The sequence below is a fragment of the Diadema antillarum genome, unplaced genomic scaffold, assembly GCF_040938485.1.
Source record: "Diadema antillarum isolate AM-2024a unplaced genomic scaffold, OU_Dant_1.0 seq00000357_RagTag, whole genome shotgun sequence".
Classification (NCBI taxonomy): domain Eukaryota; kingdom Metazoa; phylum Echinodermata; class Echinoidea; order Diadematoida; family Diadematidae; genus Diadema; species Diadema antillarum.
Window position 1 is genome coordinate 916,574 of NW_027271363.1, and position 54,324 is coordinate 970,897.

Consider the following 54,324-nt stretch of genomic DNA (forward strand, 5'->3'; position numbering starts at 1 on the left):
CAGTATGGTAAGGATTTGTCCAAGGTGTCTGTTTCAGGTGAGTTAGGTTTCCATATCTATACAATGTATTACAACGTAGTTCTTAAATTCATAATTCCGCTTATGTATAATAGCAGGCTCTATTTATCAATCATATACAGTAATTATGATTTGTTCTACTATGTGTGGATGGAATACACCCTACCCAAGCACTGCTTTTTAGTATTGCTTCCCATTTCCAGCATTTTTATACTCCTACAATATTCTGTTAACTCATCTTTTATCATGCATTGTGATGTAGGCCTAACTTTTGTATTCTGCAATTTTTGTAAAAATGTATATGTTTCTGTAGGAAATGGAAAAATGAAAGAATGAATAAAATGAATGAATTTTATCAAGGTACACACCATGTGCGTCTAATTTATTGTGCATAAAGTTAAGAGAAGTGGAACGAAGTGGGTGTGGTTCTGGAAACAGATGCATTTTTGTAATATTCTGCATCATATCTACATGGACAATCATAATAATCTCAGTGATATTCATTTTCTTATGAACTGATGTTTATTATCATCGCAACTTTTTCACCGCTTCATAAAAACATTGACATACAATCATGTAAAATGGTTTATTACAACAACCTGTACCTGACACTCAACAAGGAAAGAAAAATGTCAATACAGCAGTGTATCAAAGTAACAGACAGCTTTACTATAGCAATTCATTAAAATGTCACCTTTTATCAAAGCTGGAGACTCTACTCAAGCTGACGTGACAGAATCCAAAATTAAAAGTAGTTTCACTCTGCAGACAAAAGCTTTGAGCCCAGGGTGTGAGTAAACCAACAACCTCTGTAATCCCCCCCCCCCATAGTATCACAAAAAGTAACCATTAGGAAGAGATCTTTGAATTACCATGTAAACTGAAATTTGCCATTATGCTTATACCCGAGACTGTTTTCATAAGCCTTAATAACATTGCCACTTAATCTCACCCTTTTATGCATGTTTACAGGGAAACTGAGGACCTGTAAGACCATGTACATGAAGTAACAATAAGAAACATAGGTATAAAACAGCAACAAGGCAAGTGCCAAATTGTGTCTCACCCATTCGCGTACAAGAAATTAATATTTTTCCAACTCACAGAAGTTCATTGACCTGCCTATGACCTTTGACCTTGTGGTGACCTTCAACTCCCAAAGAGACATCTACCATCCAAGTTTGGTCACAAACGGACTTAGGGATCAAAAGTTATGAGCCACAATCAAAACGCGCCATAAAAACTTAACATTGGGCCCTAAAAGTTTGTTGACCCCTTTCTGTGACCTTTGACCTCGTGATGACCTTCAACTCCCCAAGGGACATCTACCATCCAAGTTTGGTCACAAAGGGACAAAGGGATCAAAAGTTATGAGCCACAATCGAAACACGCCCTAAAAACTTAACATTGAGCACTAAAAGTTTGTTGACCCCTGTCTGTGACCTTTGATGTTGTGATGACCTTCACCTCCCCAAGGGACATCTACCATTCAAGTTTGGTCACAAACGGACAAAAGGATCAAATGTTATGGGCCACAATCGAAATGCGCCCTAAAAACTTAACATTGGGCCCTAAAAGTTCGTTGACCCCTGTCTGTGACCTTTGACCTTGTGATGACCTTCACCTCCCCAAGGGACATCTACCATCTAAGTTTAGTCACAAACGGACAGATACATCAAAAGTTACGAGCCATAAAAGAAACGCGCCCTAAAAACTTAACATTGGGCCCTAAAGTTCATTGACCTCTGCCTGTGACTTTTGACCTTGAGGTGCCCTTGATGTTTGGTAAAATGTGTAACTTTGTATAACCACTCTTCCCTCCAAGTTTGGGACAAACCAAGAAATCTTCAGTAGAGAGTTATTCAAGTTTTTGTAGTGTTACAGACAGACGACGGACGGACGACGGACGGACAGACGCCGCAGGCGATCCCTTAGTCTCCCCACACCTCCGGTGGGCTCGACAAAAACGTAGTAAGACAAAATATATCTTTCATCATATAATTCAGGTTTCCGATTTACAATATATGGGCTAAATACTTCAAGAAGTGCAAAGTAAACATAGGAATAAAACAGCAAAAACGTAGTAAGACAAAATATATCTTTCATCATATAATTCAGGTTTCCGATTTATATGGACTAAATATTTCAAGAAGTGCAAAGTATTTTTCTTTAACCTCAGACAAGTTTTGGTCTATTCAATTAGGTATTTCGTGACAATTTAATGAAAACACATAGTGCCAATGTCTTTTCATTTATATACTCCAGTAACAATTTAAACAAGATACCCAGCAAATACAAATAGCAGCAAAAAATTATCTCTGGGAAGATGGTGATACACTGTATTCCCTTCAGGTTTCATAGAAGATATTTTCTGAATGATGTGTTCTGTATAATTTTGATATGCATATTAACTGATTTTTTTTAAAAATGAGGTTACACTGTACATGTTAACAAATAGGATAGAAGTGTCTAATACTGCAGTATGTTTGTACACGACAGTACGATGCAAAGCGATGTGCTACTTACCAAAAGTGAGTAAAATTCAATCTGACAAGCAATACCGCGTCACCGATGTGCATTTGCCAGTAGAATTCATGGGACTTCGCCTGTTTGCCCATTCAGTTAAGAGCATATAATACAGTATCATTTTATTCAAGTTGATAGGGTTACCCCTGCGTAAAGAATACTGAATACATAAAGAAACAAATAAACATGCTCAACATGTTAAGGTATCTTAATCATCGGAAAAGAAAGAAATTCTGTTTTACATTAGTTTAAATAGAGAGAGAGAGAGAGAGGGAGCCTGAATGAAATTTCTCAGTGGATAACAGTCTTGCTTGGGGTGGGGTGGAGAGCTCTAATTCTGCACCAACTTTGCTGCATCCTCGGCACAGCCCCAGTGGAGGGTGACCCCGGCTCCACCATGACCGTACTTGTGCACCACTTGTCAGAAACTGACAGAAACAAAGGTACTATAACAACACCTTTGAAAAACTTGTAAAGCAGAAATTTGATACAAACAGACTTGTTACAATACACAATGAAATTGTTGCCTGAGGACCATACAGGCTGTATGAAAATTGCATACACTGAAAACAACCAACAATGAATACAATAATTTTGTGCTTGTTGGATAATGCATACAAGCAGGCAAATTTTAAACTTCGTTTCGTTCACCTGTATTACAAACATTCAACACCTGTATCATACAGTTTCTATGTGAAAAGCCTGCACTTTCATAACATGAAAAGAAAATCAGTAAATATGAATTCTAAAACTCAGAAAAAAAAAATCAAAAAATAAAATATAAACTGTCTTGAACTGATATCTTCTATGGAGATGATTAAACAAAAGCATTGCTTTCTGTTTGAAGTGTTGTTAGTGATAAGAATGTCTGTAGCAGTTTACTGATTGTTACTTAATTATTTTGGTTGTTGTAACATCCCTATGACATTGATGTTGCATTCAATAAGCCAGTGCATGAAACATATTAAAGAATTAATCATTTTATAAGTCCCTGAATCATCATTCTTGCTTGTGAAGATTACTAATAGCCAACATCATCAAAACCAGCAAGTCTGTCAGAAGTTGAAGTCATCCTGACTTTCTGCAGGGAAGGGGTAAAGATGATGCTGCTGGTACATGTACATGTATTGCAGTAAGAAGTTGCAAGAACAACAACAACTTCACACAAGTGGACATAAAGGTACAGATCAGCTCCCACATACATTTAATGAAACAGTTCTAACTGAACTACAAAATTACCAGAATACTAATGCTTTGGCAGTTCCCTGAAGCTAAATTAGATACAGTGCACTCCCGTTACAACGAACACGGTTATAACGAAGTAAAACTTCTGGTCCCAAAATTATCACCATTAAAGTCTGTGGTACAAAATTCGCTTATTTCAGTTTTGAAATGACAATGTCCAGCTTGTTAGAGATTTCTCTTAGAATGTAAGTTTGCTCCTGGATCAAGTAATGACAGTCTTCCAATGTTGGCACTTTCCTTGCTGCAGTTGCCTGGGAAGGTGGCATAGGAGCAGACTCGGGAGGAATGACTGAGGGTGTTGCACTATTAACTCCAGCCTCTTCAGCCTTTATATGCACTGGTGACTCTTCCACTGGACCATGGAGCCAAGAGCCGTCACTTGTGTTACCAAAGAGAGCTGGGGCCATTTCATCCTCCTGCAAAATATCAATGAAATAATGATGATGTGTATAATCTTTATAGCCCAATTTACTCATGGAGGCTTTGCAATACTAGGAGAAAGAGATGATGCTCCAAAAGACTTAAAGATCATACATCTTGGGTACAGAAAAGTGACTTGTAAGTACCTATAAATACAACTGATAACAATTGGTTCAGGGATGATTAAAAGACAGCGTGCTTTCACATCAACTATGACTCAATCCAGTGGTGGATCCAGAGGGGGCGCAACCGTTAAAAACAAAAGAAATAAAAAGAAAAAAATTAATCGAAACCCGCGGAAGTGGCACTAGAAATATTAGTTACCCCCCCCCCCCACTTTACAGAAATCCTGGATCCGCCCCTGCAATCTACAAGTGACCAAAAGAATGAGAAGCATATCTACTCAGAATAATGTAATGTTGCTTCTAATACCTCACTTGAAGAGGAAATAATTGGCTCAGCTTGTACTGTAGCAAGAATGGCCAGGATCTCTTCATATATACAGTGTAAATGGTGATAAGAGACACTTCCTCCTCCTGCATAAATGATAAATTATGAATTTAAGTGATTGGATAACGGCATATATTTTGGTAATGTCATCTTAAAGTACATCATTACACTGCACTAACAAAGGTGTCTACAGACAACCCCTACCCCCTAAGAGATAAACACACAGTTCATGTGTTTAATTCAATGAATCTAAATTTTAAAAAAGTGGTGCAAGTTCAGGATTATAATAGAACATGGCTTCAATATTTCTAAAAGTTATAATGTAGAAGTTATTTTTCTAATTGAGCCTAGTCATGAGCACTTCAGATGAGGAATGTTCGCGTGCATTCTAATTTTGGGAATTTCGCGAGCGCCAAGTTTCGCAAAATTAAAATGCACGTGAAAGTTCTCGTCTACAATATTTGCTTTAAATGCCACTGGCAGATCGCAAAAACTTCATGCCGCAAAAAAAGGCCGTTGGCTCCAATTCGCGAAAAATTCATGCCGCGAATATATCATGTTTTACAGTGTTATATTTGTTGAATGCAGTATGAACCAACATAAAAAACAATGTCAAACCCTGCAAATACGAGTAATTGGTAATGTATTTCGGACCTAGTAGGTGAATGTATCAGTAGTAATCTGTTTGGTCTAGTAACTTCACAAGTAATGATGGAAGAAAATGTTTTCAGCAAGTACAACATTATTCTCAATATCTCTTTGATTATCAAATATGTAGGAAAAGATCACCTAAGTTTAAAGGGATGGTGTAGTTCTGGTTGAGATTGGGATACAGGTTTTAAATTCTTGTGAGATTAGAAACCACTAGAAATATTAAAGCAATTAAAATTCAAACAGGAGTTCAAGGTTTATTTGACGAAAATTGAATTTGAAATGGCCGAGATATATGCAAAAAAAAAAGAGTAAAACAAAGTGTTCCTAATAAAGGATGGGACCTAACTTTTATTACGAATATTTTTTTTTTCTGGATATCTCAGCCATTTTAAAACCAATTATCATTCAATAAACTTTTATTTCCTCTTTGAAATGTGTGCTCTTTAATATTGCATATAAGTGTATGTGTGTGTGAATCTCATAGGTTCATCCTGCAATTGAAGAACATTGTAAACAGCTTACTCACAATACAACAGATCAAAGTAACATCAAATGCACTCTAATAATTAAAAGGTAGTTGAGTTGCATTGCTCATTTAAATGAAACAAAAAAAAGTATCACATCTTAGGCCGAAATTATCAAGAACAACAGACTGCCTACAGGGGGGTGTTTCAGCAACGTTAGTCAGTGCTGACAAGTTGTCAGCGCTGACAATCACCATAGTAACAGTCAGCAAACAGAGTATCTCATCCAATCAAAACCAAGGATTTTGCTGAAATTGTCAGCTCTGACAACTTGTCAGCACTGACTAACGTTGATGAAACAACCCCCAGGTGTACATTGTGTCATTAAAAAAAATTTATAAAACAATTTGAATGTAATGTTGTGAACAGGCCCAGTGTTACAGGGAAATTTTTAAACTAAATACAGTATTATACAAATACACTATGTATGACTGTTCTGTGATACAATGATTTTGAATTTAAGAGATACATGATGAAAATGTTATTAGTACCATCTTTTCAAAGATGGATACATTATATGTACATCAGGAAAAGAAGTGGATACAATATCCTAAACAGGATAACTTAATTGGTTCTCTGTGACTTTGCTAGATGTAATCATGTACAGCTTTGGTGAAACCACCAGATATATGATATGAAAATTACTTGATACAAAAATGTGTGTCAGCATCAAAGTTCTATAACCTCAGTTACACGTATTTACGATTATCATTATGATAGTATTGGTCTACGCAGGTTCATATCACATTTATATGTGACTGTGCATCACAAAACCAAAAACTAGAAATGTCGCTATGGCAACTGATGCCTCCGCCATAATGCATGATTCTCCCAATAGGCGTATAGTACAATGTCTTCACAATGTGTGATCCATGACAGTTTCACATACAGCTGTAACTGGCAAAATATTGAAATGACAGGTTTGTCAGAAATGTCTTGAACTGGGTTTGCTATAATTTTGTAAGAGTGCAGGTACACATATTTGGGGAATTTTTTACTTGAATTCTGACACACCTTTTTATAAGTTTATGCATTGATTAATTTCGAAGGTACTGTATGAAGAAAGAGTGTAATGACGGTACAAAATATATATATATATATATATTTTTTTTTTTTTTTGGGGGGGGGCATTGAAACCTGGCCTTTGACCCTTAACCTTTGACCTTTGACCTTCTGGCTGGAAATTTCACAGAGAATCTCCATTAGGTAATGCATGTATTAAGTTTTGAAACTAATAATACAAGCATTGCATATACTAGTATATGAGGGAAATAGTAAAATTTTGAGGAGTTGACCTTGACCTTTGACCCCCTGACTATTGACGCATGACCCCTAAATTCCCTAGATAATCCCTGCCAGTCAGTACATGCGTGTGTACCAAGTTCCACGAAGATACATTGAACCATTTGCGAGAAAAGTGATATTGCAACATTTTCACCTAACCTTTGACCTTTGACCTTTGACCTTATGACATGAAACTCTCTCTGGAGAATCTTTACGCAGTAGTACATGTTCACACCAAGTTTCAAGAAAATACCTTTGGGCATTGCATAGATATGGGGGAAATTGCAACATTTGTAGCATATGACCTTGACCTTTTGACCTTTGACCTCTTGCCAATGTCACTAAAATCTACTCAACTAATTGTCCCATCATACATCATCCTTGGACCAAGGTTGGTGAAAGCTGCTTCATCCAGTTTTGAGTTATCACATAAACAGATAAATTTTAGGATTTGACCTTGATCTTTGACCTTTGATCTTTGTCCAATTTCACTGAAAAACTCATCAAGTAATTGTCCCATCATACATCATCCTCAAACAAAGTTTGGAGAAATTGGCTCTATCCAGTCTTGAGTTATCGCATAAACGGATACAATTTCATGATTTAACCTTGACCTTTAGCCGATTTGACCCAAAATCTAATCAAATAATTGCCCTATCATACTCCATACTTGGACCAAGTTTGGTAAAATTCCAATAAATATTACTCAAGTTATCGCATAAACGAAAGCGGACGGACGGACGGACATACGTACGGACGTACGGATAGACGTACGGACGGACTTACGGATGGACGGACAACCCGAAAACATAATGCCTCCGGCACCACTTCATGGCGGAGGCATAATAAATCACACCCCTAGATTTCATGTGAGGACTCAAAAATGGTGAATCAGGTCAACCAAGTCAATTTTACGTTCTACATATTTTCTAATAAAGAGCTGTACTTCTTCTACATTATTCCTAAGTTTGGGATCATTAAACACATTGGAAAGTGGGTTTTCAGCCGTTTTTCTGCAACCCTTCTTTGATAAGGTATGTCTTTGAGGCACCTTTTCATTTCTTGAAAATCCTTGCACTCTATTCACTTTCAACTCTAGAACTTTTCAAAGAATAATGCTACAACTTTGAAAGCTGACATCAATCATAGACAGAATGTGTTGATAGAGCATGCTCAATTCAACTTGATCTGATAATCGCTTCATTGTTGTTGCTACAGTGGTTTACATCATGTTTCTTGTCCTATTCTTCACATAGCTAGCACAGCTTGGTAGAGATTAAGCACTTGAATAGACCCTGTACTTCAAAGCCTCTTTTCTCAGTTCACACTTTTCCAGAGTGTGTGCTTTCTTTCCAATTATTTAGATACATTGTAGAAAGAGAGTCCATTTTTTTTCAATTGAGTTATACCTGTACATCATTTTAAAGCTTAGAGTCTGCTCTTTCAGAATATGTCCATAACTAAAATTCATGTCTGGTAACTTTTTGCTGGGTTTGTTGTGCAGGATCACATACGCTTTGAGACTAATAAACTGCGCATTACTACACAAAAAAGAGATTATCAGATTGTTGCACAAACCTCTTTCTTCGAGTGCCCTTTTATAATGAAGAGCTTTTATCTTCAGTTGTATCCACTTGGCTTTGACCTCACGCCATGTCCGTACTGGACCTCCAGCAGCCTGAAGGACTTCTGTGGCCATTAACCAGCACTTCTTTCTGCTCTTTTCAACCTGCAAGAAGAGTAGATACGGTAGTCAATAACAATACATGTAGTAATCAATTACAATCACATATGAAGTTCTGTACATGTATTGTATATTAATTGTATTATATGTTCAGATGAAAGAGGTTAGCTTGCTGGTTTCACATTCCCTTAATTTCAACAAGTTGTGACTTGTTTTGATAGGTGACAATTACTATACTTACCACATATTCTCAGAGCCATACTAATAATTACCTTTGTTCTGTTTTGTTTTCTGTTATCATAAGAAATGGATACCAGGTTGTCAAAGCTGGCCACCATATGTGAGAACATTATGATTGCACTAAGGAATTTAATGTTACCATTTCAAATACAGCAGTACCAAATATTCACAGGCTATAGGCAGGGAATTGATTAAGATGCAATCCCCTTAATTGACATTACAACCATCCCACACTGGTGTACTGGTATATAATGATAACCTTCATGTCATCACAGCATAGAAGTTGGACAAGAAATATTAGCTATTTACTTTTTTTTTTTTGCTGAACATAATAGCTGCTATACAAATACAATGAATACAAGTCACTTACTTTTGCTGAGCAATGGCCTCTCCTGCTGGAAAGCTTTGTTGCATGTTGCTGAAGGAAACTCAGAAGAGCATCTATCTCTGCTTTGCTGAAGTTGTGTTTCCTTTTCTGTTTAATGCACAGAATTACATCAATTATGACTTGAATAATAGATCTATGTCATCTTCAAACATATATTATAAAATATCATGTTTAAATTTTTATTCTAAAAAATGTCAAATTTATCTGTCTGCAGTTAAGATTAGGGGAAAAAATGAACCAGGGCATTAAGTACCGTATTAGTAAAATCAGGTTTGAACAGTAAATTAAATGTGTACAGGTATACATCAGTACAGCACACAGGACAATTACACAAAGTTCCCATGTATACATAAACTTACCAAGCAAGTCCTCAGTACACAGATTGAGTAGCTTTTATAAGTGACTGATCAATGTACACATAGAACCTAATCTACACTGATGGCATTGTTGTCTCTTCTTATTGGGCTTAATCTCACTTGTGGTCAGTCCCCCCCCCCCCACCCCCCCCCCACCCCCCCCCCCCACCCCCTGAGCAGAGACAGATCTTCTGGTCAAACTTTGCTGTGCAAAACTACTGACTTGCTTTGGTCAATTTTGCATCTAACAAAGGGAGAGGAGAAAACCTACCTTAGGGACTGATCTAACCCCAGAGCACTCTAACCAGTGGGTCGCTGGTGTGGTTAGGGCCAACCCTACCTTTATTAGATAAGAAGCCCAATAGGTTTTTTATTTTCATATCTGCTTTTAAGAGATAAGTAGCATTGGTCTAGAGGACACAGTACAGTAAATCAAAAGGAGGTCTGGGGACTTTTGACGTCATAACATTTTGTATTTAAAGCCATTATCAAACTGATTTTGGGAGCTAGCCGCAGTGCTGGAATTGATTTCACGCTTGCGACCTTTATGTATTTATTTATTTATTCATTATGTTTTATTTTCACAGGGTTGCTCCGTCAGTGGGTTTACCGACTGTTGTTCTTTGAGGCCCTGCAATGTACTACTGTAGATCTACATTAGTTATTAAAAAAAAAAAGACACACACACACACACAAACACATAGGGTCCTACACACCCATACAAACTGCAGCAACAACAACATAACAAAACCCTTTGAGAAGAGCTGTGGTGAGTGACTCAAATGTGCAATGGGATGATGAAATAGAATTTATATACCGTATGCTCCCAAAAAAATTACAACGGGACACTCCGCAATGATATCTTTAAAAATTGTGAATCAATCTAAATTTGAAACTATTTCTCATTGCCCACATCTTACAGAAAACCCGATTGATTTGCTTCAGTGTTCAAAGAGAAATTATGAGGAATTTTGTAGAGGATGTCAGGAATCTCTTCCCTCCATACGTCGAAGTGCTATAAACTTGGAAGAATCAGACTCATGACATGCTTTCATACAACAATCCACATTTTTCTCTGCAACCCCTTAACCAAATCAAATGGGGTTTACTGCAAAATAGAGCTAAAATGTTATTCTAAGACCCTGAAGTAACATTTAGACAATTTAATCAAATTGGGTGTTATCAATGCGGAAAATCTGATTGTATTTTTTTTTTCAATACTGTACAGTAAAGTACCATGGCACTAGTCAGTAACAAACTGGACTAGTACCGGTATTCTAGGTCAGTACTAGCCCGACCTGACTTTACTGTATGTAAATAGAGGCACAGCCTGCGTTGAGAATCTTCCACTGTAGGTAGATTCATTCAAGGCACAGAAAGAATTTACGTAAATTACATACAATGACACATATGGGACTAAGCACATTGTTACTAATGTTATGTGCCCGGCGATCGGCACGAACAATGCAAAGGATATTGAGAACTTCAGCGTTATTCGGACTATCACTGTCAGTGACATACGAAACCTGTCATTTTCTTCAATAACTTAAAATGTTTCTTAATACTAGTAATCGAAATCATACCCTCCGCTTCGTTGTTGTTGCCATCTTGTTTTGTGTCTTTGCTAGCTGCCTACTGGTTGCAGGTACGTACGTACACGTGTACTAATACTGTTGACGGCAGCAAAAGCTAGCAGACTACACACTGCACAGCAGACCCTTGCCTCTAGTAATTAAGTGGTAGGCCTACTATACAGAACTGTAGGGGAGACCCAGGAGACTTGAGCCACAAGGAGAGTTGATCCACCCCCTAAATCTCACACTTGCACTTTAGATAAAAAGTTAAAACTCCCTCTCCTGGTAGTGTGTAATATAACTTTCTTTCCATGGTACCTCATGGGAGATTTTGTGAAAGGAAAACCAAATATCGCGCTGAAAAGTGGATTTGAGAGTTAGAGGTAAGACCCTTCTTATTATTCATATACTAGCAGTTATATACTTTGGTCGCAATATGGGCAACGCGTAGCCTCTGCATTGTTGATTATTTCTGATGTTTTTGGTTAAATATGATGCAACTGCTCTAGTGGTAGTTAAGTCACATGCAAAAATGGCGACCTTTGGAGAGTTGAGCCACTCATCACGAGGAGACATCCATGGCTCAACTCTCCTTTTACCATTATCTTATTTATACAAATTTTTACTTTTCTTTCAGACAATGCCACAAATATACAAAAGGACATCAGACCGTGGGAGTGATCCAGGATTGCTCCAGCGAGGAGCAAAAGCAGTCGAAGAGTTGAACAGTGTTCGAGCTGCCGCTCGAGCATTTGGTGTAGATCGAATGACGCTCAGGAGATACATGGATAAACAGAAAAATGACCGTTTTTGTATAGGGTTCTTTATACATTGTAGAACACTATACAAAAAGGGTCTATAAAGAATCTTAAATACGGGACAAGAAGAGGTTCTAACCGTCAGCACATTTTTTTTTTTTCTAAGAGTGAAGGGCACCATCATTTGTTGTGTCATTATTGTTAAAGTTGTGTTGGTTCACACTGCGATCATGGTATTCTGCATTTCTTTGAATCTAACAAATCATTTGTTGAGGTCATTTTGTTATTTTGTATTGTTTTGCCAGGTAGGTGGAAGAGTCACTGGTTGGCATTATGTTGTTCATGGGACTGCATTTTTTTGAGCAGATATTGTTAACAATATGATATCATCGTCTGAATTTGAAAGGATGTGACTGGAAAAGATGTGACTGTATTCAGGCAATTCTGGAAAGTTTTGTGGCCCCTTGTTGTCTTTAGACGTTGAATGAAACCCCATGGAAATTGAAAGTCACAACAAAGAGGATGATACATAAATATCAATAGAATAGCCTGAAGCTGACGTGAGCTAAATGAAACAAAATGTCATGTTAATTTCCACGCACTACAATCTTTATCTCCTGTTCAAGTTTGCATATCTGTTTGAGCGAGCTCTGAAAAGCATTGTAAGATCTAAGTAACGGTTATATCAGTTGTGTTTTAATGTTGTTTTAAAGTTTTAATTAAGCTGCCAATGGTTTTTCGCTTACTCAGTTATTGTCTTCATGAGTAATGATTTCTCAAAGAAGTTATTGTGTTTTAAAGGGTGACACGACATATGCTCCGCCGACAATTATTACTCTGACATTAATATCTCTCCGAAGAGAGAGTGAGCCTCGTGGGTATGATTGAGTTTTTGGGTCAGAGCAGGGTAAGGATTTGGATTAGGGTTAGGGTTAGGGTAGGGGTATATAAGGGTTTGTGTAAGCTTCAACATTAGCAATTCGTGCCGGAGCATTTATTATGTCATGGAAGTGTTTTAAAGTTATTGATTGTCGGCCCCAGGTAGCCAACTCTAAGTCAGAACATTTCGATGACATCATTAATTTGTCTACAACTTGGAAAGCCTATCTTGAAGTTCTTTCTATCTGAAAAAAAAAATCATAGTTCTCTGTCAGAGTCATTGTATTTCAATTTACAAAATAGTGATATTCGATAAGAACAGCACATTAAATGTATTTATGCGGGCCCATCATCCTAACGAGATATACGACTTTCCCACTCCCTAGTACAGTGTGGCACAACTCTCCCATGGGTGGCTCAACTCTCATTGCGGGTATGCTCAACTCTCCTCGTCCTACAGGAGACTTGTGCCATTTGACATCTTTTTTTTTTTTTGTTTTTTTGAACGGGCTCTTATTCTGAAATGCAATCACCTTCCGTGTAATTAACAAAACTTGATTATGACATATGACCTTCACTTCCAATCATAAGAAAGTCTTCAGCCCAAAATACAATTAGGGGGAAATAATATACAAATTATGTAAAAAGTGGCTCAACTCCATGCCGTCAATCCCTCGTTTGAGGCGAGTCCCCAACTGGGGCATACCCAAAGTGGGGTGCGTATATTTGTCGTTTGGGAGTTGGGAGTCGAAGGACTTGTCCATTGCAAATAAACTTTCTGCTCAGGCGTGACAAACCTGGAGGCCAAGCCAGGGTTTGATGACTCCAGCAGCTGTCGTATTACGTAAGAGCATGATAAGGATATCTGCCTGTGGCAGACCATTCAAAGTGAACTCAATTTTCTCTATCCTTTCTAAAGTTTTCAATTTTATATTCTATTGAGAAATTCTATGGTCATCCATTTTACATTTCGAATGAAAAAAATTGACCCGTAAATAACGAAAATACAGGAATAAGAAGGAGAGCATTGCTAGTTTGCCGGTGCTGACAATGTGCTATTTGGCAGTGAGTTACAACGGGGAGGTGAGACTACCTCCCTGGTTACAATCAGCCTGCTGACTGGATCATTGAGAAAGCAGCTGTCGTATTACGTAAGAGCATGATAAGGATATCTGCCTGTGGCAGACCATTCAAAGTGAACTCAATTTTCTCTATCCTTTCTAAAGTTTTCAATTTCATATTCTATTGAGAAATTCTATGGTCATCCATTTTACATTTCGAACGAAAAAAATTGACCCGTAAATAACGAAAATACAGGAATAAGAAGGAGAGCATTGCCAGTTTGCCGGTGCTGACAATGTGCTATTTGGCAGTGAGTTACAACGGGGAGGTGAGACTACCTCCCTGGTTACAATCAGCCTGCTGACTGGATCATTGAGAAAGAGAGAGAGAGGGAGAGAGAGAGAGAGAGAGAGGGGGGGGGGGAGCGAGGGGGAGAGAGAGGGAGGGAGAGGGGGGAGAGATGGGGGAGGGAGAAGGGGAGAGCAAAATGGAATGACAATAGTTCCGGTCACTACAGTACAGGCATGCTCTGTCTGCATACGCTGAATGTCTACACTCACACACACACACGTACACACACACACGCACCATGGAGCTACATGGCCCATGCCAAAACCAAAACAATCTCCTTCTCTCGCGGTGCCCCCCCCCCCTCCTGTGGCGCTGTGGCGATGACTGATGCTTAGATTAGGCCAGGGTCAAGAAACAGGTGTTTTATATCTTTGACTTTAAGTCATTGATTGCCAAGATATGCACTGGCATTATTTACTGGGGTGTAGCCTCTTCAAACGAGAGATTTGCGTCATGCTCCTGGGTCTCCCCTATGCATCCACCAGCAGACTTTCTTTCTTTCTTTCTTTGTTTTTTTTTCAGATAATAAGTCATATATATTCACTTTGAATTAAATAATACAAAAAAAAAAAACACCAATTCACTTTGGTATAATTGTACAATATGAGAACAATTCTTTTAAAAATGAATAAATTAATTTAATTTTACATTTTCATGTTTCAATATAACAATAGAAATGGAAATACAATTGTAACTAGTGCATCAATTACCCAAGTGGAAAAATAGAAGAATACTAATATCTGAAATAAAACCCATCCCCCAAAAATTTACCCCCCCCCCCCCCCATCGTGTTGCCTCTCCAATTCTTCATATCGCACTTGATCCATTTTGTATTATTTCACTCAAAACCCTTTTGTGCATTCTTGGTGCTAGCACTTTTGAAAGAAGCTTATTAACATTCAAAAGTGTAATTGGTCTATAATAAGTCTAGATGTTCAAAGATCATTACCCTCCTTTTCTCTCAATGCAATAACTCCGTTCTATATGAGATATTCATAAAATACCATTAGAATAAGCTTCAGTCAAAGCTTCAACTAAATGACTTCATATATGTATGTATATATATATATATATATATATATATGAAGAGTTTGTTCGCAAAAACCGATAAGTCCATATTTGCCAAATGGAGATATTTGCGATTAAAGGTCAAGAAAAATAAAGAGAATAACTTCAAGATTTTTTTTTGCTTCCTTTGACCATAACTTCAAGAATGTACCTTTGTATGTAATGACCAATATATCATTTAAAAGGTATCATTATGTACTTTATGACAGAGACGGTACTTCAAAATCTTCAAATTTGCGAAATGGAGATATATGCGATTAAATGTCAAGAAAAATAAAGAATAATAAGACAATTTTTGCTTCTTTTGACCATAACTTCAAAAATGTGCCTTTATAAGTAGTGACCAATATATAATTTAAAAGGTATTATTTTGTACTTTATGACAGAAACCGTACTTAAAAATCTTCAAAAATGGACTTATCGGTTTTTGCAAACAAACTCTTCATATGTACACTGTATGACCAAAAAGTGAAATATAAATTTCCATTTTATTATAAACCATCATTACTGGAGCTTTGAGTCATCTTCATTGTTTTCTTAAAACCTCATAACATTCATCTTTACTATTTTTTCCTTCTGACATTCTTCTCGACTTTCCTCACTTCATTCTGAAATATTATTTCTTAAAAGCAAACAAACTATCATTTAAAACATATTCTGTTACATCACTCTTTTTATATAACATATTATTTTTGACATAATTCATAAATGATAACCATAAACTCTCCTTTCTTTAATCACTCTCATTCTCATCATACAGTATTCATCTCTTAAAGTTTTCTTTTCATTCAATTTCAACAATAAAAAATTGTTCAAAATATTCTGCTTTCATTTCCCCATCCTCACACCAACCTGTTCTTGGCGTCACTTTAAGTCCTTCCAATGATATATAATAATTATACTTCACTTAATTGTTATGTCTTTTCTTCAGTATGTTTAACCAATCCTAAAGAAGTAGCTTAACACAAGTCAATTAATATTGCTTTTAATCTCTCACTTCCTTTTCGAATTTTCCCCTCTTCATTCTCCTTTCTTAAGTTTTATCTTAAGAATATTTTTAAACGTACTGACTCATTTTTATCTTTTACAAAATTACATACGCTTAATAATTTGTACTTCAGTTATCATTCCATCAACGAACTCTTTACATAAAGCAACCCACTATCGTTAAATTTCCACTATTACTCACCAAGGTATTGTTCATACTTTTCTGCAAAATTGTATTTTTTTTTTTGGCTAATGCATGGGGGATCTGTGAGTGATTAATTTCAAAAGTCCTCACCAATTTTCTCTAGAGATGTTCTGATACAGACCAGTAATCTAGACTAACGGGTTCTTTCTCAAGAAAGGATTGTTTTCTGTCCAGGTTCCTTTTCCTTCAAATATCCACTTAATCATATAAAGCAGACGTCCCCAAAATACAATGTACATTGACGGTACAATTTAACATTATTGTATTCGAATGTGTGGCGTACGTGTACGACGGGGGGGGGGGGGGGGGAGGGGGACACAAAGGGCAAGTTGATAATATATATATATATATGTTTATCCGTTCCTATGCATTAATACCGGCATATGCACCCAATCAATTGCAATTTCAAACCAGGGTGCGTTGTATTGTTTTGTTATTGCATTTTCATCATGAAGTACAGTATGCTTGTGTCCACGATGGCGTGTGTTGTACCATAGTCTCATTTCCCCCTTTTTTCTTCTTTTTTTTCTTCTTCGCCTTCTTCTTTTTTTCCCCTTCCTAAGTTAATTTCATGTCAGTTGACATTGGTTTCTTTGACTTTGTGTACGAATTTTTTGAGGGTCCCATACCCTACAAGCTTTGCTTTTTAAGTGGGACCCTCCATTTCCATTCTAATCTTTGTATTAGGTATATACCTTAGAAACGAAATTCTGCTGTTACTCGTGACCACTTGTACGTTTTCTTTGAAATTGTTATAAATTTGTTCTGTAAATGTATTGTATGTATTTTTTCTGTTTATTCAATGGAAATGGAAATAAAATTGAATTGAATTGAATTAAATTGAATTGAATTGAATATCTGTTTCATAATAGTACCGTATGTCCTCCCCCACCCCCCCCCAAAAAAAAAAAAGATACATTGGGACCCTCCGCAATAATATCTTTAAAAATAGTGAATTAATCCAAACACAATTTCAGTGAACGAAACTATAACTGATTGCCCACATCTTGCAGAAAACCCGATTTGATTTGCTCCAGTGGTCAAAGAAAAATAAGGAATTTTGTAGAGCATGTCAGGAATCTCTTCCCTCCAACTTCTGTTTATTGTGTTCACAGACAAGAGCATCCAAGTGCTAAATTTGACAAATCAGACTCAGGACATGCTTTACAATAATCCACATTTCTCTGTGACTGCTTAACCAAATTGAATGGGGTTTTCCGCAAAATAGAGCTAAGATGTTGTGTCTTAAGACCCTGAAGTAACATTTAGACAATTTAATCATTTTGGGTGTTATCAATGCGAAAATCTGATTGTATGTTTGTTTTGTTTTGTTTGTTTGTTGTTTTTTTTTTTTGGGGGGGGGGGGGGGGACATACTGTATATTATGATAGATATCATTATATCTTGATATAAGATATGATTATATCAAGATATCACATATTCCATATTTTCATATACAAAACGTTATTATATCAAGTGGAGATATAATATAAGATTATGATCGGCAAAACGTTATGCGATTTGGTAGAGACTTTGATGAAATATTTGCAATTCTCAATGAAAGATATTATAAGAAAAATGGAGTATATAGGGACAATGTGAAGTAGCTTAATTGTATCTGTCATCACTTGATCCACATAATATGCGTCTTCATTGTGTTTATGGGAGGTAGACCGAAGGGGGATGGGGTTGTGGAAACTGATGCATCTTTAAGATAATCCGTATCCATATGGACAATCATAATAATTTCAGTGACATTTATTTGCATATCTTTATACCTTTAATATCTCTCTCACTTTTTACTGCTTCATTCATGCATTCAAATACAATCATGTACAATGGTATGTCGAATTATCATAACAAATGCATCACAAATAAAACAAAGAAAGAAAATACCAATTAAAATGTCAAGATCAATATAACAGAACGTCTGTTGAGAATGAGAAGGGCGTTAAGTTGTCTCGAACACTATAGGTTTAGTGGCAACTTAACGCCCTTTGATTCTTAACAGACGGCACTCAAAAGCTTTATATTACATTAGCCAATGCACAGTAATTTCACTATGCAGACAAAAGGTCTGGCCCAGGCTCTGAGTAACCCTAACTTTCTCTGTAATTCCTACTCCTGTACTGTAACTCAAAGTAAATGAAATGAAATTAAACAAAACAATGCCCCTCCAACTAACCATAAGGAAGAGACAATCGCATTATTACGTAAACGGAAATATGCCATATATTAAGGTCATTTTCCACGTGGTTTTAATACCTCAGGAGACTATTTTCAAAAGCCTTCATAAGATAGTCACATGCCCTTTCATCCTTTTATATGCATTTACTGGAAAATGGGGAGCCTGTAAGACTCCGCACGTGCAGGAATGTTGTGCAATAAGAGTATAAAACTACAAAAACATAGCAAAGACAAAACAACACAATCTTTATTTCATTAATTATATGTTTTCAGATTTCAGATCTCTATGGGCTAAATATTCTTCAAGAAATACCAAGCATCAAAGTCATCCTTTCTTTTTTCACCTCAGACAAGTTTTGCTTTGTGTGCCAATTTCAATTTTTTATCTATTATTCTTTTTTGTTTTAGGAAACACACCGTGCCAGTTTCATTGCATTTACATTACTACAGTATTAATGTGAACAAGATACACAGCAAATACAAATAGCAATACGTGATCATTGCTTGGAAGATGGCGATATTTTCTTCAGGATTAATATCGTGAAGACATATTTTGAATAATGAATTATGTATATGAATCACCGGTCCGTATCGAGGAGTGCTGGAATAAAGGGGATTCTCATCATAAAGAGGGCCAGCCCGGTACTAGTAAAAAAGCAATAATATGACAATTACTTTGTTTGACCTGCAGAATCCCCTTGCTGTATCAACATGATTTTGTACATACAACGTTAAACTGACCTCTTCATAACGAGGCTGATACACTTTGTGTTTATGAATAAGATAGAAATGACTGAATAATACTGCAGTACATGACCATGCGATGCAAACCCACGTGCTCACTTGCCAAAGAAAAGTAAAATTTAATTTGACAAGCAATACCAGTGGCATTTGCCAGTAAAAGGAGTGGACCTTTTCCTGTTTGCCCGGTCATTTAGTATATAAGTAGGGCAAATGTTATATATATATATACATATATATATATATATATATATATATATATATATATACATATATATATATATATATATATATATATATATATATATATACATATACATATATATATATATATATATATATATATACATATATATCCTCATTTGTCCATCGAAGATAGCAGCAACGTTAAACCTATATATGAATAATATACTTTTTTTCCAGACCAAAATCAAATTTAGGAGTTGGTCTATTTTGGTCCTTTTTTGAGAGAGGGAAAGAGAGATAGCGAAAGAATTTTCTGTAATGTTGGAATAAATTCTTTATCAATAGAAACACAAGTTAACTGCTACTCATTTTAAACCTCATTATCTTTCCTTTCGTGCTGATTCAATGATGTTATCTGTAAAGCCACTTATTACCATAAGCAATGCCCAACATACTAAGATATCTTAATCATCAGAAAAAAAAAATAGAAAGAAAGTCTGTTCAGTGGCGTATCTAGGGAAAACGGCGCCTGGGGCAAGCGCGAAAATTGCGCCCCTAATTTCTGAAAAAGACTAGTGTTCAACCCCAACCCGATCCCGGTAGGGACTTTAAGCAAAGTCTACATGATATGCTTTTCAAGCCCTTAAAAGGGGTCTTTTGAGGGTGATTTAAATGTAATGAATTTTGATAAATTTTGGCGAGCGAGCGCAGCTAGCGAGCCGAAAAATTTTGTATTTCAGCTGACAAAACATGGAATTCTTGTCATTTTTTGCTTATCAAATCTTACAATAACTAATCAAGATAGTTACGGCCTTATAGATAACGATTTATCTATACCAAGAAACTGAGTACTTTAAAAAATATTCTAAATTTGGGGGGCATTTCATGAAGCATTTTGTCCGACAACTTGTCGGACAAAATTTGCTTTCAGCCAATCAGAAGCAAGGATCTCAGTAGCTTTTAACAGTTTGTCAGACGAGATATCTGACAAATTGCTTCATGAAATGCCCCCATGTACGCGCGAGTGACCCGAAATTTGTATATTTCCGCGTCATCATCACGTTTTGTTCTTATCTCCTTTTTGTTTTGATAAATTTTGGCGAGCGAGCGCAGCGAGCGAGCCGAAAATTTTTGTATTTCAGCTTACAAAACATGGAACTCTTGTCAGTTTTTGCTTATCAGATCTTACAATTCTAATCAAGATATAGTGACGGCCTTATAGATAACGATTTTTACCAACAAACTGAGGACTTGAAGAAATACTCTAAATTAGTACGAGCGATTGAGCCGAAATTTGTATATTTCCACGTCATCATCACGTTTTGTTCTTATCTTGTTTGATTTTTTTGGCGCCCCCCCCCCGTATTTTCGAAACCGTTGGCGCCTTCTTTTGATCCAATTGGCGATCGCTTCAGAACGAAAGAAATTGCAGCCGCTGCTCCGTGAAACATTTTGCGTGCTAAACATAAAATGACATGTGTGAACACAATAAACATTGTCATTTTGTCTGCGCCATCATCACATTTTGTTCTCACCTTCTTCTTCCATGTAAAATTTAGAGAGCGAGCGCAGCGAGCGAGCCGAAAATTGTTGTATTTCAGCTTACATAACATGGAATTCTTGTGTGAACACAATAAACATTGTCATTTTGTCCGAGTCATCATTATGTTTTGTTTTTATCTTTTTTTGATTTGGTTTTCCGCCCCCCCCCACCATTCTTCCTTCCCCCCCCCCCTTCCGGTGAGTGGTTTCTTCTTCTTCTTCTTCTTCTTTTTTCTTTTTTTTTTCCTTTTTTCTTCCTTTTTTCTTTTTTTTTTCTTCTTTTTTTTTGCGCCCCCAAGGAGTGGCGCCCGGGGCACGTGCCCCCCTTGCCCCCCCCCTAGATACGTCTGAGTCTGTTTATTACTGAGAACGGGGGAGAGAGGAAGTGCAAGAGGACGGAAGCCCAAATGAATTTTCCCATTGGATCAGAGCTTTGCTTTGAGTGGAGTGCAGTGTGAGAGTTCTTTCTGCACCAGCTTTGCTGCATCCTCTGCACAGCCCCAGTGGAGGGTGATCCCGGCTCCACCATGACCGTAGTTGTGCACCACCTGCCACAAACAAGACAGAAACAGAGGTATGTTAACAACACCTTTCAGAAACTTTTAGAGCAAATTTGATATGAATACAACAGACGATAGAAATGTGATCTTGCATCAAGAACCCAGCATTAAAGTTTCTATAATTATATAGGGTTCTGATGCGAGGAGATTCTCAGCCTTACGATTTACTGCATGTAAAACTATCAATCATAAAGTGAATGTTCCTTCCTCACCAAAAGAATACATGATCATGAATTTCTTTTCAGAAAAGGGAATGAAGATAGCTTATGGGATTATAATTCTGTTTAAATTCATAAAGTGACTATTTGTGTGGGGGATTCAAGAGAGATTTATACATCCAAGGCAACATACTCAGAAGAGATTGCTTCATTAACCTATACATGTAAAAATTGTATGTTTAGATGTATAAGCCTTTAATCTTATCCATCTATGTATTTCTTTTCTTTCTTCTTAAGGGGGCGGGGACAAAGAAGCACACAATCTCCCTCCAGTATATTATAGATACTAACTGTATTGTATATCAAACACTGGGAAAGTTTGGGTGGGCAATTTTGGGCGGTCTGCACTCAACTTGTATAGAAATGGTGAACTATGAAGGAATGCCTATCCCCATTGAGGGGGGGGGGGGGGGAGGAAAAAGAGATACACACAGAACACTATATAGGAATAATCTTACCTTAACTTTTGTTGTTCCAAAGCTCATGGTCTCTGCCTCTACTCGAATGCCCTTACTGCGCTGGGGTCTCAGTCCAACCCACTCTTTTAAGATCTTGGCTTCCTGGTAAGGATGAAAGACATTATACTACTCTATTACAATTTTCAAGCATGCACTGAAAGGCCCGAATTCACGCAGGTGGTACAAATGAAACCATGGTGTAAGCCATGTACAAAAACCATGGAGCGCCAAGTGTCGCAAGGAATATTTCGTTACGAAATCGGTCATTTCGTCGACAAAATGACCGTTCCGTTAACGAAATTATCATATCGTGGACGAAATGTTCATTTAGTTACAAAATGTTGTCATTTCGTTACAAAATAATCATTTCATCGACGAAATGACTGATTTCGTAACGAAATATTCCATGCGACACTTGGTGCTCCATGGTTTTTGTCCATGGTTTAAACCATGGTTTCATTTGTACCACCTTCGTGAATTCGGGCCAAAGTGTCAAATGTTTGTCTTGCATATTACTATAATTACTCGAGCTTTCCATTGGTGCCCTACACCTCATGACATTAACGTAGTATATCACCTTCTTAGGTAGTCTGTCTGAAAAAATATGAGTATTTCCACAAAAAGCATACGGGACTACTTTTCAGGGATCAGGGGTGATTTCATGTTAACCATGTGCATACCTCTCCCTCTATACAATACAATATTTCACTTGACACGAAATGAGTTGAATGAACTTATGAATTTTGCCCCCTGACTCAAACAAGCAATCCTCTATTTTTTCGCCATTTTTTGTTTTGTTTTGTTGTTTTTTTTGTGGGGAGGAGTATGTTATGCATAGACAGAAATCAATGCCCTAACTTTATTTGAAGGTCAAAATGATAAATGACCATCAATAGTATTTTTTTTCTTTCAACTGCGTAGAAAAAAGATGAGTACTTACGACAGTAAAAGAACTAAAGATTACATTTTGAACGATAATACAATTTCTAGACTTTATAGTGGGGAAACGTGTGTAACATGAACAGAACACTTTTTGTCCCGAAATGAGGTTTTTGAACAATTTCTGCCCAGCTTATGTCAGATGTAACCCTACTTCCTCCCCCTCCCCCTCCCCACTCTCTCCCCCCCCCCCCCCTCCCCCACAAAGCTAGTACAAGAAATTACACAATGCTTGGAAATAGTAAGAACACGGTCTGTTCTCCGCACAGTGTGTAGAAAAGAACTGACAGATTCATAGCATGTGCCCACCGCAAATGTAAGCATGTAAAAACGTTCTAAAGGACATTGCACACATGCGCACAAACACCTCAGAAAGCCAGCCACTTTTTCATATGAGCGCATCCCATTCAAATTACACTCTTAAAAGAAAATAAATAAAATAATGGAAAATCAACGTTTTACATGTTGTCACTCCTCGAACTTTTTAGGAATGTACATTTCAACATTCGAATTTAATGTTAGATTAACTCAAAATCTTAAACTGCCTTTGGGGAAATATTGAATCCAACATTTTTAGTGTTCAAACTTTAACATTGACGAAAAAGGTTAGAGAAGTGAAAAAGTTCAAAATGTTACAAATTTACTATTTCATTCTTAGAATGTAACAGCTCTTAAAACATTTACATCAGTTGTACATGTAGCGGCATTCTTAACTATTGGCAAACAAAAATGAAACATGGCATGTTACGTCAATTCAAAAAGGAGAACGGAGAAACCTATATCGTTATAGCTCGTATACCAAGCCAGACGTCCGTTAATCAGAAATAAATGAACCATGGTTCATTAATGCGAACGATAGTGGAATTATTCAAGAGGTTCATTACTCCGAAGGTCTGTAAATCCTGATATTCAATGAAGTATATTATTCTGAAGGCACTTTAGTCCCAAAATTTAATGTGACCTCCTATTTTGAAGGTACGTTTATGCAACAATTCAATAAGATTTGTCCTTCCGAAGGTTTCTCTAATCAAAATTTAAGGTTTGTTATCTAAAAGGTTTGTTATTCCGATAATGAAATAAGATTCGGTAATCCGAACAAGAAAAAAAAAAGAAAGAAAGACACAAACAAACAAAAACTGCATAAAATGAACCTTTGGAATATTGAATCATATCTTATTTTCTGACTATAACTAGCTTTCAGATAATCGTAAACCAGCTCATTTTCATTTCATTATCCTATTCAGTACTATGAAACTTTTCAAAGGCCACTTCCAAGTTTCAGTCATCTACAGAAAATCCTTTATCTGGCCCGTTGGGTTACGGATTATGGATATGAGCTATGGAGAGCAGTTGCAAGTCAAACCTTCAGACTTGGTAGGATGCCGACAGCTCTTTCCCAAATATCTTTGGAGTCTTTCGGGTCAACTTCGGTGTCCCATCGGTCAACCTGGGCCGTCCCACCTAGGGTCACGTCATCTTGCCTGTCACATGATTATAGCATTGCATCACAAGATCACGTCAGCAGAGATGGAGATTTTTGAAATGCACTAATATCACATTGTAAATCAAACTTTTGAAATGGAAATTGTGTATATGCATTTGAATATATCAAAAATATTTCAATCTGCGTATGAAGTCCCTAACAAAAAAGTCCTGTGGTACTCCCTGTGGTACTTGTCGGTACCACACAATGTACCACACACTTGTAATGTTACCACAGGAACTGTGTGGTACTGTACCACAGGCTTGTAGGGTACTCCCTGTAGTACTTGTCAGTACCACACAATGTACCACATAAATAAATGTTACCACAGGAACTGTGTGGTTCTGTTTTACAGGCTCATGTGGTACTCCCTGTGGTACTGGTTGGTACCACACAATGTACCACACAAATATATGTTAACACAGGAACTGTGTGGTACTGTGTCACAGGCTCGTGTGGTACTCTGGGATGTACCACAGGGCAGTACCACAGGACATTACCACAGGAAAGTACCACAGGACAGTACCACAAGACAGTATACACACAAATTGTCCTGTGGTATTTTGGGACGTATACCACACGACAGTACCACAGGACAGTACCGCATGAATTGTCCTGTGGTATTTTGGGACGTACCACAGGAAAGTACCACAGGAGAGTACAACAGGAAAGTACCACAGGATAGTACCACAGGACAGTACCACACGACTTGTTCTGTGGTATTTTAGGACGAACCACAGGACAGTACCTCATGACTTGTCCTGTGGTATTTTGGGACGTACCACAGGACAGTACCACAGGGCAGTACCACAGGACAGTACCACAGAGCAGTACCACAGAGCAGTACCACATGAAAGTACCACAGGATAGTACCACAGGACAGTACCACACGACTTGTCCTGTGGTATTTTGGGACGTACCACAGGGAAGTACCACAGGACAGTACCACAGGAAAGTACCACAGGATAGTACCACAGGAATTGTCCTGTGGTATTTTGGGACGTATACCACACGACAGTACCACAGGACAGTACCGCATGAATTGTCCTGTGGTATTTTGGGACGTACCACAGGAAAGTACCACAGGAGAGTACAACAGGAAAGTACCACAGGATAGTACCACAGGACAGTACCACACGACTTGTTCTGTGGTATTTTAGGACGAACCACAGGACAGTACCTCATGACTTGTCCTGTGGTATTTTGGGACGTACCACAGGACAGTACCACAGGGCAGTACCACAGGACAGTACCACAGAGCAGTACCACAGAGCAGTACCACATGAAAGTACCACAGGATAGTACCACAGGACAGTACCACACGACTTGTCCTGTGGTATTTTGGGACGTACCACAGGGAAGTACCACAGGACAGTACCACAGGAAAGTACCACAGGATAGTACCACAGGAATTGTCCTGTGGTATTTTGGGACATACCACAGGGCAGTACCACAGGAAAGTACCATAGGAGAGTACCACACGACTTGTCCTGTGGTATTTTGGGACATACCACAGGACAGTACCACAGGAATTGTCCTGTGGTATTTTGGGACGTACCACAGGACAATACCACAGGACAGTACCACAGGATATTACCACAGGACAGTACCTCATGACTTGTCCTGTGGTATTTTGGGACGTACCACAGGACAGTACCACACGACAGTACCACACGACTTGTCCTGTGGTATTTTGGGACGTACCACAGGGCAGTACCACAGGATAGTACCACAGGATAGTACCACAGGACAGTACCACACGACTTGTCCTGTGGTATTTTGGGACATACCACAGGACAGTACCACAGGAATTGTCCTGTGGTATTTTGGGACGTACCACAGGACAGTACCACAGGGCAGTACCACAGGACAGTACCACAGGATAGTACCACAGGACAGTACCACACGACTTGTCCTGTGGTATTTTGGGACGTACCACAGGACAGTACCACAGGGCAGTACCACAGGACAGTACCACAGGAAAGTACCACAGGATAGTACCACAGGACAGTACCACATGACTTGTCCTGTGGTATTTTGGGACGTACCACAGGACAGTACCACACGAATTGTCCTGTGGAATTTTGGGACGTACCACAGGACAGTACGACAGGAATTCCTGTGGTAATTTTCGATGTATACCACAGGAGAGTACCACAGGAACTGTCCAAAATCCCACAGGAAAATCATATTATGGTGCTATTCCACACAGAAGTACCACACAGCAAATTAAATTCGTAAGTACCACAGAAAAATGCTACAGGATATTCTTTTTTTTTTCTTAACATTTTATACCAGAGGACTATCACATCAGGAGAATATCAAACAGCAGTACCACACAGGAGTACCACACAGGAAAATTGTAAGGCAGAATCTACTGAAATTTATTATAAAAATACAAACAGAAAAGCACATATTGATATTCCTCAATTAATTGATAGATGAGTTATGCTGTGAATTATAGCAATTGATTTGCCATTACTTATCCTGTCCTATACTCCTACAGTATTACCTATTTAGTGAAAGTGCTGATGTAAAGCACGAGAAATTTCATAAGGACTTCTGTGGTACGGTACTCCTGTGGTACTCCTGTGGTACTCCTGTGGTACTCCTGTGGTACAAATTTTTACATAGCTCATGAATATTCATAAAAAAGCACTCTAGATTTTTGAAAATACATATATGACTTAAAAAGTCAAAGTATTAATGATGGAACTTACTTTGAACTTTATGAAAGATTGTCTAATTATGTTATGTTATTTCCAATATCACAGATATTGTTATGAAAGTGTAATTTCATATCTTGATAATAAAGTATAATCGAGTTAGTAACCATGCCTCAATGCTTTACGGATAGACGGCCATATATATATGTACTGATACGGTCGATGGCTACCTAGGAATAGAATATGACTATATAGATCTATTATAGGACTAGATTGGCACTTGGCCATTAGACTCTCGTTTGAGGTTATATGTTAGGAGTAGGACAGGTTATTAAGTAGGGCCATGTTTGTCCTGAAATCCATCACTCACCCATCAGGAATATTCCATGATATGTGACTAAAATTCTCCCAGTTTTTTTTTTTTTCGATCTATCCTGTGTGGTACTCTCCTGTGGTACCATGGAAATGCTGTGTGTTAATGCTGTGTGGTAATGATCGACCTGTGGTACTGTCCTGTGGTACTGTCCCAAAATACCACAGGACAGTTCCTGTGGTACTGTTCTGTGGTACTAGTCCTGTGGTACTGCCCTGTGGTACGTCCCAAAATACCACAGGATTTCCTGTGGTACTGCCCTGTGGTACGTCCCAAAATACCACAGGAATTCCTGTGGTACTGTCCTGTGGTACTGTTCTGTGGTACCGGTCCTGTGGTACTTTCCTGTGGTACTGCCCTGTGGTACGTCCCAAAATACCACAGGAATTCCTGTGGTACTGTCCTGTGGTATGTCCCAAAATACCACAGGACAATTCCTGTGGTACTGTCTGTGGTACTGTCCTGTGGTACTTTCCTGTGGTACTGTCCTGTGGTACCGTCCTGTGGTAATTACCACAGGGGTACCACAGGACTTTTTCGTAAGGGGTAATATTAGAGATAAACTGTTACCGAAATATTTTGCCATTCTCTTTTCTCTTTTCTGAGTCTTTGGTGTGACCCACCATTATCAAACCTTGATCAAATCATCAATAAACAAGGATTTCCTTTTATTCTTCTTGTTTTCAAATTCTCGAACCTTGGATTAGGATGCTACACATCTCGTTTACTACAGTGGAAACTCAATATAAAGAGATCTGATATAACAAAATACCTGATACATCAATCTAGTTTCTCAGGTCTCAATGATTCCCCCCCCCCCCCCCCTTTGTTTTGTCTTGTTTATTGACTATTAATAATAACGAAATATCTGATGTAAAGAACAAATTGTCTTGGTCCCAAAGATCTCGATATACCGAGTTTCCACTGTACACGCATGAACAAGAATCGATGAAAATGTTGGCTGCCAGCAATTAGCCTACACCAAGATGCACAAAATGGACTGAAAATGAGTGACGTCACATACAGGTGTTCAGTGAAAGTTCATTATGCCACTCTCAATTATGAAGTAGGAGTATATGGTCATGAGCGATAAGTTTGTAATTCTGACTACAACGTAACTGGAAATTCTATAAATGCCACGTTTAGGTATGGGAAAAGAGAGTGTAACCATGTTCTTACACTGTACCTCTACATTATCAATCATTTTCATTATAATCAGTAATACACTGCTTTGCACCGTTCATAGCCCAATATATATCAGACAATATGCTAGTACGTTAAAAGAGAGAGAGAGAGAGAGAGAGACAGAGAGAGACAGAGAGACAGACAGACAGATAGACAAACCAACAGAAAGGAAGCGCAAATGCAAGTGAGAGCAAAATGAATGTAAAGTAAGATATTATTTAGGCCTCAGCAAAGAGATGAGAGTAGTGTATCGCCTCCATCCAGTTGTACCAGTTGTTGTAAGACCAAGCTATTGCAGACTTTGCAGCTTTTAAACGCTAGCTTATACAACTTGTCAGATCTACCATTTACCATGCAGGTGGCAATAGTGATGGCGGTAAGTGAATAAATAAATATTTTAGTCAGATGCTGAATTAACATAATGGATATATGGTTTTATGGTAAAAATTAATAAAGCAAAAAAAAAAAAAAAGATTCAGCACTTCCTACACCTGTACTATAAAGCGAAAAGAAAAGATTGCACCCTCCCAACACTAGTGTAATGGTTTAATATATCGTCATCTGCATCCATTAGCATGCTACATGCTGAAAAAGAAGAATAAAACATTCAATGTTTTATTTTCTTTCTTTTTTCATTTCATTTCATTTCATTTCATTTTATTGTTTCTGTATGATACAATATAATCAACTATGATCACTTTCAGAAATAAACGCATGGTTTTTATATTACCAATAATGAAATGATGCACTGTCTTAGCAGTCGACTATGAACATTATTATGATTATGAATTTGCCACAACGGCGCAATTCATTTTTAAACTTGTACATGGTGTAGTGTGTAATTCAACCAAGCATTAATAATAGATGATAATTCCTTCACACTGACCTAATTTATCTTGATTTAATTTAATCCTAATTTAATTTGTTGTAAAACCCTGCATGTTATCTTATTATACAGTGTATATATATATATATATATATACATGTATATATATATATATATATATATATATATATGATAGATATAAATATGTCAGGTTAGTCGCATGACTCATGTTTCAAGTTTAGACATAAGTATCTTTATTTGAGGTTTTTGAAGATTTAAAACAAATGAAAAAATATGAAAGCAAAACAGTTATACAAGAAAGTGTTTTTCATAGCATCATCAACATTTTCTTCCACTCCTTACTACATAAAATCCATGTAAGCATTGTACCAAGTGTTGTGAATAGCCAACAATTATTTGTAAATCAAGCAATTATGCAAATTTCTTGCTCTTTAGACTTAAAGGAATCAAGATAAATAACATAGAGACAAATGGTGGAAAAACCTAAAAAAAACATTTTTTTTTCAATTTCCTATTATTGTTAGGTGGGTAATATTCAATAAAATGAATAAGATCATTATGAAAGCTCATTTTACAAGATTTTGACATTGGCCAACACGCACACACATCCACACACACACACACACACACACACACACCATATATATCCATACATAACTAAGTTTAATTCTTTATTTCATTTTTCGCGAAAAACATATAGACATCACTTTTTTGGTAACAGAAAATGAGATGAAAAGAGTGTACAATAATTGTGTAACCTTGCGATAATTATCATGAAAACAGAAGTGATAAGAGGGAATCAAACAGCACGCAAAAGTCGAAAAATGGAGGGACCGACTAAGCATGTGGATGTGCAAATGGGCCTCTCAGTGTATTATATGTATAATATATCTATAATATGTGCATACTGTACATAAATGTATACATATTATACAATAATATTTACATGAACCCAAACACACACATCTGGTGACTTTAATAAGAAGCGATACTGGCATGACAGAGTGACATCTGCAAGAAAAGAAAATAGATTTCTCACACACAAAGATATGAGAACACAGTGAAATGTACCATAATACCGGGAGCAGGACCGGGAGTAAGTTTCAAGTAGCCAATTGCCAGTCGTTGTTAGATAATCCATTCATCACCATTAATATCATTCGATGAGATGTCAGTTTATGAGGGGGGGGGGGGGTAAGATCATTCCTTGTTAGAGGGTGTTTGCTCTATTTAAAGGAAAAAAGACATACAATCAACAGGGGCGGATCCAGGAATTCCGTAAAGGGGAGGCACACGGGGCGCACGCACCCCCATTTCTTTTTTTCTTTTGTTTTAACCAAAAATAAAGAAGGGCGTGCCCGGTGCTTCCCCTCTGGATCCGCCACTGATCAAAGACATAAAAGCTGATTTGTGGAATTAATGTGGCCGCATTCCAGAGTAATCTGCATTTTCAACACAGATGTATAATTCACTCACCGCATGAGAGAGTGAAAGTCTGATGATCCCGAGGGATTGATTTTGAGGATAAATTTGTATTCACGAGATTCATTGGAAACCTGTTGATAGAATGGAATGGTAAACAAAAGCCTATTCAAAATGGTAACAATAACCCAGGCTTTACAAGTCGGAGAACCCGAAAACATGAATAAAGGGAGCTTTAGATTTTCGCGACTTGGACGTTCAGAGAGAGAGAGAGAGAGAAAAAAAAAACCTGTTCTGAGCATGCGCAAAGTCGCATATCAAAGTCGATCTATTTATCGCTTGCGTCGACTGAGTTTTCACTACGCGTCATGGGCTATCTTTATGTCCGTTCAATTCACGACGTATAGAGAGCTACTTCATGCAGCGATCTTATGGGGCGTCATTTTATATTCTATGGGTTGCGTCTCCGCGTAATCGAAGACCCCGTTTACAATGCGAGGCTCGGCCGCGGCTCGGCCGCGGCTCGGCCCAGCCCCGCTTCAGTGTAAACGCGCAAAAGGCCAAATGCGAGGCCAAAATTGGCCTCGCATTATTTTGGCGTCGCTCTGAAGGTGGTCTCGGCCGAGCCGCGGCCGAGCCCGGCCTTTTCCTAGACCCCGTTTACAGTGCGGGGCTCGGCCGCGGCCGAGCCGCGGCCTAGCCCACCTTCATTTTAGTGTAAACGCGCAAAAGGCCAAATGCGAGGCCCAATGTATCTCTCGCTATTCGGGATATTAACACCCTCAACGTCGAAACCTAATATAGTTTAAGGTGGTTTTGTCCTGCAAAGGATTTTTCCTTTGGCAAAGGCCTTTGCCCGAACGGCGACTTTGTCGCCATGGAATTCAGTTGGCAAAGGGTCTGAAAACCAGACAATACCAAATTGCGTTTGTTTACAAGCAGAGCGCCACTACGACAAAATATTGAAAGGTTTGAATCAAAAGCGCGGCCGAGCCCTGCAGTGTAAACGGACAAAATTGCGGGGCTCGGCCTCGCAATTGAGGCTGGGCTCGGCCGCGGCCGCACTGTAAACGGGGTCTCAGTGTAAACGTAAACTGGGCCAAATGCGCGGCCAATTTTAGTCTGGCTTCCAAACCCTCTGCCTGTACTATTTCGCTGTTCAGGATATTAACCCCCTCAACGTCGAAAACTAGTATAGTATAAGGTGGGTTTATCCTGCAAAGGATTTTTTTCCTTCGGCAAAGGCCTTTGCCCGAACGGCGACTTCGTCGCCACGGAATTCATTTGGCAAAGGGTCTGAAAACCAAACAATACCAAATTGCATTTGTTTACAAGGAGAGCGCCACTACGACAACAATAATATTGAAAGGTTTGAATCAAAAGCGCGGCCGAGCCCGGCAGTGTAAACGAACAAAATTGCGGGGCCCGGCCTCGCAATTGAGGCAGAGCTCGGCCGCGGCTCGGCCCAGCCCCGCACTGTAAACGGGGTCTGAAGCACTATTCAGCACGACGCAGGGAGAGAGCAGAACGTAACGTCATCATTGTCTCGAACGTCCGCGCCGAAAATCTAAAGCTCCCTACAATCGAACACCCTGGAAACCCCTCCATCAGTGCGCATGACAGCATTATCATACATGGTATGCCCTGGGCCCTGTTGCATAAAACCCTTACCGCTGAACTTACCGCTCCTTTTTAGCGGTAAGTGTTCAAATTAGCGGTAAATTTTATAATCCTTGATGCTGATTGGCTGTGATGCCTAATTTTGACGGTAGTTACCATTGAAAATCAATGGTAAGTTTTATGCAACGGGCCCCAGTTGTTTGAATTGTATGAGTGCTAAGAGTGTGTGCGCGCGCATTTTTTGTCTTCACAGTCACATTCTTTGCGAAGTTACATCTACTTCATACTTCATGTGTTCACACACATAATTATATTCAACATTGACACATTTAAGCATAGCAAAGTAACAGTACTAAAAAAATATATATATATGCAGATCACAAACATTATGTATACAGTTATGAATCAGGGCTGCTCACTAACCCATTTTTTTTTTTTTCTATTGGTCCAACGTGTCTTTCCGAATATTACCCAGCTAACGTTTGGACGTTTTTTGAAACGTTCCAAGTTTAACAAGTTTAATACAGAAAGTTAGAACCCAGCATAAACACTTTAGATTTCAATGTATAGTGTATTTTATCTATTTCGACTAGTATTCAAATTTTAGATTTACTTATTCGAATATTCATGATAAAGAAACCAATGACAAAGACGAGGATCAAATATAAACGTTTCTAAACGCTCATTAAAGACGAAGTTGACTTAGGAGACCTAACAAAAACGTTTTGTGGATTGTAAATGGTTTGTAAATGACGAAGACGTAGCAGACGTAATAAAAACATCCATTCATGTTTTTAAGACCTTTTCCACGAAACCTGCATTGTGCTTTGCAATGAATTTGAATCCCAACCTTGACGTTGTATGTACGTTAATTTGAAAATATACGGAACCTCAAAAAGAAGGGTAAAAAGTTAAGAAAACGTTCGTACAGAGTTTAGAAAACGTTATGCGTTTGCTGGTAAGATACGCAGTTTTTCCACTTTCTCATGTATAAAGATTGCGCTATAGCCCAAACGAAAATGGGGCAAAATGAATTTGCTGAATAGCTACAGCATTGCGATGCGTCGTTATTACAAGAGAGTGTACAGTTTCAAACTACTGATTAGTATTGCAACATTTAATAGCAACATTACAACTATTATAGATTCGATGTACTCCCAGTATAACTAACACGGTTATAACGAAATTCCCGGTGCAACGAAGTAAAAATTCAGGTCAGAAAATTATTATCTCTATATCTTTACATCATGCTTTACTGTTCAGCTATAACGGAGTATCGATATACATTGTAACAAAAAAAAATTGCTAGTCCCGAGGATTTTGTTATAACAGTATAGTCACTGGTATATCGCTCATCATCACATATCGAGAAAAAAAACAGTGACAAATTATTGTATATAACTTTATGATTTACATTAGTGCGCTTTCGTTTTCTTGTTCGTTCCCTTTTCCCCTTATACCCGTCCTTCTCTTTCACACATTACTTCTCTCTCTCTCTCTCTCTTTTCCTTTCTCTTCTTACCATTGACTTGCCACCTGTTTGAGCCACTTAATGATGTCCTCTACTGTAACAAGTTCCCGACATCCATCATGTAACTTCTGTTGATGTGAATATGTCTACAAATTACAGATTCTAAAATTCGTTTAATCAAAATAATGTATTAGAGAGTTCTAATCATTTTGTTTGTGATCTTCTCCATCCAGGAAGCTCCTTCTGTGATAAAATAATGTGACTAACAAAAGACATGGCGAGGGAACATGCAGGTTATGCTTGGTCTCGGGGAGGATGCATTCCATATCTTTTGTAAAACATATTAGTACTTTAGCAATGATTGACAGATGAGGTCACAACAGGAATATTGGTTTGGAATTATTATTATTATCATTATTATTTTTTTTTTTTTTGGTATCAAGAGGACCTCATGCACACCAGGGGGCCGTTTCATAAAACTTGTCGTCAGTGACAAGTTCTCATAGATGTGACAAGCTACTGAAATCCTTGCATCTGATTGGCTGAGAGCAAATTTGTCATAGAAATGTGGCAGTTGTCACTGATGACAAGTATTATGAAACGGGCCCCTGTTCTGCACACATTTAGTTAAAACTGAAATCCTTTCTATTTGATCTTTTTTGTGCTTCAAACCTTTGAACAATGTGTGATAATATGGTATATTATATGTAGTTACAATGTAGTAATGTATGTACCGTTCTATTTGTGTTTGTGTATATTTAATTCTATCATCAGTCCCTGATTGTATGAAATCTTTGTGTACAGGGCCCCATGGAAGACCAGAAGTGACTGTCATTGTCACTACTGAAAATGGGCTACCCTCTGTATATGTATTTTTTCTTTACTGACCTTTATGTATGAAATGTGTGAAACAACAACACATTAAAGGGGAAATCCAGTCCAAATTTATAAGTTAGTCTGGTAAAGAAAGAGTAAAATATTACGTCTTCAACTGTAAAACTCTGATCGAAATCGGGTGAAAAAATAAGGAAGATATCACATTTCAAAATTTCACTAATTTTCAAGGAAACAGTTTTTGAATGGTCAATATGAATAATAATGAATATGCAAATTCCAAAGTGCACATATCATCCCCGCACAACTTGCCATATAGTTTGTGCAGAAAATTTGGAATTTTCATTCTAACGCTATTACGCCCGAGGCTCAAATCCTGGCATAGGCCTATCTAACTAATCACTAAATTCTGAAGTTATTCAACCAGGAATAGCATCATGTTTTAGACATCAATGACCAAAACATTGAATTTTCGTCACTTTTGTATACGATCTAAAATTGTGAGGTTATGATATGGCTAGCTCACTCATTTGCATATTCATATCTGTTGTACAAAAACTGTTTTGCAGAAAATAAAAAAAACTTTCAAAAATTCTATAACTTCCTTATTTTTCATCTGATTTCAGTCAAATTTGTACTGTTGAACTCCTAAGATTTTACTCTCTTTTTATTAGACTAACTTATATTTGGAATGGATTTCCCCTTGAACTTTGTCTGCTCACAACTGCAGCAGGTGAGAGTATTTGAAAAATGCGGAACCACCCCATGCCAACCTCATGTTGTGAATTGAATTGTTGATTGGAGCAGCATCGCAGTGCAGAGATGGCAGTTCAACCAGACTTGGAGTTTGTTAACACTGACAAATTAGGTGATCCGATCTATTTGGAAATCAATGATTTGAGTCCTGATCCCAATAGGCATGATCATACAGGTTTCATCTGTGTTTAGGGGACATTGGCCATGTGATGTTTGGATTCTCATTTAGAAAAGGGTGTCAGACCTGCCATCTTTGGTACCGAATTCCGTGTACACTATCGAAGATACAGAATGAAGTATATTTGACCTTTGACCCCACTTTGCACAGCCAAGATGGCAATTGAGCAAAAAGTGTTTATTTTTCCAAATGATTCTTGTAACATGGTCTTTGCGTGTGCAAAATATGGGAAAGAGAAGACATGTATTCACCAAGATACAGGATTAAACATTTATGACCTTTGACCCTAATTTATATACCCAAGATGGTGTCCGATCAAGTAGTTATCATTTTATGAAATAATGTACGTGGCATGAACTAAACATGTGCAAAATATTGGGCTGATAGAGGCGGTTTTTCCTGAGTGCAAAGAAAGCTGCCAAAAGAAAGAAATATGAAAATACATCGAAGCTAACTTTAATTTTAGCCAAGTTTTTCGACGTGATTTCGACGTCGTATGAAAAAACGGAGGCATACTGTCGATAACGCAAAGTTCCAGCTACAACATATCAAAATCTGGGAGAAATTCACCGAAGGGTAAGTGAGGTAGTGCTCGATAAAAGCAATCATGTCAATTTTCACATCTAGAAAAATTCCCTCCCATAGAGATAACACGTCATAACGAAGATACAAAAAGAAGTACATATGACCTTTGACCCCACTTTGCACAGACAAGATGGCATCTGAGCAAAAAGTGATTATTTTGTGAAATGATTCTTGTAACATGGTCTTTGCGTGTGCAAAATCCGGGAAAGATAGGACATGCATTCACCAAGCTACAGGATGAAACCTTTATGACCTTTGACCCTAATTTACATACCCAAGATGGTGTCCGATCAAGTAGTTTTTATTTCATGAAATAATGTACGTGACATGAAATAAATATGTGCAGAATATGGGGGTGATATGGGCTGTTTTTCCTGAGTTAGTGCAAATAAAGTTGCAAAAAGAAAGAAATATGAAAATACATCGAAGATAATCTTTAATTCAACCAAGTTTTTTGACGTGATACCGACATCGTATGAATAAACAAGGGTCACAGTAACGATAGCCCAAAGTCTCAGCTACAACATATTAAAATCTGGGAGAAATTCACGGAAGGGTAAGTGAAGTAGTGCTCGATAAAGACAATCATGTCAATTTTCACACCTAGAAAAATTCCACAAACTACATGTACCATGATGTTCTCAATAATGGGTATGTGTAGAACGAAGAGCAAAGGGCAAAATCACTATGGCAACCATCATGCGCACGAGAGAGAGAGAGAGAGAGAGAGAGAGAGAGAGAGAGAGAGAGAGAGAGAGAGAGGGAGACCGTTCCCTACAATAACTCACCTTGGTATATAGTAAAACGCTCCCTCGCTCTTTGAGGAATGACCTACAAAGTCATTTGTGTATTGTTTGGATAACTGGACAGGAAACATGTATTTGTAAACAGATGGGAAAGAAAACAGGCAATGAGGTCATTCAGCACTTAAACTGTCACTAAAGTCTTGTGTCAAGGATAGACAGACGTATACTATTCTCTTACTGTCGTCTTGCAAAAGACATTTTTCATCGATCATCACATTAACACAAAAGTACCACTATTTGCATAGACAGATATTGAAACTTCAAAGGTTTATTGTTTATTCAAATTGAGGATGATCCCTCTGGTACTTTGTTTGCTTTCATTGATATTTCTTCGTCCTAACAGGTGGAGATGAATTTGTTGCAATGCTGCAATTCCCAACATTGATACATATATTAGAGTCCGGGGCAGCAGGAGTTTTTTTTTTTTTTCTTTCTTTCTTTTTTTTTTGGGGGGGGGGGGGGGTGGGGACGGTGGGGGCACATAGAGGGAGCTACAACGACCTTTAATTCTTAAATAGTTATCTAAATTTACAAATCAGGAAAGCCTTATTTTCTCTCACCACAAATTGCGATGAGTTTTTGTTTCTAAGACCGCAAGTTTTTGATTCGCCTTTGTTTTTAATTCACTATTTTTCAAAGTACATGCATACATGAAGGTAATACAGGATAGGGTGATAGAGTGTGTATTGTGATATTTAAGGATGGAGTGGGCTCTCCGATGGAATAAAAATGCGCACCAAAATGAAATACAAAATTGACAACAATCTCTTGAAATGAACAGCAAGAGTTACGATGATAAAGCATTTGTAACTACAACTGTATAACATGCACACAAATCTGGTGTTAAGTGTGACTGAAACTGTATTTAATGCAATGACGAGCGTGTAAAAAATTTAAATGAGCAATAATTATGCTGCACATTCACACAAGGCTTTTCTCTGCCTTATAGAGAAGATTTTGATATTGCCTGTTGTGCTATGAATAGTGACAGTTGAGGAACATTTTTTGGGGGGTCTATTTGTCATCAAAACCACGATGTCACGGTGGTTTGTGAACAGCTTCCCCAGCAAGACACACAATGTGCCTAGCGAGAGGCATTTCCCACTTTAGTTGACAGATAATTTATATCTTCGATGGATAACGTCAAGGAACATTCTATCCAAGTCCTATAGCACGCTGCAGAGCCTTACGAATATGTTACTCACCATGGATTGTGTGACTTTGGTATAGTTGGAAAAGCAGAATGGTATAGAAAATTTAACTTCACTGTATTGAGGATAAACACACAAATAACTACTGACACACACATACTATTATATCACTTATATCATACTCACATTGACAGACAGACACTTAACACACTCAACCAAGGCACAATGAAGTTACAATAGCCTTTATTGCTTCCTCCTTTTTCATTATACAGTAATCTAAAGTGAAACCGGGAACTTCCTTGAATTCGTTATATCGAAATTTTGTTATGTTGAAATAGCAGAGTGCGTAAAGGTGTGTGGATGATAACTTTAGGACATGACTTTTCGCTCGATGCATTTTGTAATAGAATTTCGTTATTATCAACCTTGCTCGTTGTATAACGGGAGTGCACTGTACACACACAGGTTGATAAGGTGTAGCTTCGCCCACTCATATTTTATACAGATATGCACAGTTTCATTTGAATACGCAGTGCTATTCCTGAATACGTCGTCTACAAAATTGATTCGGGAAGGACAGGACAACGGACGGAAAACCCGAAAACATAAAATATGAATGACTCCAGCCATGGCAGCCACACTTAATGGTAGAAACATAGAGAAGGACAGAGAAGATATATGTAAACAAAAATCATGAACTTTCATTCATTCTATCTGCACTATATGCTTTCATTGTTATAGCCATTTTAAGTAAATTTTACAGGAATATGTGACAATTCCTGCGGTGATTCGCGACTTACCCTGATGACTTGGCCTCGGACTGGTCTCACAGACTCATCGTTGGCAAGAAATCTCGACCACAACCCTGTACAATTCACCACGACATCATACTGGCCAGAGAGCTGGAGGGGTTACCACGGAAACGGAGGAGAGACAAGAAACAACGAAATGCCTGGGATCGGGAGAGGGGACTGACTTCATCAATAAGTGACCGAATAACACTAAGTAAAACCTTCTGTATAGAATGATTTTCACAATTTAAGATCAAGTTGGTTGTTCTGTTCTTGTTGTTGTTTTTATTTCTGCTGCAGGCTTTCGAAACTACATGAAAAACTACCCACCTTATCCAGTAATAATACTGTGCACCAGGTACATGTATATATTCATGAAGTCGTGATCGACTTTGTTATATCCGTTTGTTGTATATATACCACGCTTTTTAAACTAACTGCTATGAGTCCTGTATAAAACTGGGCCCCATTTCATAAAAGATGTTAGGATAGCAACTCTTGCTGGAATGTCAACTTCCAATGACAACAGCCAATCAGGAAGCTGGATTCTTGTCGATACCATGACAATTGCCATTCCAGCAAGAGTTGCTATCATAACATCTTTTATGAAATGGGGCCCTGGAGTTAGAAAGAATACACATGGCCTATACGTCTCGAAACGAGCTATCTGCACGTGAATTTTTGTTTTCGAAAGGGCAAATATAAATATACTCCACGAGAACGTTTACATTTATATGTGGTAAAACGTTTAATGCCATTTTAGATTTTATCACTTTTATGTAATATTTCTCGTGGAGCAAATTTGATATTGAATTTTGGTCTTGTTTCTAAAGAAATACAAAAAAACAATAGGAGTTATATTTGTACTGTGGAACAACATAATTTCTTCATTTTCTGCCTCGGTTTCAATAGCTCATAAAAAAGACTCTAGACAAGAGAACCAACAAGAATAGACAAAATAATGATATACGATATAATATACATGTACAGTGTGTAGACATAATCATACACTTCTTAAAACCAAACCATATATTGTATTGCCTCCAACAGTAACTTGAAACATTGTTCTATAGGGTGTAGAAATTATGTTTCTGTTGCTAAGCTTCACAAAATAAATGTACAAATAAACTCTACTCAGTGTACCTCAGCAAAGCTGGATATTCTCCGCTGCATCAAAATACCACCATTCTTCTGGAATCTGTCGAAAAAAAACCAATAACAATAGTGTCAAGGACACGCACTTTTGAAACATGCCACCTGCATGGATTATTCTGGTATCATTCAGCATAATAAATAGTCATAGTTCATTGCAGTATTCATGAGAGGAAAAGAATTTAATATGAAGTGATTTATTAGACCTTTTTGTGCCTAGACATGTACACTTGTAGCTTATATTTCATCAGCATCAAATAATCCATTCAAATTCGACATAGATGCAGAGGCAGCAAGCCTTACGTACGGCAGAGTAAAAGAAAAAAATCTGTCACTTGAGACTGTCATATTCCATACATCACTGTAAATTTTGCTCACAGAATTTCTAAAGCCTCTTCATTGCAAGGCTTTATGAGTAATCCGCTAGAATTACCAATTAAGAAAATTAGGTTCCTATCTAATTCTAAAAAAAAAAAATGGGCCAGTTCTTGTAGATTTCGGTATGTTTCTATAAAATGGAGATTCTATGATTGTAACCACTTCCATTCAATCTTTGCAATACAATCATATTATCTGACAGGAGACATGAACAGATTTGATAACAACAGTGCATTCCTTCAAAACCCTATCATGACATAGCGATATGGATCGTAATTAAATGATTGGCTGAGAGATATCTCAACTGAAACATAACCTTGTATCTTTCTTCTTTTTTTTTGCAAGTATGCATGCATATGAAGAGTTTGTTCGCGAAAACCGATGAATTCATTTTTGAAGATTTTGAAGTACGGTCTCTGTCATAACGTTCAAAATAATACCTTTTGAATGATGTATTTGTCACTACATATAAAGGTATATTTTTGAAGTTATGGTCAAAAGAAGCAAAAATGTTCTTATTATTCTGTTTATTTTTCTTGACCTTTAATCGCAAATATCTCCACTTTGCAAATATGGACTTATCGGTTTTTGCGAACAAACTCTTCATGTATATAATTTCATTTGTATCATTTGATATCCTTTGCAAAGTTGAATGTATACGTTTGTGATAGAATTCCTGATTTAGTCTGTGTTGTGTTCTGTTGGAAAAAAAGAGAAGAATGAAACAAACTAACTGAAATGAACTGAAACTTAATTATCACACGAAAAGTCTTTACGTCGTATATTAAAAAGACTAACTTTCTTTTCAAAGGGCCCTAGTAATGAAAAGTATCAATAACCCCCTTTCTGCACCCAGCTGCATGTGCTGTAAACACGTTGGATTTGTTTGGGTGCTCAATTCAGTTAGCTTTGCTGGCCTGGGGAAATTGCAAAAATGGTTGACACGGGCTTTAAATAACAATGCGCATTACTTTAGGGGGCGATAAACGGTAGAGTTACCAACCCATGTAACTTTGAAACAGTTCACAGCACACACAGTCTTGCTTTGTCTGTTTGCGATTGTTGCAAAGTTACTATCGGGCAGCCATTTCCTGCAAACGCCCTGTCACAAACGGCATTATTCGCATATGCCTAAAAATGACTCCATTGAGCTATACGTTCTGCTACAAATAGCATACGATCAGTCATATATTGTGTGATGCACTGAAGTTTGAATACCTCTCTGTCAGAAATGGAATATATCTGTGGCTCTCACACATGAGGGTGGTGTAGAACCAGCCAAATCTAGGGAAGTGAAACAGAATTGAAGGATTCACATAAATTATGCATTATGCATTTTGCACATTGTACACTCGACAACAATACCTCATCTACATTTATTATACGGTACAATCATGTATTATCAAATACTTTGATATATAATGTACTGCAGACTGTTTTAAAAGTATAATTTATTATACACCTGTTGGATGGCAAACAAAGAAACTCAACTCTAGACAAAGACAAAATTGTTATCCCAATGAACAAAACTTAAACACATCTTAAAGATAGAATTATCTTTCCAAACTATGAATTTTAACATAAACTTGTAAGTATAAAAGTAACGTTTCAGCAAAACACACGGATCTCTATCATATAAAAAGATGAAATAAAAGTGAATCGTATATATTACCGAATAAGGGCAGCTTATGCTGTTAAAATATGCATTTCCAATTTTAGACCCCTGTCTGAGTTTACTCAGGACTAGTCTTCAACTGGTTAACCCTATAAAGCCCGGGGGGGGGGGGGCACATTGTGCCCCTACCAGATTTTCATTTGCCGCTCCTTCGCCCTTTTTTCTGATTTCAACCAAATTTGGTGACTTTTCCTAAAATCTTATTGCAAACATTTTGGTATGAAATTTAGCTATATCTGATGTTGCTGGTTGCCATGGCAACCATAAACTGACAACCATGTCAGTCAGATTTTGCATCATTTTTCTGTTTCCATTTCATTTAACAGTATTACAGTGTATGAAATGAAGGTTTCTTGGCTGAAATTTGTGGAAGGAACAAAATTTGAAGTAATTATGGTCCTGGAAAGTTTTTATTATTTCCTTTGTTTTTATGTGACAAAGGCATAAAACAATAGATATAATAGAGATAATTGTAAACAATAATATTTCCTAAAGATTGCCCTTCTATTTTGTGTTATTTTGATCCCTTCACCCAAGTTATGCCTCTAATGTCATTAATTTATCACATTCTTAATTGGCAATCTCAAAATTCTACTATTATGCAAATATGAAATGTCATAACTACAATATGTACCCATTCCACGCATTTCATCTCAGGTCTCATAATGTACTACTTTATATGGATATGAATAGCGCCTCCATATGGTGACCTTGAGAAATTTCAACCATAACAAACAACAAGATTCCACCTGCTTATCATTTGTGGCAAATATGAAAATGATTGGTTTATTAATAAGACATATATAATGGGGATAAAGAAATTATACAGAAAAAAAAACATGTTTTTAGCATATTTCCTACGTATTTCTTTATATTTTGGTAAATAGCGCCCTCCATGGGTGACATTGAGAAATTTCAAATCTATGGTCATATAGAGTATGAGTTACTCTACCCATGTGCCAAATATGACGATGATAAATCAAATAATAAAACAGTTATTGATAGGGGCACAATGTGCCCCCCCCCTCCCCTTGGGCCTGCGAGGGGTCAAACTAGCTTAGGCTTAATAGGGTTAAAGATAGAGAGCAAAGGAAAGACAGACTTTGAAAAAAAAATCTCACTTGAAGGAAGGAAACAGAAGTTGCAGCTCTTTCTCAGGAACAATGCGGAAGTCAATCACGTCATCCTTCCAGTTCGGCTCTGGCTATAAAAGGCAAATAGTAAAAAAAAAAAAAAAAAAAAAAAAAAAAAAAACAAACACTAATACTACATTATTGTCAGTCCAAATCAATCTAATTATTATCTCCATTATTGTCACTGTCTTTCTCAATCCGTCATTTCCTTAATGACCTATTTCTGGCCTGAATGTTATTTGATATGCACATGGATGACCCCATATGTGGATTCTTATACGCCATCTGGAAGGGATGTTTTTTATCTGTTTTTTTTTTTTTGCAGGTTTTTTTTTTTTTTTTTTTTTTTTTTTTTTGGGGGGGGGGGGGGGGTGTCCTATACAATTTTGCAGGGTCTTCGCTATGGTTTTGAACCAAGTAGAAATCTTGAGGTTTGTAGTGCACTGTCTAAAGCAGTGGTGTAATCGTAATGTATAGTTACCCACGTTTCATTTTACCTGAGTGTGTTTACACCAAATCCGACGGCACGGGTCACGGAAGGAGGTTTTCGCTATGGTGTGCAAAAAGGAACCATGTCTGGTTCTGTTACAATATCACTTCCCCGCTTATAATTTTGTTACAAAAATTAATCTTCTACAGTTGATTTTGTTGCTCTTAAAGGGACTGTACAGTACTGGTTGAGGTGGGGATTCATGTTTTGAACATTCTTAAGTGAGATAATGAGAAACCTCTCATGAAATATGAAAGAGCATGTAATTTTAAGAAGGATTCAACGTTTATTTGATGAAAATTGGTTTTCAAATGGCTGAGATATCCAAAAAAAGTGATAATGATAAAAGGCGACATGCCACAACTTTATTAGGATCTCTTGGTTTCACCTTGTTTTTGGATATCTCAGCCATTTCAAAACCGATTTTCATCAAATAAACTTTTGATACCCCTTAGAATCGCATGCTCTTTGACATCTCATAGAGTGGTTTCTGAATATCTCGCAAAACGTAAAAAGCTAAATCCTCACCTCGACCAGAACTGTACACACCCTTTAATTTTTACATAAGAATAACATTCTGAGTCAGTGATTTTGTACCGAGTTAGTGCTTCTTTTGTAACAGAACCAGACAAGGTTCCATTTGGCGCATCATAGTAGCAAAACCCCGGCCCATTGCTCGTATACCGTTCGTGGTGTAAATGCAGCATAAGAAGTATCAATGCATTGTGTATCTCATTTCGATGGAGTGTATGCTTTGTAAATTCACTACACGTACACCATTATGTTCTCCCAAAATGTTTTCAATTTGCATATCATAATAATTCGACGTAGAATACTTGGTAGAACACAAAGAAAATGCAATCAATGGGTTACAGTCTGTGAGCATGGTATATGCATGCTATTATAATCATGACAAAGGAAACATGTTTTGTGCGATATGTCTCTGGAAAGCAAAATTTAATGTATTTAGCTCACCACATTGTGTTTGTAGATGTTGTAACCAGAAGTGAAGTGAACACCAGATTTCCCAGCATTTGTGGAGAGAACAATTTTCCGCAGATGTTTGAAGGTGGAAGAAAACCATCTCCTGCGGGAACATGTCCACACGAGCTTCATACAGTCAGTACATTATACAAAACATGAGTAATATAGTATTTGCCCTGTTTTTGGTGTTTTTGCATGACTTTTCGTGTACATCTCACCCACTCTTCTAACTTAATCTAATTGTTGTCTAAATCTACACTTGAGAGCCCGACAGAGATTCGAAAATATAAAGCACGCCTACGACACTTAAAATCTAAGAACTTTGATCTCTGTGGTGGGCCCTGCTATGAAATTGAGATTTTGTGTGAAAAGGAATTAGGAAAAGGTAATACAAGTTTCCTCATAATATTCCTAGAGTTGAATATGGAAAGCAGAATATTAACAGAAATCTTTTTACTCTAGATTCTCTCTCTTCCTCTCTACTATATCATATATATGTATATATATAAACAATTTGAATGACCGTGCATCATAAAAACGAACAAAAAACGTCGAACCCCTTGATTTTACGTGAGGACCTAATAAAGGTGAAATTGGTCAACCGAGTCAATCTTAAGTTTTTCATATTTTTTGAAAGAGCTTTTCTTCTTCCACATTATTCTCTAGTTTGGGATCAGAACATGAATGGGAAAGTGTGCTTTCCCCGGTTTTTCTATGGAGTAGAATGATTTGGTATGTCTTAGAGGCCCTTTTTTTCATTTCTTGAATCCTTTGCACACCCTTCACTTTTTAGTCTATAATAACTATTGAAAGAATAACGCTAGTATACTGCTTTGAAAGTTGGCATTATTCATGGACAGAATGTGTTGATATTAGAACATGCTTAAGTTCAGCTTAAAGGACAAGTTCACCTTCAATAACATAAGGATTGAGAGAATGTAGCAATATCAGTAGAACACATCAGTGAAAGTTTGAGGAAAATCGGACAATCCGTTCAAAAGTTATGAATTTTTGAAGTTTTAGTGCAGATGAGAAGACTACTGCAGTGTAGGATGTCACATGCGTACAACAACATAAGGAAAATATAAAGAGAATTTCACAAAATTTCATCTTTTGAAAAAAAGTAAACAATCCCTTGACTCGTTACTGACATATGTTATGGGTAATATTATTCCCATTGCCTTAGAAAGAGGCAAGTCAATTGCTCTTTTATTATGCGAAAAAAGTGAAAATATGTTGAATTTTCTTTACATTTTTTAATATTGTTGTACTTATATGACATCACGAGCCTTAGTAGTCTCCTCATCCAGCGGTTCCAACACAAAAAATTTTAAAAATTCATAACTTTTGCATCGATTGTCCAATTTTCCTCAAATTTTCACTGATGTGTTCTACTAATATTGCATTCTCTCAATCCTTATGTTTATGAAGGTGGACTTGTCCTTTAATCTGATTGTAATCCTTTCATCGTTGTTGCTCCTGTTACATCCTGTGTAATTGTCCATTTCATCACACAGCTATAAGCATGACTTTGTAAAGATTAAATGCTTGAATAGACCCTGTACTTCAGAGCCTCTTTTCTCATACAGCTCATACTTTTCCAGAGTGTGTGCTTTCTTTCCAGTATTTAGATAGGTTAGGAGAGTCCATTTGTGAATCGAGTTACGTACATCATTCTAAAGCTTAGAGTCTGCTCTTTCAGAATCTGTCTTTAACTGGAAATCCATGTCTGGCGACTTTTTGTTGGTTTTGTGATGCAGGGTCACACACACACACACACACACACACACACACATCTACATAAAGATACTGTGTCCTCACAACAGCATAATCTAATTAGGTCACATGTTACTGGCAGCCAGTTGTTTGTCTGATACTCCTGTGGAAAGGCCAATATCCGGGCTGGTGACAGCAATCTCAATGTAAGGACGGCAACTATACAGTGCCCTTTGGAACGGCAGTCGAAGCGACTGAAAGGCATTTTTTTTTTTACCATTTACAGCTGAAACACATACCCAACTTTACTGCTTTACTGTAGTTTTAAAATGTGAGATCGGGATAGAAATATCGAATGTATAAAAATGTTAATCCGTATAATCAATGTTAATATTGTTAATTATACAAAATGTGAACAATAGCTAAAATGAAATTGTTTCTATAGAATAAATCGTCCACAGGGTTATGGTTTATTGAGAAAAATAGTGGTATCTCCTTATATTTTAGGCTTTATTAGAAAATTTTAATATGGTAGAATGTTTTCTGATACAACCGACCTACGCATTTGCATCAAACGTGACATCTCGAACATTTTTAAATCACAGATCCACCGTTAAACGGTAAACCTACCTTTAAAATGCCATCAGGCCCATGTGTATAGGAGAGTCATGTATGCTCTGCACATAACAGAACAATAACTTTACTTCTCTAGTGCAGAGCCGAATTAAATCCCGTTGAAATCGTCAAACACACCTCCACACACAAAATGAAATATATACAACATACTTGCCAACATTTTGAAATCCTGAAGAGGTAGATTTTGCGAGGGAGCGAAGCGACCAAGCCCGAGCGCGCTTGCGCGCGAGGGGGGGGGGGGGGGGGGGGTGGAGAGGGTTTGAGAGGGGTATCCTTCCTCACATGGTGTGAACTTTTTTGTTTTCCAATATCAAAATATGAGATTTGGTGCATGCTTTTTAACCTTTTAAAGGGTTCTTGGTATTGATAAAAAAACATATAATCCAAGTAAATCTATGAACTATTTTGTAGACTATGCATATAAAAATAAAATCAGACATATTGGTAAATAATTTTTGTAGGCTAAAGCATAATATTATGTGAAAATGTCATCAAACATATTGGCAAATAATTTATCCCCTTATAGTGTACTTTCTATTGTGGAGGTATAAAGATGAATAAGACATAATATTGCCCTCACCAAACCTAAAATAATTAGCAGATGACCTGGCTGTGAGATTCCTGTACGTGGCAGATTTTGCTCTCTTCTGCAGTGTTTGGGAGGGTTTCCATACGTAGCATTCACTCTTGCAGAACGTGAGCTACCAAAACATTACTATTATGCATGGTTCTAGCTACACGTACACGTGTACAGTAAGTCTTGCACGCACTTAGTGCGCCACTGCATTGTGCATATAACATGTGTGCATATTAGAAGGCTGAATACGGCGTTTTTGAGGAACGAGTTCCTTGAAATTATTATTAGTACATGCATTCTAATTACTAGCTTGTTTTAGGGAATCAACGCACAATGAAGGGAAAATATGACTTCATTATGGTAGGTTTGCTACAAAATCGGTAGATCAGAAGAGAAAATCGGTAGCCGGTCAAAACCTCTAAAAAGCGGTAGAGTTAGCAAGTATGATACAAAAATGATGATATCTTCAGTAATCTATGTAGGATTGAAGAAAGCGGCTAACTACCCTATGTAGGATTACAGTAGAAAAAGAAAATAGAAATACTTCTTTCAAGACAGAAATGTCCATTTCCATACTCACATCACATCTTCATCTGGCGTACCAACAACCAAGTAAGGCTGTAGGAAACCTGCCGCTCCATCAGACGTCGTGTCCGGCGAGAACTTCTCAGCAAGGATCGTAACATCAGCATCTGGGCAGAGAGTCTGGATGTTGACTGCCGTGGCAACGCCAATGATGCCAGCTCCTACCACTGCTACTTTATGCCTTGGCATGACTAAGATGTTTTGCAATGGGTCCTACAGACAAAAAGCAATGAACTGAATGCGTTGTCTGAGTACAAAATATGAGAACAACTATTATGACTATAGAGATTCAAACCGAGTAATATGTCTACATCGATTGGGGTTGAGAATGAAAATCAGGTTCAAAGGTAATTTTTCGCCAGACAGTCAATCGGATTGAGATATGACACGTAATAAACAACGTTATTGACAACATGCAGATTAAAATGAAGAGTGGTATAGCTTTTTACATGCTTGATAAGACTAACGGAATACACACACACCTGATTGTTTGATAGGCTCCTCAGAAATGCTAACTTGGTGAAAGAGGTAGTGTGATTATTACTTACAGCGAAAGATCAGTCTATAGCGTTGGGGATCAGCTCCGCAGAGATTACAGTTCGTCTGGCTTCAAGGAACCCCTGTCTTATAGTTTAGGAGACGAATCGACATAGTTAAAAAAACATAAAATGTTGTAACAAGTAACACTGGTCCAAACAGATGAAAGTTTCTGCCTATAATATAAACCGTATTGTATACTAGGCCAGCAAGCATGTCATTCCGCGTGACAAAATAATTCTTACACCCGATCAAATAGGTGTGCATTGTTCCCTGTGTGGACACTGAGTCGAGTAGGCCTATTATACAATATGTGGACGACCTTCCCAGTGATGACTCAGTCTCTTCGGCTGGAACATTGGAAACGTCAACAGGTTTTGTTTAACAACACTGCGAATGTTGACTCTGGTGCAAAACGCAGGTTTGTAAAGTTAATTCAGATCTATGAAGATAATGCTTATTATTTGGCTACTCTTCTCATAAACAGTATTTACGTAGACTCACTAGTGAAGGGCAGATCATTTTGATACAGACGTCTAGATTTAAACACGTAAAAAGCATCTATACTGCCCCCTTATATACAACAACAACCAAAATACAATACAAAATGTATTGACTTGTATACCACTCTAATTATCGTTCATTCACTTTTCAGAGTTTACCACTTAGTATTTACAATAATGACAATAATCATGATTAGAACCCTGATGATAATAAGAATAACAACAATGATAATACAAATAATAAGAACAATAATAACAATGCTTATAAAGAGCCCGTAACACATAGTGTATGTCACCACGCGCTTAACTCTTTATGTGTCACGATGTAATCCCATTGTGTGCCATTTTATTCTGAGACAGCATTGTAAGCCATGCGTTGGGAAAAGAATGAATGTATAATGTTCAATGGTACACAGTTTAATGTTTATTTAGACTGCAAAAAAAAAAAAAGAAAGATGGGTTTTCAATGGAGATTTGGAGCTGTTAATTTTGGTAATTTTATTCCAAAATAAGAAATATAATTACGTAAATATTTGTGCTACATAAAATTTGGTTCCTTTTCTTGGAAGAACAAAATAGTCCTAGCTTTTTGAACTAAGCTTCCTAAGTGTAGATTCAACTGTAGTTCCCTCAAACAATCTGCAGGAAACAAACAAACATTCAAAAGCTAGTGGTAATGTTTAAAATTGTAGGCCAATTATACACTACTTTGGACTAAAAGACGGTGTAAGCTTCTAAAATTTGGTAAAACGTGCTCGATGTTGCCATTTTCTCCAATAATTTGGCAGAGATCATATCATTATCTTTAATTCGGGATACTCAAGATCATCGGATGTGGCCTAAAGGTCGGTTGAAATATCTGCTCAGTTAAACTGCAAAGCAAAACAACCAATTTCAAATGATTTACAGATGATATTTTATTTGTACTTGCAGGGACCAAATAAGGGAGACGTTTCTTTAGCATCGATGTTGGGATTGAATGAAGACTGCATTGTTGATGAATATGCAGTGATAACTTTCACAACCTCATTTTCAGAAATAGCTTTAAAGCAGTCAAATGAAGAAGAAGAATGGATAGACTTTGGCCGTTCCGAGATTTATGTGAAGACTGTTATGTAATGACTACCACTTACAATATTTTAACCATTTATGGTACGGTACCATTCATTTACCATTCAGAACTAGCCATTCAAGACAACAATTCAAACTTATACTTCACACATCTTATTTGCACGATATTGAATGATAAATGAATGATTGATTTGTCATTCGGTTACTAATATTAGAATTTATCATTTATGCTCTACCATCATCGTACCACTGGCTTACCATCCACCATTGATTTGCTTATTACCAAAACGAATTCAATTTAGTAAGTTCACCTTGACAAAGTAGGCACTAATTCAGCTTGAAGGGTAGAATTACGATGCAGAATTTATCATTCAAAATCACTATATAAACTAATTTAAACAATTGGAATATCTTACCTAGACAATGAATGGTAAATGAAATGGTACCAATCAAATTGATTTCACTATGCAAATTACCATCGACTACTGTCAATTCATTTCGCATTCACAAAATGCCATTGATTTAGCTTACCTTCAAGTTCAACACTTGAAAAATAGTATCCACTCAGATTACCACTGGTTTACCCTTCAGCGTGCGACTCAACATGCCATTTGGTTAACCCTTAGAATACCAATCCACCTAATCCACATACCACCTGGTTTACCAGCAGGCCATTCCACATGCCGCGGACTATTAACAGTGTATCACTCAGGTCACCTGTCCTCTGCAGGCTATACTCTTGACGATACCACTCAAATTATCATTGCCTGGGCCCTGTTGCATAAAACCCTTACCGCTGGACTTACCGCTCCTTTCTAGCGGTAAGTCTTCAAATCAGCGGTAAATTTTGTAATCCTTGATGCTGATTGGCTGTGACGCCTAATTTTGACGGTAGTTACCATTGAAATTCAACGGTAAGTTTTATGCAACAGGCCCCTGGTCTAATGTCTAAAGTTCAGTTCATACACCACTGAAGCTTTGACATTTTGCTTTGCACTATTGGCTCATAACAATTTTACTTACCATTCAGCGCTCTCCATTGGCATACCACTGGCCATTCTTGCACAGGCTGATGATTCACAATATCAGCCATCATTGGCGTAGGCTCCTACCATTCACAGGTCATCATTTGCACACCACTAACTTACTAGAGCGATAGTCTGCGACTAACTGACACTCCATTTACCCCATTATAATAGCCCGAAATGGATTGACCCTTCATGTTGACTTCCTGGGGCTATCCTAGTCCTTAAAGTGCATGTCAGCCTGACCTGTGCGGGCGACTTTAACCCCCATGTAATGACTAAATTGAATAACTAAAATGACTAGATTTAATTTACTTACCCCATGGAACCCATGGACTAAACTTGGTGAGAAGAAAGTAATATGGATGTACATGATGAACGTATAACATATATTTAAAAAAATGGCAAAACATCTGTTCGGTAAAGGGGTTGCCAGGCAGTCCCACTGGACAGGACCCCTAAAATGTCTTTATGTGGAGCCAATGGACCAAATTTGGACATAAGAAAGCACTATAGCTGTACATAAAAGGAAATTATGTAAAAGCTGACCAAATATCTGGTCGGGAAAAGGGCTGCCAAATCGCCCGTGAAGCCCCTGAAGCCCATGAACCAAATTTGGCCAGAAAAAAAAAAATACTAAGAGTACATACATATCAAAGATATCAATCTGACAAAAGATCATCCACGGGACACCTTTGGCAAACACGTGCGCACACACACAAATAAAGGTCTTGAAAAATCGGTGGTGGGGGGGGGGGGGGGGGGAGGCAAGTGCTTGAGGTCATGGTAACATCCCAGCGCCCGTTAGAGTAACAAAACTCCATCTCCCGTCACTTACTTCTTCCTTGTAATTGCCATTGTCGGGATACCCTGTATCACACTGCACACACCCGTAAATACAAGGGAATGCCCCAGGCCCCAAAATAAATGAAGAAAAAAATTGATTAAAAATCAATGATGTAGTTTGGCAAAAAACTGAATAGCTGTAGATATTGAGTATGAATTCCTCTACAAGTTGCATTTTGGTTGGAAGATGAAAGCTTTTCTGGTGGAATTTGAGGGGACTATATTTCATTGGGTACGTGTACGGAAAATGGGTGATTTTTTGAGTGATAAGAACTCGTAGTCTGGCTTTGCGGACCCCTGGACAGAATTTGAACTGAATTATCCACCCTGAGAATTTGATGGATGAAAGGGTATATCTAACTTATCCAGGTTAGTGAAGCTGAAACACCTCATTTCTCCCAGCTGTTTTACAGAATTTTTTGAAATTTCATTTTTAACACACATCCCTATGGGGAAATATTTATGGGTGTGAGCCCTATACTGCACACTTGTTGGTTTCCGGATTGATGATGGCGCTGTTCACCTGTTCACCCCGTCGAACTCATGGGCCGTATCAGCTTAGTGTTGGTCTCGTGAGCCTTTGTGTGTATGTGTGTGTGTGTGTGTGTATGTGTGTGTGTGTGTGTGTGTGTATGTGTGTGTGCGTGTGTGTGTGTGTGTGTGTAGTGTAGGACTCGTGGGCCGTTTTTTTGGCTAGCTTTCAGTGCCAAAGTCATTTGCTTTACTTGCCTGTCAGTGTCGAAGTGGTAGACCGTGGTACTACCTTGGGCTGTAACTCGTGGGCCTTTTTTTTACTAGACGTGGAACTCGTGAGCCTTGTTCACTTTGGTTTTCCATGGTTTAAACCATGGACAAGATTGTACCACCTTCGTGAATTCGGGCTTTTGTGTCTAACTAACTCTTCAGTGTCTTGGGCTGTAAAATAAATGGGCTGCTGACACCGCCATCTCTTGACACTGTTGCGTCATGCTGAAACTGGTCGTATAGTCGAAATCCTTCTTTATTATTTCGCTTTGCCACGTCGTGTACAAATCAGCGCTACCAGCTGCGATCCGCAGTTCCCTTTCTAATTTTTAGAAACTTCTCCACTAAATCTAGTCAACCTACATACATATGGACACAAAAGCAACCATACAATACATCATATATCTATGTACATGTAAATCCTTGACAGTACAGTTAAATCACTATGTTTCCCTCGAAAGGAGGACTTTTTATGAATTATCATACAATTATTAATGATCTTGATTTTCCCGTGACGAAGAGGGACACAAAGATATCATGGAAAATCAATGAGATAGCCATTGAGTTATCATTTGTTAGTTAAACAGCCAACAACAGAAA

The 54,324-nt window shown here is 37.6% G+C and overlaps 1 protein-coding gene across 1 annotated transcript; it reads right to left on the minus strand.

Moving 5' to 3' along the window:
- Positions 1–4,691: 4,691 nt before the first annotated feature.
- Positions 4,692–49,553, minus strand: LOC139731108 (D-aspartate oxidase-like). The gene is made up of 16 exons (XM_071641988.1): positions 49,547–49,553; positions 48,994–49,211; positions 45,476–45,587; positions 43,999–44,081; positions 42,421–42,486; positions 40,816–40,870; positions 39,682–39,783; positions 37,713–37,786; positions 35,903–35,922; positions 31,535–31,568; positions 24,868–24,985; positions 22,566–22,667; positions 21,694–21,877; positions 9,416–9,520; positions 8,700–8,850; positions 4,692–4,745 (listed from the first exon to the last, which is right to left on the minus strand). Exons 2-13 carry the CDS (start codon positions 49,185–49,187, stop codon positions 21,755–21,757), a joined length of 1,083 nt encoding a protein of 360 aa, XP_071498089.1. The 5' UTR covers positions 49,188–49,211; positions 49,547–49,553; the 3' UTR covers positions 4,692–4,745; positions 8,700–8,850; positions 9,416–9,520; positions 21,694–21,754.
- Positions 49,554–54,324: the final 4,771 nt, after the last annotated feature.

Coding starts and splice junctions, on each gene's coding strand:
- LOC139731108 (XM_071641988.1), bottom strand. CDS start 49,187: ATGCCAAGGCATAAAGTAGCAGTGGTAGGAGCTGGCATCATTGGCGTT. Junction 44,082..45,475: donor ACATCTACAAACACAATGTG/GTGAGCTAAATA, acceptor TGCCTTTTATAG/CCAGAGCCGAACTGGAAGGA. Junction 39,784..40,815: donor GAATATCCAGCTTTGCTGAG/GTACACTGAGTA, acceptor TAACCCCTCCAG/CTCTCTGGCCAGTATGATGT.